General features: G+C 41.3%; 1 protein-coding gene across 4 annotated transcripts; it reads right to left on the bottom strand.

Moving 5' to 3' along the window:
- Positions 1 to 45,312: 45,312 nt before the first annotated feature.
- CNR1 (cannabinoid receptor 1) lies at positions 45,313 to 63,937 on the bottom strand. Of its 4 annotated transcripts, none has more exons than XM_050315094.1 (3): positions 63,710 to 63,937; positions 56,296 to 56,388; positions 45,313 to 50,762 (listed from the first exon to the last, which is right to left on the bottom strand). In XM_050315094.1, exon 3 carries the CDS (start codon positions 50,699 to 50,701, stop codon positions 49,280 to 49,282), a length of 1,422 nt encoding a protein of 473 aa, XP_050171051.1. In that variant the 5' UTR covers positions 50,702 to 50,762; positions 56,296 to 56,388; positions 63,710 to 63,937; the 3' UTR covers positions 45,313 to 49,279. The 4 variants fall into 4 exon arrangements, with proteins under 4 accessions (XP_050171051.1, XP_050171048.1, XP_050171052.1 ...); XM_050315091.1 differs by lacking the exon at positions 63,710 to 63,937 and adding an exon at positions 62,759 to 62,956; XM_050315095.1 differs by lacking the exon at positions 56,296 to 56,388.
- Positions 63,938 to 72,089: the final 8,152 nt, after the last annotated feature.

The following is a 72,089-nucleotide window of genomic DNA, read 5'->3' as shown; positions in this document are numbered from 1 at the left end:
CCATAATATTTTCCATTCTAAACCAATCAGGAATAGCTTCTTAGCCAGGCTTTAACCTGTGTACTGCTTCACTTTTGGCATCTGGGATAGAGAGCTACCTCAGGTAAGTATACCTGTTAGCTTACAGGAAGGCAAAACCTCTCTAAAAATGCTCTAAATCTCACTGAAAGCCAAAATAGGACTTACTCTCTAGAGTCAGACATGCAACCAAATCACCGCTGCTCAACATATTACCATCCATCAGCTGAGCAGCTCAGCTGTAGGCACAGCTGCACTGCACTACCCTGGCCTGGCTTGGAATCACCATGGGTAAGTGGAACTCACTCTAAATTAGAAATAATGCACCTAAACCTTTTCTTACATGTTTTTTTCATTTTAGGTGTCCCACTCCTCACTGAAATACCTTGTTGATTCTGGGAAATACCTCACTGAATGCAGCCCAGATTGTCAGAGCTGTTGCTTTTTGATCAGAGGGGTATATAATTAATTGGAAAATCTTAGATTTTTAGATCCTTCAATACTTCTATACTTCTAAAAGTCTGGGCCTTGAATTTCATTCTGCAGAAAGATATTTATGTAACATGAAATTCTGTTGCATTAAACAACACATACAGGCCTAACTTGACCTGACAGTGACCTTTTTAATAATAGAAAATCATCAAAATAAAGGACAATGTAAATACAGATGATTTGGTTACAGTAGATTTGATCAAACAAAACAGACAATCTAATTAACCAGTGATTAGATTAAGCAGAAGTCTCTGCATTGAGTGATGGATAATTAACTGGAATTGTATTTACTTATTTTTTATTGTACTGCAGAACAAGGCACATCTTTGCCTTTCTTTCCTTTCACTGCAGTCTTAATTAAGCTAAATTATTCTGAATGTCTTACACAGCATCTAGGCCTCTAAGTAAACATGTTAAGTTGGAAAGGGAAAGCCAGCCCTATACTGAGATTTAGTTGTCAATCAATACTGTTTGCATAAATCTCATCCAATGGAACAGTTACAGCCCTGGCTTTTCAGAGCTGCTTGGCATTTCCAGCTCCAGCTGAGTGGAATGTGAGCTGCAGGTGCTCAGCCCTTTGGAGAGCCATGCCCTTAACTGTTCAAAAATAATTTATCCTTGAGAACAAACAAACAAACATATTCAAGGCAAATCCTAATTTCTGCACCTGAGTCAGATTTATTTTTATCAAGGCAAATGCACATAAGGTAATGGTGCACAGCTGATCAGCATCTATAACAAAAAGGGATTTTGTACTTTGAAATCCTTATCAGAAATAGTTGTGATGACTTTTAAGTGCAGGCTATGTAAGAGACAGTCTTTTAAGGTGATTTAATTCCATCCTTTTAAGAACTGTAACCTGGAAGATTGGTTTGGCTCCTCACCACTACTCAGAAAACCCTACACTATTGAGGAAACCCTTTTAATAACACAGCTTGTCAAATGTTAGATTTAATTTTATTTTTTAACTATTTTATTAATTGTGTATTTGCCAGAGGCTCTTTGACATCCTATAAAAACTGTCATAGCTAGCATTCATTAGATTCACCATAAACATGGATTGCGTATTCCCATGTTCCTTTATTCCAAACACATAACAGTTAATTTGATGAAATATCTGCTGGTAAAATTTCTCCCCTAGCTGTGGGACTACTGTCTGTCTGTCTGTCTAGACACTCTTACTGCTCTCATTACCATGGCATCTCAGTGCTTCCAGACCCATGCATATCTGAGGGGGAGTTAATAAGCATTCTCTCTTACTAGGTCTCTTTAGAGGATGCTTCTGCTAAACTGCAGGGGACAGCAGACGAAACCAGCGTGATTCCTGAATGCGATGAGCTGCCTGATGAGGAAAGCTAGTAGGACAGTGTGGAAGCTCTGACATCTATTTAGCAGGGCCTTGCAGCCTGCCCCTGGCCAGGTGGCAGGGCATTCGCGTGTTGGCTTATATGCAGGCGTTTTTCTCACTTGTGTGCAGAGACAAGCAAAGCTAGAGTTGCTGCAAGCTCTGTGCTAGCAAGGGTGCCAAGGAACACCATGTGGAGGCGGGTGAATTCTGGATGAGAGAGTGGGTAAACAGAAAGGCTGAAGTGCCAGGGGTAGCCTCGGGGCACTCCCTTTGGGAACAAGCAGCAACTGAGCTAGAAAGTAAGGCCTCACTACAACAGTCAGCTTCTAGAGCTGATCTAAGGTATCAGCTAAACTTTTAACAGAAAGGCCTGGATGATCGGGTGATGTGCATACCTGCAGTTGCTGTATTTAACATCTACATTTTTGGCCCAGGATTTCACCCATTTACTTGTAAAACCTGGAATCACTTTTATGTTGCAGATTTTATTTTTACTGGTAGCGAGTGCAAGCCAGAAACAGATAAAACCACACCTTCTCATTACTTTTGATGCTCAGGGCTTGGGTGCTGGTGCCCATGATGTTACCAGGAGAACTTGTACTTTCCTTCAGTCCCTATTTACATCTGAGCAACCACTCTGACCAAAAAGGACTGTACCAGTGGGAGCAAAATGTGACCTCTGGTTTGTACTGTTTCAGCAGTGATTCTCACAGCCCCTCTCTCCTCACACAGAGTTTGTGTACTTCTAACCTTTCTCACTAAAGTCTGTTCAGAGTAACAGAAAATGGATGGGACCATACCAGAGAGCCCTGATATTTCTGTGATAAAATATTTAGCAAGTACTGTTGTTGAAAAGGCTGGTTGTCAGGAAGTTATATACCTCCTAAATAACATGGGCAAAATCATATGATCACGTGCTGTTTTCCACAGACAGAAGTCTCAGTTGAATTCCTCTGGCCTTTCTCTTCACAAGGCCACAAAGATCAAGAATTGCTTACAAGCCACAGGAGAGTGTTTTCCAGTATTTAGCAGCCTAGATGTATCCTCACTCCATCTCACACTAAAAGCCCAGGCACGTATCTTGTCCTCCTCTCCTAATCCTTTCTCCTCCTACCTTTCTTTCTGGAAGGCCAGATGCACAGATGTAGGAAAAGCATCTACACTGTCGGCAAGGAAGGAGTTGTAGAAGATAAAGGAAAACTTCTCCAGTTTTGGTGGAAGCAAAGAACAGGGAGAATAAATAGATATGAAATGAGGAATGTCAGATAATGGGAAAAGAAGAAGTAGCGCCCATTTTTTTCCTGCTCAGTGGTGACACATGCAAGCAGACACCAGCCTAGGAATTGCAGGGGAACACTAATGAATCTCTCTGAGTTGTGTCTATGGTGCTGATTACCGCAGAAGTCTCTTGTATTTATGACTTGGAGATGTTTTCAGCAGGCAATGAAATATTAGTCCCTATTTAAAAAGCGTACCACATAATTGCAGAAGATAGCATGTTCCTGTTCCAATATTGAAGTGAATAAGTATAATACCTGAAGGAGCCTTGTGCAGCATTTGGAGGTAAATACAGCTCTTTGTAAAGGAATCTATGCATAGAAAAATGCGTAATATGCTTGTGAATAGTAAGGTTTAGATGTAAAATACCAAAGTAAAAGAATCACTATCCCATGGAGAAATCTGAGTTTGAGATATTTTTCCTAAAAGAGTGCAAAATATACTGCTGTCAAATCTCGTACTCCTTTATTACTTGTAAATCAATATGGCAAGCAGAACACTTTATATCTCAGAAAAGTTTGTCCTTAGCTTTTCATATTAAATTCACAAGAACACTCAGATGTGTCAGTGCTTCATCTTCAACCGAAGCCTGCCTTAAGACATTCACCATGCTTGCAGCCGTTCTCCAACACTGAGTAAGTAGCATGAATGGCTCATATTGACTTAAAACTCCTGTAGAGCATGGCTGTTGCAAATTGTACACCGGGAATAAGACTGCTCCCAGTAAATATCTAAATTACCTCATTGCAAATGCTGAGGTATGTCCTGTTAGGTTATGTAGGGGGAGTGTATTCAACACATACATAATCTTTTGAGGCGTAGAGCAGATGGACAGATTCTGACATTTATATGTTGAAAAGTGGTAGCTGAAAGTGGTGCTACACTGACTAAATCCATGCTTTTGTAGATTCAGCCCCTAAGAATTTATGTTAAGCTCACACTTCACTTCCATCTTAGAAGTAACAGCATCTAAGCAGCTTGAACTTGAACTTTGCCAATATGTCAGGTATCTACAGTGTCCATGAACCAGCAAATGAACTTTAAACTGATTGAAAAATCCCGCTGATTTGTGAATGGAACTACATCTGGATCCTCGGCAAAAAAATGCAACCAATTCTGTAGCTTCAGTTTGTTCCTGGATTTGGTGAGGTGCTGATAGGGCTACAAGGGCCAAATGCAGAGCTTTGATTATGCAAATGCAACCCTGCTCTCTTGACAGAATTGCACTTGCCCATCAGAGATCTGATTCTGACCCAAGGTCTTTGAACACCGTGTTTATGTTGTTTTCTTTGCCTACTTGTAGAGTGCTGAAAGACCTTTGAAGAAACTTGTTTTATACAAGAGAATGGGTATGACTGCAGGCTTACAAGTAACAGAAACACCTGAAAAACCCTCTGTTCCCTTATTGATCCAAGGGAGTGCTTGAAACATTACTATGGCAACAACTCTTATCCAGTGGAAGGAACATGCCATTATCTGTGCATAGGGACAAAACAAGAGAAGACAGTTTTCAGAACTATTGCTCATGTCCCGTTGACCACTACAAATGTGCTGACCTTTTGGTTTGAGCTCCTGCTGCAGGAGCTTTCAATGAGATATGATTTACAGAATTATTTATTGGTCCACGCACAGGGAATAAAGCAATTCTGTTGACCAACAGAGTCCTGTTGCAGAAAACAGCACTGCATGGAACTACTGCTTTCTAAGAGCATCAAACATCTCTTTTACCTCTTTTACAACCTGGGTTGCTGGTGTGAATAAATAGACAAGGCTGCTCCGGTTCACTCTGTGTGAATGTTGTCTATATCATTTGGCTGAACACTACTGGAACCTTTCACAAGTACGGTTATTAACTCAGAAAGCTACTGAGCATCTAATATCGTCATGTTCATACTGACAGTGAGTTCAGGCTAAAGTACAAACCTGTTGGCATTGTGGTAATGGTGTTATTTGGTCTATTAATTAGCATCTAGACTAACAAAGTCAGCAAGAAACCATTTTGCATTATATAGCTAAATTGAAAGTCCACATCCCATATGGCCTGAAGGCAGAGATAAGACTTAATCATACTCCAGATGTTTGTAACATGGAAGAAACTCTGCCTGCTGCTCCTAGTTGCATCTCTCCTCCCTGGCTTCACATATCAGTAATTTTAAGAAGTATTGGGATTCTGCCACCACTCCTGAGTCTGGGGAGCAGAGTAACACTGGCTACAAGTCCAGGCAGACTGTTCTTCCTGTAAGTGGCTGAGAAAAATGATTGTGTGGGAGATGGTGCCAAGCAAGGAGAGAAAAGGAGCAGCCTGGAAGAAAGCTTCCAAATATCCACACTCACTGTAGAAAACCACTTTATGGTTGTCCTGAGGCTGAGGAGAAGAAAAAGCAGCTGCAAGGTCTTTCCAAGCTGTTTGTTTACCAGCCTTCTCTCTGGGCAGCAAGTGGAACAGCCAGCTGTGAGAGCAACACAAGTAGGTGGAACAGTTCTGCCCACTTGGGAACTCACCACTTTTCCACAGGGCCACTTAACAGCTTGAGCCAAGTGAGTGTTGTCCATTGCCATTAGTATTTTTATCCCCTGCTTTATATAAACCAGATAAGTAAGAAGAGTCATAAAAATGAGAGAGAACTTCTGTAGACTGTAAAGACTAACACCAAGTATGTGAAGTGCAAGAAAATAATGGAAAAGACATTGCTACTAACTAATAATATTTTAAAAAATGCACAAAAACCGTCCAGCCATTTATTAGGTCCCATCCTAAAAAGCCAAGTTTCTTACTTGTTCTGTAGAAATGGTAAAGATCTGTTTCTTCTAGAGAAGTATTAAACAGCTGTTCCTGGAAATGATTGATCTTTCCTTCATGGTAACTGTCTCCTGCATCCCATCACAAGCATCAACAATGGTACAGAATATATGTGTTTCTGTGTGTACATATAGTTATAGCTAACACATACATACACATAGATATGAAAGCATGTTCAAAATGTCTCAGTGAAAGAAAAACTGGAACATGCACTTGGATTTAATCTATTGATCAATCTTTTTCCATTCTCTGGACACAGTAGGTTTTATTCAGTATTAACTTTTTTTTTCCTAGTTCTAGGTGGTTTCGGGTCCTGAAAATATAGAAATAGGAGCTGTTATTAAGGATATAATTAATTTTTTGACAGCATCAACTTCGACAACTTCATAAAGAAATTTGATTGAATGGCTCATTACCCATTAAATAGTAGTTTCCCACTTCTCCAGCTTTCTGTGCCTCCAATATCAGAGACCCTCCCAAACATTTTACAGAAGTAATAATCTCTCTTCTATCCTTTAGGGAAGTAGCTTTAGGTCCAGGAATTTTCCTCTATGTTTTTTGTTGCACATGTGAGAGTAGGTGTCCTTGCAAGAAATTATTAAGGAAAGTCTAAGTCAAATAGATAAGATATGTGAGTAGATTCAAAGACAGGGAAAGCTCTGTTCATTTTAACTCCCATGAAAGCAAATTTCACAGAGCCCAGGTCCATCTCTGCACTCACAAGAAATCCTGTGTTGGCTGCACGTCTGTACTCTGGGGAAATGCAATTGCTGACGAGGAGGAATGCCCACTGAGGAGGAAGTTCAAGCCCAGATAGCCTGGGACATCTGCAGTGGCTTTCTGAACACCAAAGCAGAGACCATCCACATGGATTCTGCGTAAAAAGTGGGAGCATCACTTACAAACACTGTTTTCACTAGTATATGTAAGAGCAAACAGGCTCTTCTATTCTCTACCTGCTGGCATGGTGTCCCACTGGCAATCAGACCTGTTGTCCAGTGTGCCCATTGTATGTGTGAGTGACAGCTTCCCGAGCACAGATCCACTTCTTTGGTCTGCACAGGGCTCTGGTATGTGTGGGAGTTGAAAGGCACTGTGGAAATCCTAGGGTAGTATTTTAAGAAACTGGAGTCAGCCACAAAAACTTGGATCTAAATCTGCCTTTTCTGGACTTTGGAGAAGAACTGGTGTTCCTCAGTTGTAACAAAAATGTTATTATCATGGGCTCATCTATAGGAGGCAGTCAGATCCTTTGTAGATCTTTTGGGTGCCACACAGTTTGCCACCCATTTTATTTGATGGAGCTTGTGCTCCAGCATGAGGGACAGCAGAGAAAGGAGCTGCAAACAGCTCTCGCTCTGGTTGCCAGCATCAACCTTTGACCTTAGGGCCCCTTGACCTGCCAGCCTATGTGGGTGCAGTGGCACGGATGTGCCTGCACATCTCCCCTCACAGATATTTTCTGCAGATCTGGTGATCCCCACTCCTGCTAAGGGAAATTTCCCTCTCTGGAATCAGGAAGTGTGTGGTCAGGCTGCATGGAGAGTGTAATGTCATGTCAAGCAGCAATTTTTCGGTCTCACTGGAGTTGTGCTTCCTGAGCCAGGCTGAATCGCTGCCAGGATGCAGCAATCTCTCCCTGGCGTCATCTGTAGGCAGTGGGAAGGCGTCGGAGTGTATTATTAAGCCATCACAGGGCAGTCCTGAAGGGAGAGGCTGGGGAGATGGGGATAGCTCCTGATCTGATCAACACTCCCGTAGCCAAAAGAGTGGGCTACTGAGAGTGATGATCCCTGCAAACACTCTCTGTCTGCCATCAAGTGATGAATTGCACAGGTTTGCACATGATGTGTTCTCAAGTGCCAAGCCAATTGCCCATGGAATGATTTCTGTCCTGGGAAACCCACATCAACTTCACTGTTGCTCATCTTACCTCTTTGGGGATGGAGCCATGCTGTTCTCAGTCCCCTCTGCACTTTGACCCTCAGGACCCTATAAATCCTAAAGCCACAATACTTGGCAGAAAGAGATGCCCAGCTCAGGCATGAGTGAGTTCCTCTGAGGTTCACAATCATGACTTCTAGTGCTCTCAGTTGCCATTTTTAGTAGGACTTCTGTGGGCTTTTTAAGTGTTTATCAAAATATTCTGCACATATGCTGTGATGTGGCTTGTAATTAAAATGGGGTATAATGGCAAAGATTTCTGTTCTACATAGGTTTTACAAGGCTTCCAAATGCTGAGAGGAATACAAGCTGCTTTTGCTGTGCTGGTACTAATTGCAGCCCCCTGACAGGAATGTAAATGCAGTTTCTTAGCACATTCTTATCACAGCATGTGTGGGATTTACATATATAACTCCTATTAATGCTAATGGAAGCTTATATACATAATTCTTTTTGCATAGGGCTGACACTATATTTTTATCTGAACCTGATGCAACTGGAACCAGACATCTTATATAAGTAGAAAGATCTGTAGTTTCTTATTGAAAGCTTTAACATTTTGCTTCAGTTAGAATGGATGGAAGAAATGCAAGTAAAGAAAGCAATGCAAGACTTTGTATTGTGATATTGGCATTGAAAATTCATAAAATTCATATAAAAAGTGTTATTCTCAATGATCCTGTTTCCCTCAAAGTTTCTTTCTGTGGCTTTCTAATAAATTTGATTACATCAGAAATCAGGATTGGGGATTCCTGATTAACTTGTTAATCAATCGGCTTTTAATGATCAGATGTATTTAAAGGAGTTGGATGTTGGAGTAACATTACTTAGAAAATACAGTATCTTTTTTTACTTGGAGCTACAGTCAGTTCATCATAATGAATATCTGACAAAAGAGCCACGTTTCTTTCTTTCTTTCTAGCTTGCTTTCTTTCTTGCTTGCTTTCTTTCCTTTCTTCCTTTCTTTCTTCCTTCCTTTCCTTTCCTTTCTTTCCTTTCCTTTCTTTCTTTTTCCTTCTTTAAGAAAATTTCATCTGGATGGGAAATGATATCTTTTCATTTCAGGTATGATGACACCCTGCTGTGGCTACACTCAGCTTGTCACCTCAAAACCAAATTACAGTAATACCTGCTCTCAGGGTAGAGTTTTGGGTATACCATAAGCTGATATGAATCCTCAGAAATCTATTCCATTGAGAATTTATGCCATTTGAAGCTGTCCTAGCCCTTGTTCCCACCCATTTTTGTATGTTTATGTTTATTCTGCACAAGTAAATAAGAACAAATTCCATTGTACCAAGTTCAAAACAAATATTTGTAAACAGGACTGTAGACTGTAGACAAGATCCTTAAGTTCTTTTCCAACTCTCTGCTGTGCTGTGGTGTTTACCTTTAGACAAGACTGTTGAAAGACTGCCCCATCAATTTAAAAGAAGTTAAGGGAAAAGTGATACAATGCCCACGGTGGGGACCATTTTCTAAAGACGTTGTTACTTTTTGAGTTTCATTAAAGATAGAGTTTGAGGATACACTATCTGTTTCAAAGGTTGTCTCTGTTTTCATAGGATTTTAATCTTACCCTTTTTTCCTTATGTTTTGACTAAGGTTGGATATTTTATCATTCAGCTGGATAGTTATTGTTTGAGGATTGTTGTGCGTATCCTAGAAGACTGTTCTGAGGAGCACAGCTTATATGCTGAAGTAAATGTCAAAACCATAGAGACAGAGATAACAGAAGAGTAAGATTTTGATGGTTCATTTATAATGTTGAGAAAAAGAGTTCAGTATCAGTGTATCACTGTGGAGAATGCACTGTGCTGCTGTAATGTAAATCCTTTACAACAGAAGAATAAAGGTTTTATATTTGTATATCACTGACTGAAAGAAAAATGGATCTGTTCCTTTCAACCTGAGAAATTTAAAGTTTTGGATAGCATGTGAAAAATGTAAATGTTACTCAGAGATTTAGTAGCAAGAAGTGATATATAAACTTGCATTGCTGCACAGAAATAACATTTTGTAAACATAAATCTTGAGTATAAAAAACTGAGAGACAGTGAGAGCAAACTTTATAGTAGTAAGTATTTTTTATCAGAACAAAATAATCTGAGTAGGTGGGACTGGCAGTGCAGACTTGTAAAAAACAGGCATAGTGACTCTCCTTGCGTTTGAAACTATTGAAAATACCTACTGCTTATTTAATTAATAATTTCCAAAGGAGCTTCACTAAGGTAGTTTCTCTATGTAATAATTATTGCACCTCAGTATCCTTATAAGCAAACATTCAAATTGCATACTATTAGGAATAAAATACATTATTTTAGATTTGAATCCCATATGGAGATGAGAACCTTTTGGTTGTGCACATTTTTGAAACCTCAAAGTACCATTAAAAGATGGAAGGAACCCAATCACACTGATTAAAACTGCAGTACCTAATTAAAATACTGTACCTGGTTGACTCATCTTTGTGCTGGGTGTGTAAACCTGACCTTGAAGTGTGATGGGGAAAAAATGAAGTGGGAAGGCATACATTAGCCAGAAAAGAACAAGGATATTACTCAACTGAATATTGTTTAATGAAAAAAATTTCTTAACTCTTTTCAGGGAAGACCTTGCATAGAACCTAGACATTGCACCTCCCAGAGCATTCAGTAGGTTAATTAAACATCACAGACTCCTTTATGAGAAAAATGCATTTTTTTCTTTTAAAAAATCCTCTTGAGGTTTGTTTAAACATGAATGCTCTTCACACTGGATTTTACTATAAATTTTACAAGTGTCTTGTTTTTCTGGTTTAGTTAGTGAAAGCAAAAATGTTGGCAAATTTTACTTTTCAACTAAAGGATTTCAAGGAGTGAATTTACTGTTAGCTGGGCATTTCAATCCCTGTCATTGTATTAGAGATGTAACTTTAGACTCTGTGTCCACAGAAGTAGCATTTGGAGAATGCACAGTTACATGTGGTAAGTAACAAAGCAGATGAATAAACCATATTGTCACTCGGTTTTGGAAAAAAGAAAAAAAGTGCTAACTGTAGCAATTTAGCAGTAGTAATTTGGTTGCCCTCATTCACCTCTCATTGATTTCAATTGCCAATAACTATAATTAAAAAAAACAATCAGGCTGATTGTCGTTAGGAGTTTAGGTCAGATCTGTTGTTTTATTAATTTCACAGCCTGCAAGCTCCTATTTTAAACCAGTTCCCTACATTTATTGGCATGAGCTGCCTTCCCCAAAGTAACAATTTTCGCTATTTGTGAACATCTGTGAGATGTTCAGAAGATGAAAGATCTTCTGATGCTTCTCACAGATGTCTTCCCACATACAATATTGCCAAAAAATTGCCTTCCTGCAATAGCCTGTTCTGTATTCCACATTTATACAATTTATAAATTGTGTAATGGAGAGAAGAGGTATCATTCTGTAGCAGAAAGGGAGAGAGGAAAAATGAGATAAACCTTAGATGATATTTCTGCATTTGGTGTGATGAGAGAAACTGCTTTGAGGTGGTAATTATATTTCTTAGGAAGCAGTCTTGAATCAGAAGTGTTATTAATTTTTTTTCTGAAAAAATGCAGCCTCTCATAAGACCATGGAAAAAAGAAAGGGAGGAAAGTTTTCTCTCCCATCAATCTGATGTTTTCTAGAATATGTCTTTTTTATTTTTTCAGCCACTTTTTCGTATTTCCATTGATAGAACATCCTTGATTCCATCCTATTTCACATCTTAGGTTATTATGGGTTTGCGAGATTTATTTTACTTCTACATAATTTAATATTTCTCATTCTTCACTTCATAATTTCAATGTTCCTATACCTACTACTAGAATATGTATCCCCATATTTTTAATAACCTCACTTGCTCTAATGCACACATCTTTTGGATAATAAGAATCTGCTCCTTGTGTCCCATCCCTCTAGCACATGTCTCAAACGTTCTGTGTTTTCAGGGAGTTTCCTTGAATTTTTTTCCCAGTTTTATCTTTGGTTCCTCAGAGTTAATGTTGCGGTGGGTTGACCCGGGCTGGATGCCAGATGCCTGGCAAGCTGCTCTATCACTCCCCTCCTTAACAGGACAGAGAGGAAGAAAACAAGATGAAAAAGTTGTGGGCTGAGATAAAGGCAATTTAATAAATAAGAGTAAATGCTGTGCACAGAAGCAAAGAAAACAAACAAACAGAACTATTCTCTACTTCTCATCAGCAGGTGATGTCCAGCCACTTCCCAGGAAACAGAGCCTCAGTATGCGTAGCAGTTACCTCGGAGGAAAAACACATTAATGAAAATGCACACCCCACACCACCCCCACCCCTCACGGGCTTTCTCTTAGGTTTTATTGCTGAGCAAGATGCCATATTGCATATGGAATATCCCTTTTGTCAGGTTGGGTCAGTTGTCTTGGCTGTGCACCCCTCTAACCTCTTTCTCACCTTCAGCTTACTGGTCTTTGTGGGAAGTTGGGGGAAAGGGGTGGTGAAGAGACAGCCCTGATGCTGTGTGATCACTGCTCAGCAGCAGCCAAAACAACAGTGTGTTATCAACACCATTCCAGCTACAAATACAAAGCACAGCGCTAGGAGACCTGCTATGGGAAAAGTAAATTCCACCTCGGCCAGACACGATAAAAAATGCTTAACCACTTTAATTCTGAAAATTATATAATCTCACTGAAGAACTGAAAAGGGAAACCCTAACAAAGCAAAAACAAAACCAAAAACCAAAACCAAAATGCCCCCCCCCCCCCCCCCCAAAAAAAAAAAAAAAAAAAAAAGGCATCATCTCGTATCTGGACCTGGACTTCAGATCACATTTGTAACCTTCATTCTAGTACTGGCTGTTCAATGCTTGGCATGTTTACCTTGGATTTTCAGAGAGCAGACTTTGACCTCTTTAGGGATCTGCTTGGTAGAGTACCATGGGATAAAGCTCTGGTGAGAAGAAGAGCCCAAGAAAGCTGGTTGATTTTCAAGCATCACCTCCTACAAGGTCAGGAGAGAGGCAACCCATCAAAGTCAGGCAAAAATGCCAAGAGGCCTGCATAGATGAACAAGAACCTCTTGGAAAAACTCAAACACAAAACAAGAAACCTACAGAGGGTGGGAGCCAGGACAGGTGTCCTGGGAGGAATACAGAGAAATTGCCCGAATAGTCAGGGGTCAGGTTAGGAAATATAAAATCTTGATAGAATTAAATCTGGCCAGACACATCAAGGACAACAACGAAAGCTTTTATGGGTACTTTGATGATAAAAGGAAGACTAGAAAAAATGGGGGTCTTGTCTGGAAGAAAACAGGAGACCTGATTACCCAGGACATGGGGAAGGCTGAGGTATTCAATAGTTTTTTGCCTTGGTCTTCACCAGCAAGTCCTCCAGCCACATCACACATGTTGCAGAAGACAAAGGCAGGGACTGGGAGACTGGAGAATCCCACACTGTAGGAGATAAAGTTTGAGACCATTTAAGGCATCTGAAGGTGCACAAGTCCATGGGCTGCATCAAAGGAAGTGTGAAGAGCAGGTAAGGGAGGTAATTCTGCTCCTTTACTCTGCTCTTGTGAGACCCCACTCAAAATACTGCATCCAGCTGTGGGACACCAACATAAGAAGGAAGGATGGGCCTTCATGCTCCTCTTCTGGAGCAAGCTGAATATTATCAGAGGACTGGAGCACCTCTCCTATGAAGGACAGGCTGAGAGAGTGAAGTTGTTCAGCCTGGAGAAGAGAAGGCTTCAGAGAGACCTTATAGCAACCTTCCAGTAAAGGGGGGCCCTAAAGGGGGCCTACAAGAAAGCTGGAGAACAATTTCTTACAAGAACATGTAGTGGTGGGACTAGAGGGAATGTCTCCAAACTGAAAGAAGGCAGATTTAGATTAGGTATTAGGAAGAAATTCTTGACTATGAGAGTGGTGAGGCACTGGAACAGGTTACCCAGAGAAGTGGGTGCCCCATTCCTGAAAGTGTTTAAGGCCAGGTTGGATGGGGCTTTGAGCAACCTGGTGTAGTGTAAAGTGTCCCTGCCCATGGCAGGGGCATTGGAACTAGGTGATCTTTAAGGTCCCTTCAAATCATTCTGTGATTCTGTTTGTCTGTTGAAAGGCTGAAAGGTAGCTTCTTGGTTCTTCCAGTAATGTTGTAAGCTCTTTGTCTCCTTCATATTCCTTCTTATTCCCTAGATTCATTTAGCTCACCCTTTATATTTCTTGATGTTTAAACTGACTGAATTTTCTTAATTTTTTCCCAGTAGTTTTAAGGCTCAGATTCATTGATCCTCTAGTCATAATCCAGGTTTACAGAGGCATTAAAGCATAATTAAACCATATGTTAATTGCATCTTCTCATACTTTCCTCAATTTTGTCTTAGTGTCTTTGTGATTTAATTGTTTTGTCCCCTTTTACCTCTAGATTTATCTCAGAACTGCTGTTTTTGTATTGCTAAGTATTCAGTTCTTTGTGGGTCATGCCTCTTCATCACCCCTCCTGCAGTCTATTAATTTATGTTTCTCTAGGGTGAATTTCATTTAGGTAATTTATTTTACTGCAGTGTGTCTAGTTTTCTGTTAGGTTCACTTGTGTGACTTGTTGAAGCTAAGACTTCATTTATTAGAGCATCTCAGTAGATTAATTTCATCAGCATTGGCAGCTACTAAGAAGAGGCGGGGAAAGTAAACATGGGAAAGAGAGAAAAAACTGCCCAAAAGGAGAAGACAGAGGAGCACCAAAAGAACTTGCAGATCTAATTAAAAGAGTTTTTTTCATAGACACTTTGAGTATGATATACTTTTCAAATTTTAGTATTCCCACGGATAAGGCATGGTGAGATTTTTTTCCTGGTGAATGCGACCACAGTTAGCCCAGCACCCGGATTTTATTAAGCCAGCCTTTTGGCTTTTCACAGACTTCCTGCCTTACTTTTTAGCTAAAAAACCTACATGGCACTAAAGAAAGAAGAATGCCTTTAATAAAAGTGTCAGTTCACTGCCATTTACACCTCTTGCTCTGTATCCACAAGACATTCTCTGAAACACAGAATGATCCTCGTTTTGTGTCATTTTCAGTAAGTGATGGCATCTCCCTCTGTCACTTGAAGTTCTGTTTCATGATTTACATGGCACCTCTGAAACATTTTAAAATCCACTGATTTATATAATACACATTTAAGGAAGGCAGATGCATCACAGATGCAATATGCAAATGAATTTCCTATTTATTATTCTACTGCAAAGGGGGTTTAACTCTCCTCTTTCCATGTCTATTAGTAAACAAAATGCTTCTGGAAAAAATGGCAAAACCTTCAGTGTTTACTGGGCCTAAGTATATTACTCCTGCCTCCCTCACAAGCTATGTCCTTTCAACGAACTGTGTACACACTGTTTGTCAAAAACAATTATAGCACTTGCTTTGAATATATTTGTAATTGTTAAAATGAGGATGTTCCCATTGAAATCCTTATAGTGACACTGAACATTGTTTTGCTTCCTTCAGTGTTTTGCAGGAATTCCCCTTAACTTCACACATATGTGATGGGTTACCTCCTGCTGTCTTCAGTAAGACCCTCTGTGTAGTCCTGGTGGCCAACACTGGATTTCACCTGTCTCTCATAAGACTTATGTTACTAATCACCAGCCTCTCTGCTCTGAGAGGCTTTATTTTGGAGGCTGTTGGTATTCATGTATCACTCACTGTTGGTCACTGTTAGGTAATTTCAGACTCCCCAGTCCCAGTGCCTTCAGGATTTTAGTGTGTTGAGTTTCTGTTGACCTTGGTGGGAGTTGAAGACACTCAGACAGTCAGAAGACTGGAAGCAGACTGAGTTGACAGTCTCTACAGCATTCTCTGTGCCATCTGATTTGAGCATTTAAAGTCCAGGATCCTGAATGCTTTGATATTTAAAGTCAGTGAACTGTTTTGCAGAACATATATTAGTTTCTTTTATTTTTTGTTCTGTAAGGAAAGATTTTAATTCATTTTCAGTTCTTTTCCTGACACATGATAATTTTAAGAATCTGTCTCTGTAGGGTGTAGATTCTGACAGAAGTAGATGTTGTATTGAAATCTTAGATACCAGCATAGGACAGCTTTAGCAGGCACTCTGAGAAGATCTGTTTTGCCTGGTATTTGGTAAATACATCATATTAACATTCAGGATAAAGAAAGAAAATGCAAAAACAGAGTATGAAGAAATGCAGAGCAAAAGATTTTTTTCCTTTGAAAGGGACTGGCCTTTAAGAAGTTTTGTTAACCAGTGGATGGATGGAACTGAAGCAAAATGTATAGTCCATGTGGAGGAATTCTGGGGGCCATTAGGCTGTGTGTGTTGTTAGTGTAACATGGCAATACAGTAATCTAGAGCACATAAGTTGATTTAAGGGAAACATCCTTATTCCTTCTTAGTGTGGTGTGATGGAAGTATAATGAAGTGATTGCATTCCACCATCCAATCACCCTGTTAAGCAATCCAGTAACATTTCACATCTCCTTTCTGCACTGATGTGCACTTGATTTCAAGTCCCTGTGAAATACTCATTTTTTGCTATGTTCTTCATTCTAGGCATTAGACTAAGAAAAGTGTGTTTTAAGTAATTTTAAGGGAAAGGATAATTTCCAAGTAACATTCTGTAATTTGAAGAATTATAAACTTTATGATCTGTACAGAGATGTTTCATTTAGTTGATGACATACCTATTAAAGTTTCTCATATAGGGGAAATACCATTTTCTGAGAGTCTTGCCCAGGTGAAGATATCTTGAAGATGTACTTAAAATAGATATAACTATGTTTGGAAGATGTATTTCCAAAAAAGTTCAGTGATTGAGCAACACTTGGTGGAGAAGTACTTGATACTGCATGTATTTACCACATTCTCCATATGAATTGTATAGACTTTTGGTCAGATTATGTCCTTCACTGTCACAATGCACTTAAGCCCTGATTTCTCACTGGTGAGCTGGTAACACATTGACTCACATGACTTTGCTCCATTACGCAGTTTCAATTTCCTGCTTATTTGACAGAAACAATAATTTTATAGAGTAATGTTTACTGCTATTTTGGAAAAATGGGGCATAGTGCCTGACGAGTGCATATACATCAGCAAGTCACAACCATATTGCCCTTCCTAATTGTTCAAGTAGGAGGTGAAGAGATGGGAGAAATTTTCCCAGGGACCAAAAGGTCGTGACAGATTGGAAGCTGTTGGAGTAGAATAAGCACATTTCTGTGCCTCTGACACAATACAACTTGTCTTTGCACATCTATTTAAAAAATACTCCTCTCCTTTTTTTTTTTCTCTTCTCTTTTGTGTATGACTAAACAGCACACATTCTTCCCAATGGTTCAGCTATTATGGAATTTTGCAGAGGTACCCATTCAGTCAGTTTCCAGTTTGAAATTCAAGAAAATGGAAATATTAGTTGCCTCTGTACAATTCACAGTCTACACAGCAACTAATAAGCTCATAGAGACACTGACAGTCTTCTAGTGATACGGCCTTGCGTTTTTTATGTAGTACTCAATCTTCATAAGACTGCATGTCACTGGGAGTATATAGGCATGTGTGCTGTGGTAATGACAGTCATGAAATGCAGACCAGTGAAAGAGACATATAAAAGGAAATGACAGAATAGAAATGAAGAGTTTCCTTGTGGTAGGAATGAGTATTTTCTTTATTTCTTGTAAAAATTCAAGCTAAAATAAGCAGTGGGTTCTATTACCTGCTTATTTTTTACTGCACCGAGCTTGGTTAACAAATTTCCTTTTACCTCACTAAGTCTGGTAGCACCAGCAGCACAGGTTCTGCAGTTGTCTCCTTTCCACTTCAATACTGAAGCAGGAAAACCAAGTTTTTGAGTTTTTCTCTTAGTCACCATCTGGAATTTGCTTATACGCTAATGGATTTAGCAAAGTTTAACATTAAAAAGAATACATTGTAGAACAGTTTTGCAGTACTATCTTTCACAGCTCAAATGATAATGGGATTTTTGCTGACTTTATGAGGAAGGTAGCAGTGTGCTGATTTTGTCAAACCAGAACAGCTGCACAAAAACTCCATCTTTCCTAATCAGAGAAAGCATGAAAATAACATGCTCATCAAAATTCATTTTTTTCCTGAAATAATGTAGGTTTAGGTCCTATGCAAAATTATGGCAGACTACAAAGAAAGAAATCCTTCGAGATACCCCTCTCCATGTTTCTCTCCTACATAATGTTTACCTAAATACAACTGGCCTGGGAATCCTCCTTTTTTCCCCCCTCTCTTCAGTAGGAGTTCTTGTATCTCTGTGGAGGTCCTTTCTGCCATTGTACAGTAATGTGAAATTTGTTCATTCATTTTCTAAGCCTATCTGGCAGTCACAAACCACCCAGAGCTTTTTCCTCCCCCTTTTCCCACTATTCAGTCTCTACATGCCTCTTTGGAAGGTGGAAGGTTCCTTTCTTTAGACCTGAATTAGCAGAGCACATAATCTATTTTAGGTTTAAGCATGAAAATGGTCCCTTCGACTTGCGTTTGTGAGTCATCAATACAATGAGTCAATTGCTTCTGTTTAAGCTGTGACTGAGTAGTCTTGGTGAAAAGCTGTCAGATGAAACCACCCCACAGACCCATTGAGAAGTTCTTACAAGAACTGAGACTTGACTCAAAAAATATTTACAACTATACAGAAATCTGAGGAACATGAGCTCCAAGATCTATTAAGTAGCTTAAAATGAATAGATTCACAGAATCACAGAATCACTGATATGCTGAGTTGGAAGGGACTCACCAGCATCACCAAATCCAACTCCTGGCCCTGCACAGGACCATCCCCACGCCATGTGCCTGAGAGTATCATCCAAATGCTTCCTGAACTCTGTCAGGTTTGGTGCTGTGACCACTTCCCTGGGGAGCCTGTTCCAGTATCCAACCACCCTCTGGGTGAAGAACCTTTTCTTAATATCCAGCCTAAACCTCCCCTGACACAACTTCTGGCCATTCCGTTGGGTCCTGTCACTGGTCACCACAGAGATCAGTGCCTGCCCCTTCTCTTCCCCTCACAAGGAAGTTGTAACTGCAATGAGGTCTCCCCTCAGTCTCCTCTTCTCCAGGCTGAACAAACTAAGTGCCCTCAGCCACTCCTCATACAGCTTCCCCTCAAGGTCCTTCACCATCTTCACTGAGCGAGAGAGCAAACTGGCGTGTGCATCCAGTGGCACTTCTATAGAAAAGATGGAGGCAATAGCATTTCTCTGTCTCAGAGGCCATTGTAGCCCACATCTCATTTAAGTTCCTGCTGATAACTTCAGTGCCAAAGCTTCCTTGAGACAGAAGAGGCTCTGTAACTGGTTACTGTACCAACATGTAATCAGCACAGCCATATGTCCTTGCATTTGCACAGAAATGAAATAGGGAATCCCAGTGCCCAGGATTAACAGCTTGGATCATCTCTATATGTATCTAATCCTGTTCTCTCATTAGCATATATCCATCCATTTTCAAATATATATCATCATGGCTAGGCTTTGTGAACGAAGAGGAAATATATAAATATATATAAAGCCATAGAAAAAGGCTTATAGATAATCTAGAAGAGAAACAAAAAGTCTATACGTCACCATTATATTAAGACAAAAAAACCAGCAATGTTATTCCTCTCTATCAAACAGATACCTCTTTTCTGAATCTGAAAATTGGTGGAAAGGACTCCTGTTGGCTGCTGGATTGTACAAACAACTGCTCGAACACCTACTTGTAGATGGAGCATTACTGTACACTCCACATCATGATCTAGGAGGAATTCCAGCTTAATGAAAAACTTGAAGGAGAGGAAGATGAAGAGAAATTGGATTTCATTTACCAGCATTCTTTTTTTTTAGCAAACATGAATAAAAATAATGACCAGGTAAAGTGAATATGCTAAATTTCGGGTAGAGTTGAAGACAATCTGCTTGCAACTTTCAGATACACTGTCAATTTATTTTTTGTTTGTACAACTGTAGAAAATTTCCAGTGGAGTGCACAAAATTTTAGTATCAGGGTGGGGGGGTGTGTTCAATGTAATTGTGTAATGTTATAGAAGAATGCTTTTTTTTCATCTTTCTTTATAGTAAAGTAGTCCACAGATCTCTAGTGGGCTTTAGACTTCAAGTTGAAAGTCATTGAACTAGAATTTGCATGTTTCAGAAGAAGAATTTTCTTTCTCTTTTACTAAGCTAAGTAGATTTTTTTGAAGTTGATGTAAGGATGTCTTTGTAACCTGTAACTGTAAGCTGAAGGTGTTTTAAAGGCATATTCTGGCTGTGGCGAAATTCTGAGTGGCAAATGGGAGTGCTGCTGGACTTCAGGAGTGCAGAGAGGGGCTTTAGAGTGCACCTGATGTGAATCAGTCTTTTCATTGTGAACCAGCTTACTGGGAAGCTGCTTTTCTGTCTTCTTCCTGCTTACATTTTAAACAAGCGTGTTTGTATGGAAAGCATCCTTCTGTATTATCAGGTTGTCTCTTGAGCAGTTCTGGTTCTTGGTTATTGGAAAAATTTCTTGCCTAGGAAGAAAACTTGAGTAGATTACCAGTGAACAACACAAAACTTGCTTTTCTCTTCAGCAGGTTGCAGTTACAGCCTGTAAACAGGGGTGTTCTTAGAGCTCCAAACTCACATCTTGCCAGGGGCACACCGTATTGAGTTAATGAAATTGGAAAAATCAAAGATAATTTTCATTAATGTCCATTCCTCACAACTGCAATTCTAAAAAGACACAGTCCAGTCAGTGAAGTGAATTAGTCTAAAAGCAGGTAGATCCATGTTGTACAAAAACTCCCATATTCAAACTTACTATGTATGATATTCTCAGACAGTTTGCCATTCTTACCTGCCCTAAATCTTGCAGAAAAATCAGGAGAATCCTACAGATGTGATTAAGAATATCAGAATGAAGATTCTGTGATGCACGAGAATGAAACTCAAATGATGCAATGGAAGAGTTGTTTAGATACTACAGTGATGACAATGACACAGGACCTTATGATGATAATGACACAGAGTAGAAATGAAGTAGAAATGAACAGAAGTAGAAATGAAACAGAAATAGAAATAGAAATAGAGATGGTTTTTCAGCAGTCATTCTGATACACAGAATTCCTACCAGTGTGAACATGAATTTTGCATACCAGTTAGCAACAAGATAGTACCTTATCATTTTAGAATCTATATGAGGGAAAATAAAAGAGAAATTAGGGTTGGCTTATGTAAAGCTGTCAAAGCTGGAGGGATCTGGGAAGACACCTGGCAGTTCATTGATTTGTTTGAATGATGCTGAACACATAAAGTAATTTAAATTTCAGGACAAGGTTACTGGGTTTGGATTCCAGGTGTTTTCTTTATCTATTGCCAAAAAGCAGATGGAGGAAGTTGATTGACCATCTTCAGCATTTTGCACTCTTCCTGGATTGTTAGCTCCATCTCCTAACTAATGTATCTGGTCTTAGGAAAACAGCATAAGTAATGGCTCAGTTTCCTTGAATGGTTGAAGAGGCTGCAGCGTTAGAAAATGCATTCTTACTTAATATCCTTGCTATGGTTTTCACTTCCCAGATTCATGCAGCTGCTCCTCACTTCAATGTTTCTGGGCCATGCAAAACAACTCCTTTCCATGCCTAGTGGTTATTTGCTTTAAATAAAAGCTTTGCAGACCTCGATAGAGACAGGCAACTGAAAAGCAGCACTTAAGTCCTTGAATCCAGCTTTTGTTAGCACACTCTCTTTTGTCTTCATTATTATCATTAGTATTGCAGCAATTGCCGTTGTTAGAGTTCTTCTGTAGCAAGACAGTACCTTGGTATCTCAGCCCTGGGTGACAGCACCTGGCACCAGGCACAGAACAAAGAAGTCAGGCTGGCTCGAGTGGCAGACAGCCTCTGGTAATTATTCTTTGTCATCCGTGTATTTTAAGTTTATATGTCTTAAAGTTTTACATTAAAGCACTACTTAAAGCAAAAATATTTGTCATTCTTAACACGAACCAAAGAGATACTTTGTGCCTTTCTTTAGGAATTGCAGTTCTGTGTGTTTCATGGCTGTTAAATAATGTTTCCCACTCTGTATGAGTTTGATCTCCATTTCTTTCCATCTTCCTTGGTATAGATATGCCTTTGCAAAGAAGGTATGAAAAAGTTACTATTCTAACTTTTGCTGATACAGTAAAGTTGTGAAAGATGTCAGATAGTAAATAATCAAGCCCTGCTCCTTTTCAGTCCTGTTCATCAGATTAACTGCCCAATTCATATGAAAATTTGAACATAATGGTGATCATTTATTTCTTTTCTTCAGAAATGCAAACAAAAAAAGCAAGGAGAATAGAATCAGGACTATCAAGAGGAATGATGACAGATCCCATTCTGGTCTTTTACCTGGTAACTGGAAGAGTTGTGACCGTTTGTGTGATCTTTGCTGTGATCTTGATGATGCTTCACTGGTAGGTGGACAGCATACAATGTGATTTACAATTTATTTGATCGAGGATATGGTATTACTGATGATAAATGTGATCTGGGGTGAACTATTGAAGTTTTTCTATAGTTTAATATTTGTTTTGCCATTAGAGAAAACAGGAAGAAGTATTTAGAAATTGGGAAGAAGTACTTTACAAAGCTGTTACAGTGATGGTGAATGGGAAGGGACCGATTCAGAGCAATTTATATAAAACTACTTAAAAATATGTTTTTGATTAATTATCTTTTCCATTTTAGGGCTGTCCTAAAATCTATTTGGAAATCAAAATATGAGCATGACAACCAAGAAGCTAGCCAATGAAAAATCACTGGATAACATGGAATAAACATCTTCCTCCCCAGGAGAAAAACTTTCAAGGTGTTGGAGTCTCCACCTGAAGTCTATATATTTGCATTAGCCATGATACAAGAAGTGGTAGAGCCCTCTCTGCAAGATTACACAGTGATTCTTCTTCATCCTGAAACTGTGCCATAACTTTGACCACTCTTCCTGATCTTCTCTAGCCCTCCTCCATTGCATGATTATCTTCTTTATGAAGGTGTTTTCTGTTTGTGTAAATAGACATTGTTTCATGTAAATAAGAAAAGCCGAACTGATGACAAGTTTGTAAAATGGACTGTGGACTGATTAAAATGCTTAACAGATTTTATGATTAAGATTTTTTCTTGAGTTCAGTAGAAGCTCTGAAAAGAGGCCAAATACTGAAAACTCCACTGTAGAGAATGCTTCTTAGTAAAGAACATTACAAAAAAATTGCAAAAACATAAATTGGAGGTAGAAACTCATCCTCTCAAAGAATTCTCATTCTCTTCAGATCCTCCGTTGCTGCAGATGTTCTAACTACACCATCTGCGCACCCTTAAAAAAGCATTATCATATTTTTCAGAGATACATCATTTTGTTTGCTGTTTAATGAAAAGATCATTTACATTTTCACAAATAAAACATCATATTCAAAAATGACGTACAGTTTATTTTATAAAAATATCTTTTTTTTTAAAAAGGAAAATATATTTTTGGTAACACTATAATTAGCTATGTCATTTTATATCATGTGGTGGACAAACTCAAAAGTCTTGCAAATTTAAGATGAAAATGCATAGAGAAGGAAAAAGAAGACAATAAAAATTCTGCAATTGGTAAAACTATCTTACACTTTCAAGGTAAGTTTTTTATCCCATCTTATCAGAGACAGTGTGTTGTAGTGAGTCTGAGATTAAATCTGGAATGCTGGTTTTAAAAATAGGCCAAAACAGTTTTTATTAAAGGGAAAATGTTTCCACTGAAAGTATGGTGAATATGAAGCCCTGCCATCAGCTGTGCAAATGACTTTTGAACTCTTGGTTTTGTGTTGTAATTAGGGCGTTGCATAACTGAAGGAGAAAGAGGGACAACCAGAATGTGCTTTTCCATAATGATGTGAACGTATGGTATTATACAACAATTTTTTATTTTAGTAACATTTGCAAAGAACCTCCAGTCTTATCTGGGTTGATATTTTGAGGATTTTAAATTTCCATGGTCTGCCAGCAAATCCAGCAAAAAGTAATAGATACATAAGCAGAGTAGTTCCAAAAGTGAAATTTGAAAAGAGCTGACTTAATCCATATTGGTGAATGTGGGGACCTTTGGATAGATCAAGAAGGGTTTGTTCTTTATCGGCTTGTATCTTGTAATATATTGTTATCTTCTGCTTTTTTGTGTTCTTATAACACTTAAAAGATACCTACAAAATAGGAAAAAAATATTGCTAGAAAATTTGATGAAACTACTGTACCAAAAAATAGGGAAGAATGCCTTGCTGGTCAACAGATAGGGTAAACAGGCTGTTCTGTTGAAGCCACAAGCAGAGACTTCGATAAGTGAGGAAATTCCTGAAGTTAAGATTACTCTGTCCAAGCAGCCATCAACAATCACAATATTATCATTCTTTCACCCCACATATTAGCTAGAATGAATTGCTGTTTGTACTAGATGTAGCATAAGACACACAAGAAGAACAAAATTATTATCTTAGCACAACCCATAGCAACCTTCCCTTACTTTTGATCCCACAGTCTATGTAATATACTTATTGGTTTGGTAACGGCGTGGACAGTCACGACAGATAAAGGACATGCAGAAGTAAGTGTTTTAACAGAAGTATTTCTAAAGAGATAAAGTACATGTTACAATCTGCTTCAACTCTTCTGACAGGAAGTATTCACTGTATGGGGGACGTAACTATCCTTGATGTAATTTCTTCTATCTGCAGTGCCTGAGAAATATAAAGTATGTTTATACTGTTACTTTCTGGTTTTGGGTTAATTAAGAAAACCAACAAGAGTTTCTCCTTTTCCACAGATTTAGGTACAATATTTCTATCTTCTTCTGCTTGCTGACTACAGTGGAGACATTCTCTTTACTGAACCCCCCAGTGTACAAAAGTATTCTTGTTCTCACACCTTAGCCACGTGCCCGACTCCTGTTTAAGCCAGTGGTATTCAAGCCCTTGAAGTGCGAATCTGCTGCATTTCTAAGAGGAAAAGCACAGAATAACTACGAGAATGGACAAAGGTCACTGAAAAATATCTTCATGGTCTCAGGAGCCTACAAGAGCCTTTGGCTGATGCAGATTAGGCAGCCTCCCCAGTATGGTTTAGAAAGTGTGATCTGTACAAAAATCCCAGTGCTTTGGGAGCTCATAGGGTATATCTATTTACCCTCATTTAGATGCCCTCCTACACCACACCTTTAGGGACCATCAAGCTCAGATCATCTGCCAGGAGACCTTTTCACCTGCCTTTGTTGTGCACAGGACATCTAGTATCTCCTCCCACTACTCCAGCTCCTGGACCCAAGATTCAGGGGCCAGACTGAAGGTGAAAATCTCATCATGATTAAATTCAAGCTTGTACATACACTCTTTCCTGAATTAAGATGTCCTCATACATGTGTTTAAGTGATTTCCTGAATCAGGGCCAAAATGACCATGTCATCCCTTGGTTTAATTTGCTTTGCATTGTCTAATATTGCAGCATAATCTTGTCGGGTTTGCTGTATTTTAACTGTATTTAAAACATTTACCCATTAGCCTTTCATCTTCCCTTTCTTATTTGTATTAAAGAAAAATAATTTTGGAATGTATATGTTGTCTGTGTATGATCTACACCCTGCCTTGGGAAATTTAGGATGCATTTATATAGTTATTTAAATCCTGATGTATGTGCAGTTTGATTTATGTATGGTCTAATAGTATATGTTATATAAATCAACTTTTTTCTTTGACAGCTTTACTGGCTCTTTTTGGAAATGAAACTTTCAGGGTGAATTGCAGAGATTTTCTTTTGTTTTTCTTTTGTAACCTCATTTAATCAAACACACTTAGCACAGTAATAAGCATTCAATTTTTTCTTTGCTGTTATGAATAGAGGAGGGAGATTTCTCAAAAAATACAGTAATTTTTTTAACCTGATGGTCTATAAAATAAAATAAAGAATTGCTATTTGAAAACAGATTCAGTGCTCCATAATTGGTGGCAAGATTTTAGCATTGTGAGGCTATTATAGGGAGAAAATAAGAAAAGAATTTGATTTATGCTTTTATGAATCAGAAGGCTACATCTAACTATTAGTCAAATGTACCGCATTTTGTATGGGTTTTGGAAATAGAGCTCTGCCTTTTCCAGTTGTTTGTCTGTTAAGTGTGAAGACAGATAGACTTTTAAGGAGCAGAGCATTCAGCTTCTACTTCACTATTAGAATCTTGTTATAGTAAGCCAGTATTGTTCTCTTATGAGGTAGAGTTTTTACTTAGCTGTGTAGAAAAACCTTTGACTTAGAACTGGGTCAGAGTGCTTAGATTGGAAAAGTCGTTCTGATGCATTTTCAGGACAGTGCTACTTTAACAGGAAATTGTGTTTGTGGTCTGTGAAAAGTTAGATAGAGAAAAAGTTTGCATGTCTGAAGCAATTAAACCCCAAATCCAGCATGGCTATATATGGATAATTGGTTATTTAAAAATAACCTATGTGCCTTTTGCACTCTATCCTCGTGTTCTTATAATCAAAAAGTTGCTGGGTGAAATGGAAAGACTTGAGCCAATTAAATCTTCGTTTTGGACTCTAAGGCCCCTCCCAAAGAGATGGTTTTGTAGTATATGTGCCTACAAAGTCTTCTAGCACTATGTACTGATCCTTATTGAGGGTATCACTTGTTACCACAACATTAAAATTAAATAATAGTATGAAGCTGTCATGTAGATGAAACAGTTACCATTTTGGAATACCATTATGTTGTATTACACCTAGAAAAATGACAAATTGTTAATTAAGATCCCTTCCTAATTGTAATTATCCAAATTTTTGCTATTCATAACTGCTTAATTTTATCATTTCAGGCAGAAATTTTCCATAATGAATATGTGATCTTCAGGCTACTATCTTTCTCTCTGGGTATACAGAAAGTGCAGTTAAATGTTTTGGGTTTTTTCTGAGGATCCACTCAGTGGAAAAACAGGTTGCTAATCCCATTCTGACCATTCCTCTTGCATTCCTAGTTTCTGCTTCCACCCCAATTTCCCCCCCTTCCAGCCTACTCTCCATCAACAGGTCTTCCCTATTTTGGTAAGACTAACACAGAACAGGAGAGGAATGACACTGTGAATTGGAGATGATGTAAGAGAAGTAGGAAAGAGCAAGAATTTTAAAACAGGCTGGGTGAGTATTTTGAGAAGGGCTGCTGAAAGCAGGCTGGGAAGTGGGGAAACTGAGAGGGAATCAGAGACTGGGAGTACTAAAGAAGTGGTTTATGGAAGAAAGGTTGAGAAGAAAAAGAAAATAAGCTGCATCCTGAGATTAGTGAGACAAAGAGACTGTGCTTAGAAACCTGATGGGAGTGGGAAGAAGGAGCAGATACTGTGAAAAGAGAAGTGCCTGTGAGCAGGATCTTCACTGAGAGGAAGAACTGGCTGAATAGAAAGCCAGACAGGAATTCTGAGTAGCATGGGGAAGGATACTGGGATTGTGAGACCCTGGGAAGCACAGAGAGCAATCAAGCAGGGAGCCAAGCATGCTAAACACGCAGATGGAGAGTAAAAAGGCAGGATGAACACGCTGAAACTGAGGAAACAACCTCACATGCTGGGAAAGGAGGGTTGAAGAACTGGAGTGATGAAGAATCAAAGTGGAGGGGAAGAGTAGGGTTGAAGGGGTAAGAAAATAGCAACTGGGGTGAGAAACCTGAAGAATGGAAACTGGAAGCCACTGACAAGAAGAGATTGGAAGAAAAAGCAAGAGAGATGTTCACAACAGAGAATTTATTTGAAGGTACCTGTGTACTCTTCTTCATGAGCCTGGATTAAGAACAATTTTTCTGAGCTGCTTCTCTGCTGCCAGCAAACATCCAGAAAACCTATTAGCAAAATATGTCTATTGGCTCCTGTGTTTGCAGTTAACTTGAAAGGTGAATATCTCACTGCATTAGCTCAAGCATCCAGAGCCCTGTTCTGGAGCTGAAAGTCCCAGCTCTGTCTATGGTTCCGTGTTCTTATGAGCACGGTATTACCTGGAAGAACACTTGGATTGTTAGTATGCAGTTTAAGAAGCTGCAAAACACTTGACAGTTTGAGTGTTAAGAAATGCATGTATGTGGGCTGTACAGCACTGGTTCAGCCCCTGCCTCTGGTGTGCACTTGAAGACAGAGTAGAGTGCAGGCTTGTTCCCACAACACACTCATACAGAAGAGAATAGAGGACCCGCCACAGCTGTAAGGATAAGCAGGGCTGGTTAAGCAAACCTGGGGAAGCAGATTATCAGGAAGGCATTTTAAAGACAAAAGAGGCAAAAGGTAAAAAAAGGACTTCATTTTACCTCATTAAGTTTGGCCATAGACTGAGGTAGGGCTAGGACTTCATCCAAACAACTGAAAAAGCAGAAAGAGAGACCACTACAGAATTTAATGGGGCAGCATGCAGGAAGACAAACCTTATAAACTGGCAGACTAGTGTGTATTTACTTCATCGTAAAAGGTCCTGAGAAGGCAATCAGGTTGTTTTACATGTTTTTCACTTTTAAAGCTTTCAGACGTTTATCTTTGTAGATAAATGGATAAAGATAAATTCCTTGTCTCATGAAAAGTTCACCAGGTGAATGATGTAGTTCTTTCAAAATGTCATCAGTCTTCCTGGTCCAAGTGGTATTCACAGCAGGTTCTCAGCCAGTGGAAGTCAAAATGCCAATTGCCTTTGAATAGCATAGAGGCAAGTCATGTATAATTGAATCTCTTATTTTTACTGTCAAAGCACTGATTTTTTCCAAGCTGCTCATGTGCTGCACTTGTTAATCTGAGGGGAAGACATTTGTAAGTCTCTAAGAAAGCTTTAAAGACCTTAAGTTTGCATGTTCACAGAGCACACATCAAAAAGGACCCACCAGATCATCTGGACTGATTTTGTGCCAGTAAGACACTCTTCCCTGTCTATCTATTACTGTTGTGCTGAGGCTGATAACTCAACTGAAGTCTGTGTTTAACAATACCTGCCAGAAAAGCACCCAACCATGCTCTGGGGTCATTGAAAGACTGGAAGTCCAGAACTTCCCTTGAAAATTTGTTCCAGAGGTTTATTGCCTTCTGTGCTGAATAAGAATTTCTCCTCATTCAAAATATGAACACATCTGCCTTCATCTTTCAGCCACTGGCTCCTGTTTCTGCTAAAGGCAGCATTTTTTCAGTGCTTTGTATTTTTTCTTCATGGAAGATATTTTCTTGATCGTCAGACACCAATCAATCATTTTTTTTGGTCTTCTTTTATGACTAAGCTTCTTAAAGGTCTTCTCAAAACTTTTGTCTCATGTTTGGGTATTTTTTTTTACTCTTTTTGACAGCTTCTAATTTTTCAGCATTATCTTGTTCAACCATGAGCCATATATGCCCTTGGCACTAGTGTCTGAGTTCAGCTGCTTGCTATGCTCCAAACCAAATACTTTACAGAGTCACATCTTTATCAAACACAGTTCTTCACTCAGTAGGTACAAACTACATTCCTTGTTCCTGAACCAACTTCTCATTTGACACTGGTAAATCACACAGGGGTAAGAGTTGTTCTTATGTGTTCCCAATTGTTTCATATGCTTTTTTCAGCTTCACTCACTGCTTCATCTGTCTCCATGTCCTCCACTCCTTTTGTCTCCAACTATTCAGAGAATAATTGAAGATTTGTTAAACTGATGTGCAAAGGTGCAGTAAGTAAGAACACAACCCTGAATCCTGTTGCATTTGAAGGGGATACCTGTGTCTGCTTTTTTTGTTAAACTGTTGAATGATAAAATAAGAGCACAGGCTGCTGTTTCACCATTCGTAGCCTCTTAGCAGTGAGGCTGCATGCGGTTCCCTTCGTGCCATATCTAGGAATCTCTCATTTCTACACATTAGTACAACTTGAGTAGAGAGAGTGGAGTGTGGCATGCAGGGAGAAATCCTGTATGTTAAACCCCAGCCTGGGAGCTGAGGTGCTTTCCTGAGAGACATGCCTTTCTTTCCTTTAGCTGAGAAAATGGATCTGGGTCTTTGTTCCCTGCACAATTGAGAAGAACAGCAAGTTAGCTTACAGAGGACAGTCCATTAAATTGCAAGAAAAAGTGCTTTTGGGTGCTTTGTCATTGCCTCTTCTCTGCTGGAGACCGCTCTTACTGCCTTTACTCCTGACTCATAAAATATCTCGTGATGCACACGTCTGGGGGAGCTCTCCTCTGCCTCTGTCTGGGGCTAGTACAGAGTCTTCATGCTATATTTTGTTCTAAAGAGTGTGAAATTTAAATTCAACATTTTAAATACTGAAAAACCAATTTTTCTTCAAAGTTAGAGCTCCATCTCTTTCTCTCTCCTTCTTTTTTCAGGACAAAAAAAAAGGAACAATGATCCATGGCTATGTCCATCCCTGCACAGTCTTTGTTTTCCCTTCTCTTTTCCTTCCTTCTCTTTTCCTTCCTTCTCTTTTCCTTCCTTCCTTCCTTCCCCTTATCTCATTCTTTCTATCTCCTCCTTTCTTTGTCTTTCTCTGTTTTTTTTTTCTTTCTCTGTCTCTCCCCTTTCCTTTCCCCCTTCTCCTTTCTTTTACTTTCTTCCCCTTCCCCTTTTCCTTCCTTCCTATGCTCCTCTGTTTCTCCCTCTCTCTCTCCCTCCCTGCCTTGTTCCTTTCCAAAGCTACTGACTCTGATTAAAAAAGGAAGTTTTTAAAATTAAAATTGATATAGGGAAAAGGTACAAAATCCTGCCACCTCTCAGTCTCAGTTCTGAGGATTCCAGGATTGTCAAAAATAGTTTTTGAAAGCACAGAATTAGTTCATAAGTTTGGGTCAGTTCTCATAGTTAGCAGGGAAAAGTCAGGTCATGATGACTAAAACTGTTCCATAACAATAATCTCAAAGAATAATCAAAGTATAACTCTGTGCTTTGAAAACCACAGCTGAGCTCCTGGGCTGTGTTTTGGGACCTGCAAGCCTCTGCATGCCTGCAGCGTGGGAGCTGGAGGAGAGCTCAGGTCAAGCTAGCAGGAACTAGGCAGCATCTGCTACTCCTGGGGGATCTGCAACACCTCCTGGCCGCTGTTTGCCCTCAGGCCAGTGATGGACTTCACTCAAAATACAAAAGAAGGGGTTTGTAACACGGTCAGAATTAATGCAGGGGGAAGCACTTGAGAAAAGCCCTCGAGCCTGAGGCTGCTGAGCCCCCAATGTCCATGGGGCCAAAACCTTGCTGATAGTGAGGTTTGAGTCCAAACTATTTCCTGATCTCAAGGAAGGTACTGGAAGGCCATGCTGAGCTTTTATGGCTGGGAGGACCCGGGCTGCAGAGAGAGAGGGGTAGGGTAGGATCAGTGCCAGCCTGTAGCTGGGCACATTTAGTGCCCATGTCAATCCTGTGCTGACCAGTGTCTGGCAAGCTGGAGGCCAGTAATAGACACAGGTGCCTTAAAAATCCCCTTTGCCTGGCCAATAATCTACATTGGCACTAACTCACACACATTTGTCCCCCACATGCTGCTCTTAGCTCTGAGCTTTGCAGGACACAGCCACAAATCAGGCATCTTCCCTGCTCGGGCATCCTCCCATCCCATGCTAAGGATGGAGCCTGGTGAGGGAATGGGTTTCCTTGCACCACTCTTTGGGCTCATGGGTGTCACCCCCTCACCTCAGGAGTTCCTACTACCAGTCAGATCATTACCTTGTACCTCAGACGATCTCTCCCTACAGCAGGGTATGCCAAGAGCTTCAAGTAACCAATGGCCCTGGTGAGTTACTGGGTGCGAGGAGTGTGGGATGAATTCATGAAGGTTTCCTCCTGCTTATCACAGTCAACTCATGGGAATTACTGCACTTCAGAAGATGGCAGCTGTGTTGCAGCAGCACCAATGAGCTACATGATTTAAATTCTGGTAGGATAAACACTTGTCAGATAGCTCACACTAATCAATAAATGTCATCTAATAACAAAAGAATCTGTCATCAGCCATGAACTCCATCCACGAGACATTCATCTTGGATTTACAAAAAATCTTGTGGGACCAGCAGTTGGGCTTGTTACATTTCTTGTGAACTACAGCTCTGAAATTCTTGTCTCACCTCTCTCTATATGTCAAGGCAATTAATTTTTTTTTTTTAAATTTCAGAGTACGTTAGTCCACATATACCTAGCAACAAAGATTATGCCTATAGAGTCACATGGCAGGAAATGTAATGCTAACTTGATCCTGACTGTGCTTTTTATCCTTTACAAGAGAAAATAAGGAAATAAGGAGTGTGTTGGATTTAATTTGGAATTTCCTGGCCCCTTGCTGTTTGTTGTCCTGAAGATAACACCATCTAAACATCCACCATCTTAAAAATTTAATTTCCTTTTTCTATTTCCTAGTTTGTATTGCTCAGGCTTTCAGGTTTCTAGTGTAGTTCCTCTTGAAGAAGAGAATTTTGTAATTATGAGTGTGTTTTTACACTGCATTTACGTTCCTCTTGCTCTTTTCCAGTTTGCCCCTGAGTGAAAGTTCTCTGTTCCTGCACACGTAGTCAGCCTGTGGTGCTAGAGGATAGGCACAGAAAGGAGAATTACTGCCAGACCTTTTGTATTTTCCTTTTCATTCTTCAATCTGTGTCACCAAAGTCAACTATTGCCCAACAGGGCTTGTCAGCAGACCATGGGGCATCTTTGATCTCAGTGTCCGATATGCTCTGCAAGAGCAAGAGATTCTCATTCTAGAGACCAAAAATAAACCCTATCTTGTCATTACATCTAGAGACCAATAGGCACAGCACAGGTGCTTTCCTGTGATGTGACTGAGCTCACCTGTGTGAGCTCCTGCCATCTCAGTGGAGGAAGAACATCTGTCAGGATTTTGCCACAGCTGTGTCCTTGCTGTCCTTGCTGTCTGAGGGCTGGCAGTCACACACGGGCCAGGGAGTTGACTTCCTGTCTCACAGTGAATCCTCTGAAAAGAAAGACCACCCAACTCAGAGGGATTGCCTCATCGAGACCTCTTTGAAGCTTTGGAGGTTACCCTTGCTCAGTTAAAATACAGAGTCCACAGATAGACATTCTTTTTATTGATGCTAAAGGGACCTTTATCACTTTCTTCTACTGTGGTCTGGCAAGTGGCACTTTTGCAGAGGAGGAAATAAAACCATATAACAGAGAATCTTCTGCTAGTTCTAGCCAGGCAGACTGCTTCCTATTTAGAATCTAAAACAAATTGCTTGGTATATATGGAAATTATTTTTTAATAATGGGTAGGTATTCTTGTTTATTATTTATGTGCACATAGTTCTGGTAGCAATTAACATCTTAATGAAATCTTTGTATAGAATAATTTTTTAAATGAAAACATGATTGTGAATATGATTTGCTGCTCCTAGCAAACCAAGCATAATTAGATCCAGTTTAATAATGTGGAAACTATTAACACATGAAGAATGTACTCTGAAAACATTCTTGTGATGACACAGATTCATCAGAAGAAGCTGAACTTACTTTTCCCAAGGTCCTGCAACACAGATGAGGCCAGATGCAGTTGCATCACACTGATCCCACTGGTGAGATTCTCAGGCATTTATTTGCAGTAAGCCTGTGGACTGTGAACCTTTATTTACCTTTTCTCACCAGAGGATTTTACCCCTTGAGCAAGGGATAAAGCCTCTTTCAACTTTAGATTTCAGGAAACTCAAAACTCAATGAGAAATTAAGGTCTTGTTTGGTTTGGGGATTTGGCCTTATTATATCCATTGGTGACAGCCACTGATGGGGCTTTGTCAGCATTGTCCCCAAGTGCCCACAGACAAAGCTGCTATTTGCATTGGTAGAGATTAGATGGCTACCAAACAGCAGTAAATTGCACAAATGCAAATCAGAGCTTGCTGTGTCTTGCTGACATATGTCCCTGCCCATGGCAAGGGGTTGGACTAGGTGATCTTTAGGGTCCCTTCCAAACCAAACCAAACCAAACCATTCTGTGATTCTGTGACTTGCATAAAAGGTTTTGTCAGTGTCAATGCATTGGCTCTGTAAGTGGAGCATCTCTCCAGGGCAACTAAAGGCTAGTGGCTAGCACATATTTGGATGTGATGTATCACCCTAAAGCAAAGCAGTGGAGAGAACAGTCAAGCTGTGAAATGCACTTCAGGGTGGTTTGACTCACACATGGGCGGCTTTTGTTCAATTTTTTCTTTTTTCTTTTTTTTTTATTTTTTTACATGAAATAATCACCCTATTCAGCTCAAACTCACACTGGGCAGATGAGGAGAGAATTGAGATGGGAATCCTCTCTGGATGCCCTAGTTGCTTAGAGGCCATTAGAAGCACTTAAGCATGCTTTGACCAAGGTTAGATCCATATGGATTTTCTCTTGTTGAGATCCATTTTGCCATTGCCTTACCACTGTTTATACATTAGGACTCATATTTTCCAGTGTGGCTGTGTGCTATCATTTTTACACACCTAATTAAGCCCAGAAATGCATGTTTAGTGTTCTAGCAATGACAGAACCTCCCAATAATCTTTAGCACTTATGTACATATGAAATGATGCGTACAATATCAAAGCTGTGTACACACATTAAATAATTCATCCTTACAATAAGCACTGGAGGCAGGGGGGAGAGGCATTGGCTAAATAGCTCACCCCTATTGTTGCAGCAAGTCACTGGTAGAGTCAGGGTTAAGCGCTGCAAGGGCTTGGTGCTGAGCTTTGTGCTTCATCTATTAGCTCTCCCTTCTCTGCAGTGAATGTATGTAGCAGCTCATATGTTATTTGGAACATTTCCTACTCCAAGACATTCTCCTGTGGGAAGCAGCTAGGAGTCCATACGAACAGAATATTCCATAAAAATAAACTAGTGATCCCCAGGTTGGAGCAACTGGTGCTGTTGAGGAGAGGCAATGCTACGCAGATAAGTGATGCTGCTTGAGTTGCTCATGGCACTGACACCCACGAATGTGTTGTGACACCGGGAGGCCACACACCCACATGCTCCAGTAGTGGGGAGGGGCATCTGTGTGCCAGAGCATCAGGGAGCATGGTGCAGAGGAGGGCTGGGTGCTGGGCAATGGAAAAAGCCCAAAACAAGATGAGCGTGGCAGCTGTATCAGTGGCTTTCTACTCTGCTGTGCTCATGACCGAAGAGTACAACCTTACCTCGGTCACCCTCCTACTCACTTTCATGGTCAAATTCATTCAGCCATTATCAGTAGTAACACAAAAAACGATCCCCAAACCCTTTTCAAAACATGAGACTAGTGGGTGCCCCCTTCCCCCTCTCTCAGCCTTCAGCCAAAGTGAGCAAACGGAGCACTACGGGAAAATTGAATTTCTCTGCAGACATCCTGTGGCTTTATGATCGGGATTCATCCTCTTGCATGATATTATTTGCACGGTTCAGCTGTGTGTCATATGCATTGGCTTTTGTTTGTCTCTTCCTGTAAGCGGTGAGGTGTACGACACCTCTGAAAAGCCCATCTGCAGAAGGCAGCTTTCTGAGGCTGGTAGAGGCAGTATCCAATGCTCTGGGAAAGAGCCAGCTCAGATGCAATACTAATTTGATGTTTCACTGGCCAAGGATGATAACTCTTGCTATTCTGCTGGCAATTTGCAGGGATATGGCTCTCCACATTGTGTGTTTCTGACAGACACAGCTATTTTTCCAAGAAGCCCTTGGACTTCAGACATTATAAATGTTTTGTTGTTGTATTTTAATCTAGGTTGCCATTTGGTATAGTTATCTTTCTGCTCAATACAAGTTTACTTGTGAAGTTTATTTTGCCCCTTTGGGATGATAGTACTGAGTCCTCCTATTCTTTTAAAAGCCACTTTATCTTCAAAGAAAACACCCTAAAGTTCTAGTACATATTTCAGAGGTTTGCACAACACATGAGAGGCTCTGAAGAGACCTAAATAACAGGGACGATTTTCTATATAGATATGTTTGGACATTCCTTTATAGAGCATGTGGAAATATATTCCATTTTCAAACAGATACACCCTCCTCCTGTAACATGAGTCAAGAGGAGAAAGCCCACACAGTTGTTTTGGTTACTTAGGAACTTCCATGCCTGATTAATCAGTTTCTCTCCTCTGCTTCGAGGAACCTAATTGAACTTGTCATTTTTTACCCCTGAAATGTACTCAGAGATTCAAAAAATTCTGGCATTTCGAATATTTATTTTCCACACTGCAGTTGCCAAATGAAACTCCCTTGGGGATAGTACAGATTGGCTTTCATATTAGCTGAAATCATCCTGTACATTTTCTGGTCCTTGCCTATAGGGAATGGAGCATCTTCTGCTCTTTTGGTGCTGTTTGGCAGGAACTGAGTGCATTTCTGTGCTGTGGTGCCTTCTATATCAGCAGTGCACCTCTTTCTCTTGCTCCCACAATATCTTTCCCCTCCAGCATCTTCCAATTACAGTATTCCTTCCATTGCCATTAAATTTAATATAATCCATCAAATAGTCCCAGAGGGGATATCTTTCACTTTGGATTTATCTGTTAATAGACACACGGTAGCAGATGATCTCTCTCCCTCTGTTTTTTTTCTGTGAGATTATTAATTACTAATGCAATTTTATCGCAGAAACCTGACAGTCTCCAAACATAGTCTCGTATCTTCCTGTTTCATTTGAATGTCTCCAGTGCAAATTACTGCCTCACAGTCCTGGTTTCTATAGGTGCCCATTGCATTCCAGCATAATTTATTAAAAAATAGAAATAAATTATGTTACGGGTGTGTTTCTTCATCCTTAGCTCCCTATTCATTGTTGGATTCTATTCTCTTTGGTGCATTTATACACTCATTTTTCACGGGTTTATAAATGTTGCAGTCGGAGCCTTGGATCAAATTCTCAGCTATAGGCACAAGGCTCCCATCTAGATGAATAGCTTCTTGGGTTTAAGGCCAGAAAGAAATATTAAAGCATCTGTTCTTATTCCTGTATATCACAGGCCATTACATCTCGCACAATTACCCATGTATTGAACCTAATAGCTTCTTTGGCTAAAGTACATCTTCTAGAAAGGCATCCAGCCATGATTTGAAACTCTCCAGAGATAACAATCCACAGCTTCCCTTGAGGATTTGTTCCAGTGGTTAATTAACCCCACTCTTAAAAATATATGCCTTATTTCCCATTTTAATTTGTCTGGCTTCAGTTTCCAGCCACTGGCTCTTGTTATGCATTTTTCTGCTGGTTAAAGAGCCTTTTAGTAGCTGGTATTTCCAGCTACTAAATACTTCACATACTACAGGACGGTCATCTTTCAGTCTCCTCTTTGATGAAAACCCAAATGTTACAAGTTAGGTCTCTATATAAAAATGGATTCTCAAGCCATTAAATAATTTCCGTGGGTTTTTTGGAACCTTTTCCAATTTTTCCTCACAAGAAATAACATTCATGTGTCTGGCCGTGATCTGCAGCAGGAAACCCTGCTATCTTCTCTTCAGTCCATTTAGGATATAGTCCAGCTGCCATCAAGACATGGTCATGCATAAACATAAACCTGGGTCCAGTCCTGGGACATGATGAGCTTTCTCAGTAAGTCCAGCACAGCCTGAAAACTAAGTCTTGTCCTGCTCAGGACAGTAACACAGTCTTTATCCAGATGCATATCCTCCCTCCCGCCCTCCCAGCTCATCATGAGACTGGCAAGAATGGCCATGCTGCTGTGTGTTCCCTTGGCTGAGCTGAGCTGACAGCATGTCTCTCCAAGGATCAGGTATGTACCAGGGACCTCACCCTCCCTGATGCAAGCAAGCCTCCTCTAATGGGGTACAAAGCACAGGGTGATGGATGAGCAACCACACCATGGCGTGGTAGAGGGGCTTCCTGGGCATGGTCCATCAGGCATCTATCGCGGAGAATCTCTTTTGGGTTTTTGTGTTGCATTTTCCTCTCCCAAGAACTGGCAACTTCTCTGCAAATAATGGTACTTTCAGAGAAGAAGCTTTTGAGTGGTTGTTCCCATCTCGTGCTTGGGCAAGGTAGAAGTAGCTATTGCACAGGTGCACTGATGCATCTAGCTAACGTTTATTTTTATTAGCAATAAGTAGTCGTGAGTGTCTCTGAATGTTTATTCCAGGTAATGAAAGCTTTGCTTCCAAAAAAACCAACAGCAACTAGCTTTAAGGAAGTTTCATGACCAAACTGAGAAGTGCCATTGGTTCTGCAGCTTGTGGATCCTGAGGAGAAGCAAGGACTGGAAGCACTTTGCATCAGGCTCTGGCTGCCTCAGTTCCATCTGTGTTCAGTTAAATCCTGGCCAGCTAGTGATACCCATCATCATGCCTGCTGTGAAACACAGTGCAGTTGGAGCAAGAGGTTAGACCTGCCTGTAGTCTAAGATGAAGGGTAGATGACTGAGGCAGCCATACCTTGCCCTCCTATTCATCCCAGGATCAGGGTGCCTCCTCAGAGCTCCTATTTAGGTGCATATAAACCTTTATGCTCCATAAAGGAGGTACTAATGGTGTTTGCTAAAGATTTTAAGTGCCTTTAGAAATTAGATGCTGCCAAACCACGCTGAATTAATGAGGCTTAGGGTGCCTGGCATATGGTGGGATTTAGATCAGCTTATGGCTCATGGCAGTACAGGACAAGGAAAGCATCAGGCAGAGTTGCCTGTGCAGGGATGCACAGAGACAGCCCTGTGGCTGTCCTTGTTGTGCAGTGTTTCATGGCATTATCTTCTAGCATGCAGGGATGGCATGCAGGGATGGCAACTGATTCTGGACAGTTTCCTTCCATCTGTGCCAGCCAGCACCGAGGAAGTGCTTTGACTCTGCTCTTCAAGCTTTGTTAGCAGGTTCCAGCCAGGATATCAAAGGCAGTAAATACATTCAGACTTTCAAAATGAAGTTAGGTACTGTGAGGAGCTCTGGAAAAGGTTGTGTTTGCAGGCTACTGAAGACAGTGGGGAAGGAGGAGGCAATGCTGAGTGCTCTGCAAGACCTATCTCTGGCTAACAAGCCATCAGCCTCAAGGTTTCTTTTTAATCTTGTAATCACACTAGAGGGGTTGAGATTTGGCTGTCATGGCCAACTCTCCTTTGGAGCCCTGAGCTCATGGATGTATTAGAAATATCTCTGCTAAGGGATAGTCCTTAGATCTTGCTCTTCTGCATAGCTCGTGGCCATGTGTAAGGTCTTCCCTTTGGGCATGTGGAGAGGGAAAGATGAGGCAGGAAAGCAGCTTTCTTTAATGTTGAAATGTTTTGTTTTTCAGGGAGGGGGGATAGCGATTTATTTACTTTTGATGGAGCCAGGACAAAACCATTTGTTTGATGGATTAGGTAGTTAGCTTTAATTTGTCAGGTTGCCTAGGGTACAGGACAGGCAGGTTAGCTGGAGGAATTGTCTCTATACAAATGGAAAGAATGATGTCCAGAAAAGGCAGCATTAAGGTTCTACTCTCTCCTCTGCAGACTGTTCCACAACACTTACCCTTTAAAACCCAGTCAAGTCTCTTGAGGAGACCTGGGTTAGGAGTGAGAAGTAAAGGCTTGTGTGGCCTTTTAGCTGCAGACTAAGTACAGTTTTAATAATACAGTTGTTGACATATGCAATGCTAGGGGTTTTGCCCTCACAGGAGTGGTTTGATATAAACAGGTGATTTTTCTTTTTTTTTCCTTTTTTTTTCCTTCCTTTTTTTTCTTTTTTTTTGTTTTGTTTTTTTTTTGTGCTGTTGCTAATACATTAAGCCTCTATTATCTCTATTATCATGAGTTGCCAGGTGTAACTGCAATATAGGTTAAAACAGACCATTAACTCAGTGACTTGCAAAGGACAATATTATGAATCTAACCCTCCTTGGCCAGAGAGCCTACACGTTACTGGTAATGTCTGACTCATTTGGTCTCCAGTTTAGGTTAGGATGGCTCACGGTACACAAGGTACGTGCATATGTTGATGTGACGAGTGGTGCAGTCTGGAGTGCCACGGATGATGATGATGATGATGACTACCACCTTCCCATGTGAGTCTTTGCACCTCAGGGAAAATATGGGGTACTTTATCCTCCTCTGAAAGGTTACAGTTGAAATTACTTTTGGGGAGTAAACACAGCCACAATTCAGCAGTGTGACTGACTGATGCTTTTCTAATTTACAGCAGCTTCTCCTCCTGATTTATTTGCCAACCCAGCCTCTAGAGAAGATTGACTTTTTTGATACAGAACTAGGCAGTTTCTTATTTTAACAATACAGGACTGTATAATCACAATTTGACTTGTTTTTCTCTAAGAGTGAACATCTCCCAAGTGCTCATGTTGTCGTTGTTAGGGATTCATTTAAATATGAGAAGCAAAAAGGCACCAAGTGTTCATGCTGTTGAGAAGGTTGTGGTGGTTGTCATCACTGAGTGTTGCATACACACCTGAGATGCAGTTTGCTTCCCACAACTGCCCACCAACTGGTCAGCAGCTCCTGCAAAGTATCTCCGCGTCTCTCTGCAGTGATGAGAAACTAACTGCTTCAATTCCCAACAACGCACTACTTCGATTCCCAGTAGTAGCAGCACAGAAACAGGTACAATGGTACAGAGAGGGGCCACATGAAGCAGGCAGTGAAAGGAGTTTGCTGCCCAAGCGATGAGTGCTTGTGCCAAGGGGTTCTCGCACTGTGATACGAGGGTTGCTGCGCCAAGCTGGCCCTGCCTGCCCTGGGACATTGTGTACTAGCATGGAGAGGCATTCACCATGGCAGGCCTGGAACAAGGCATGCTTGTGGCAGGTCAGGCACGAGGCTGGGAGTTGGAGGGATGACTTGCATGTTCTGCCCATTCTTTTGGTAGGAACTTTGCCTTTGAAGGACACAGAGGCAGTCCCTACAATTTCAGTGCTTCAATGGGCTCTGAAACTCAAGTTTCCCTCAGAGCACCTGTTTGCAAGTGCAGAACATTTTTAGATTGTTTTGATAATGAACAACAAGACCCTGAAAGTCCCATAACACGCTTGGCACAGCAGGAACCACGTTTGATGGAGCTGTTGAGTTGCCTGTGTGACAAATTCTGCACCAGTTCCCAGCTCTGAAACCCAGGTCATGCAGTCTGGAAATGATCTGGCAGGCATTACATGTCCCAAACTGAAAAAAAAAGGTTTTTTAGCTGGATCGGTTCAGCCGGATCTGACTCACCAGGGAGGCATGCAAGCACTTGTGTTAGCACTATGGAGGAGGCAGCATAGAGAGAAGGAACAAACTGCCAGAGGGCATGGGACCACAGAAAATGTTCATCAGCCCATGTGCTCATGCTTTCCATTGTTCACTTTCCAACAAAAAACACTTTCCTATTCATTCCCACCTCCACACTGTTCTCTAGAAGGCAAGTGACATGTTTCTTTTCGAGATTTCAGTCTACACTTCCATGGTCAGCAAAAGGATTTAAGCCTCAGCAGGGGCCAGCTGACATAGCCGCTAAAATTAGATCCCAAACAACTATTTAAAAGCCTCATGTAATCAGCAAGAAAGGGCAAACAGCTAAAGTGTAAGAATAGAGCAGCACTGAGTTCGAACACCCCCCTGTTCTTTCTTATGATAGCCAGTAGCTTCATCATGTCTGCAACAACAAAATAAAGCATCTGCAGGATGAGTGGTATTTTGAATGGGATTAAAAAGAAATGAAATTGTGGGCACTCATTTCAAACCAGGGCTGAATCTCTTGAATGAGAGAACCCAATAATTCTCTGATTTTATATCTGTTTAGGAGGTCAGATGTTAGTCACTATAGGAGTGGTCCTTCCCAGCACCAGATGCAACCATTTTCTGCCTTGCCGTTGAGGCAACTCAGTCTTTTAACTAAGCTAAACTGGATCCTCAGCTTTCCCAGGGGAAAATGAGTTAAATTATTTACCTGTATATATCACTGGCATAGAAAATTATTTGGGCTAAATGCCTAATTTATTGATGGATAATGTGGTCTTTTTTGAGTCTTTTGCTGGTAAGCTACTTTTCCTGCAACCTATCCATAAGAACAGTAGATGTGTGTAATTTTTTATCATATGCACATAGACACATATTGGTCAACTTCAAGATCCTGAGGAACTCCAACGAACAAAGTGGAAGCTTTTCTTAAAGAACAATTGGAGGTAAAAACGCAGACTTTTAAGGTATGAGCAATTCACGCTCAGTACAGGTAGAAAGCATCCAGATCTCTTTGCAAGTGCCTCATCATGGGAACTAACTCTTGGGTACAACAATTCTGGCCATGTCCCTGCCAAGAAGCCCAGCAACAACTGCCGAGAAGGGAGTAAAGGGGAGGTTTGAACACGAAGCTTTCCTTCCCCCGTGACAGTGTCCATCCAGCACCTCCCAAGCTGTAAGGAGCTGCAACCCAGAAGGCTTTGCTCTTTTATCTCCTCCTAGGCTTGCTGTGAAGTAGCAAATCCCCTCTCTTTGCCTCCTCGTCCAGATCAGTGTTTTGCAGTCCCTGGGTGCCCTGACCTTGCTGCTGCAGGCAGCTCAGCAGCATCAGTGGCTGCATGTGGAGAGATAGTCCCTCCCTCTGCCAGAGCTATCAGGTTTTGCAAGGGCTATAATAAGAATGAGAAGTAAAACCCCTCAAATAAATAGGAAAAGATAAGGCGGCAGATAACTGTAATTCTCATGACTGATAGTATTACTCAATTTAGACATTAAAATTCTAGTTAAAGATTTAAACCTTGGATTTACTGAGCATGCTTGTTATTAATTTTGCCTACTCAGACTACATTGATAGTAGGTAGGTGTATAATTTTTAAATGACTTTGAATTATATTGCAAGTTAAATATTGCAGAGACAATGATTACATTTTTTTTTCCCCCAGGCAGCTGATGAAAGGCCTCACAGGATTTATTATTACCCTTCTGAAGGTTTGGGAGGAGTGTTTACTAGATGGATCCATAGCCTGTATAATTCCCTACATTCCTCTATTAAAATGATACCCCTAATCCTTGTTCCATAACTCAGAAATGACGCATAGCAGGTCCCCACCTCTGTATCATTGCAGTATTAATTTCTTTCTTTTCAGAGTTTCAACATGAGAAGATTATTCTTCACTCCTCTTGCTGTGGTTTCTGCTCTCAGCCAGGTTAAAGCAATCACCTTTTTGGAGGACAGAGGCACTGTGAGGGAGTCCCCAAAGACTCTCACAACATTAGACATACAGCAGCTCCAGGAACAGCCTGGTAAAAACAAGAACCAGGGAGTTTCCAGCTCTCTTCCATTCTCCCTCTCTTCAACTTGATGGAAAGTGGGGTATCCCTGTTGTGCTGAGCCCTTGAAGGACTTTCAGTGACATCCTTGGGGAAAAAGAAGTGGTTCAGATAACAATATTAGGGCTTGATCCATCCAGATATAGCTACAAATGGCACAAGAGGTTTCCCTTTAATGAAATCAGTGGCTGTGACGTTGCTTCACATACTACTAATAACAACAATAATAATAATAATAAAAACAAAAAAATAATATAGATAAAGATACTTATTTGGGGGAAAGCTTTTGAATTTGTGTGGCCTGTTTTCACCATGCATACACATATATGCATATGGGAGAAGGAAGAAAGCAGTGTCAAAACACCACCAGTGCAAGCAATCAGGAAGCGACTGTCAGTAACAGTGAAAGCAGTTTTGCTCATTATGTTCTCTACCCCATCTACACTCTTATGGATAAATAAATAGTTTCACTCCCATGATAAGTCCATTGAGCTCCTGTCAAACTTTTGAATTCTGCATTGACCCACCCAAATTCAAAACAGATTTTCTTGGAGGTAAAACCCCCCAATGAATACAGAAGCTGTTATTTATTCTGTCCCATCTTTCTTTTAATGTCAGTGAAAATGCAAATACATTGGAATATAAAATTGCACTTTCCAAATGCAAGCTCAGAGTTCAAAAACCTGGGATAAGACATCATCTCTGCTGAAGTCAATAAAAAATTCCAACGGACTTTATTGAGACAGGATTCAATACCTTAAAATGCTTTAACATTAAACTGAGTACTGCTCTAAATACCAAAGATGATTTATTGGAAAGCAATACCAGGGCATGTCATGCCTCGTCACTAAGATTACCTTGGACTCATTATCACTTTTTCTGAAACTGAATTTCAAAGAGCAGTATTAGATGGCCATTCATGTTAAGGAGTCCTGTTAAAGCCAACCATGTGCTTCATATATTATACTGCTATTTAAAGAAAACTCTTTATATCGATTACCTAAAAAGACAAATGCACAAAAACAGAATGGAGGAGGACATGTATTCTAAAGTGCCAAATAAAACTCCCCACCCTATGCGTACTTAAACAGAGGCAAAATTACTTTTTTCTCTTCTACTATTAACTGTTCCTTCATATGATGATTTTTCAACCAAGCCAAAGCTGGACTTTCACTGAAGACAACACTTAAAAAAAACCCTACCAACAATATGAAGAAGTTTTATTGATGATATGCGTGTATGATGATACTGTAACTTCTTAAAACATCTGTCAGAAGAGTGGAAACAATAACAGATGTTAATATGAAAGGCTAAAACAGTACATTTGCCCCCGCATTTCCTGAGCTGGTAGAGTGTGGGAAAGCTGTCATTATTTCCTCTTGTGTTGTTAGAACAGACTTATAAATGCAGTCAGGTGTTACCATCAGGAGGAGTTGACAGTTTGTGGCAGTATAACCCTTGTTTTCCAGTGAGCATGGAAATACAGTGGGAATTGTCTCCTGCCTGCCTTGAAAGTGACAACTTTTAGCAGAAATATTCAGACTTCTTAAATGTAGTATACAGTTAAAGAGCTAATGTTTTATTCCTAGTTGCTTTTGCTTTTCCAAGACTTTCTCAATTCACCAGTGACCTAATTTTTAAAAATATTGTGACACAGCCATGATCCAAAGCCTTGGCAGCGTGAGGTTCATGTTTGAACTTGATGATCCTAAAGGTCTTTTCCAACCTAAATGATTCTGATTCTATGACATGCTCACTTCACCCCCTAAGGATGTTTTCAGCCACAGATGTGAGGAAGGAAAATTGCCCAAGTAAGATGAATCTGAGATTATGTCATATGGAAAACTGATCCTCTGAAATAGTCAGGGACCTTTCTACAGCCTTTAGTGGGATTTTTCAACCCTTCCTTTCAGTTGTGGATGAGCAGCAGCGAGAGCACTTTAGTGTGACCCACAGGCAGTGACAAGGCTTAGCTTGCTCTCCCTGCACAGCTTCTGTGCATCCCTGTTGGACCACTCCATCTTCCACTCCCTACACCCATGACTCTGCCCCCACAGGCACTGGCCAAAACCAGACTGTCTGTCTCAAGTTCTTGAGTACATTCACAAACCCCAACAACCAATTTGGATCGTCGTTGCTGTTGGCAGCACTATTTTAGTTTGTATTCCTTTCTTCTGCTCTTTTGTGTTTTGTTTTTCTAAAGTATATGGGTTTGTCTTAATGTGACATCTCTGTGCAAACATATGCATCTAAGGAAGGCAAAAGAAATTTATTGCATTTTGGCTAATACAGAGGAAAGGGGAAATTGCCTACATAATGAAACAGGAGATGCAGTTTTAACTGTGTCATTTCTCTCGTCTCCATAGTACTGAATACACAAATATAAAATATATAATCTACCTCCTCCTTCAAACATATCAACGTACAATTAAAACCCACAAAGCTTGACAACCTGTTGTCAAGTTGTTTAAGCAGTTGTTTCAGAATCTGACAGACAAACTTATAAACAAAACGTAGAGCACCAGATTGTGGAATGAGGCAGCATTATCACATGGCTTCCTCAGTTATCTAAAAATTTGGAAAACAAAAAAGCAGAGGAATACTTTTTCTCCTTGAATAAATAACAGTTTAATTACATTATAGAAATAAAATATGATATGGTAGGAGTACACTGGAATTCTTACAGAAATACTATTCTGCTACTGGTAGGTAAATGGTCAAAGCTACTTTTCATGACAATCTGAACAGTACTTGTGTACAAACTATTATACAGGTTGCTAATGAAAAATATTCCAACAGTTGCAAGGATGTTACCAGCTCAAACAAACATCTAATGATACAATATTCTTCTAAGAGGAAGTAATAATGTTAGATTTACAGACAATAAAGAGTTATGTTCTATACTTCGAAACACTGGAAATAAAAAACTCAGGTAATCCAATTTCTTTACCTCATATTATCACAAGGAAAGATTTTCCTTTCACTATGAAACAGCATCCCAAGAGACCCTGGAAACAGTTTATTCAAAGGTAGTATTTGAGATGTCACAGCAACTTCAACAATTTTCCTAGTCTACAATTACAGACTTTTTAGGCCACTGCTTGTACAGATGACTTTTTTTTTTCCACTTATTTACATACATTCAGCCCATTAACAGCAGGTAAAATGCACTGTCTATCTCACAATAGACACACTAAAATTTTCATCAACAGGCCAGTGCAAGAAGATGTGGATAGTGATTGCACAGCATCGAGGAGATTATATTATACAAATATACAATCAGACTGTTGAGAATCTAACATGGATGGTCTTCTTGGTAGATACGTGACACTTGGAGTCAGTACACAGACGTAACTGCAACAAGCGCTGGTTGGTTAATGATGATGGTGTGGGTGGCCATGGAACACAACATTGTTTGGCTGTGCTATCACTAAGTGAGGGTAGGCAACTGCAAATTAGGAATACCTAAAGCTGAAGTTTAAGTACAGCTTTTCTTGGACCGGCAGCAGATTTTTCTAATGAAAGAGTAGTTCTACTTAGTGTGCAACATGTAAGGAAATCGTTGCCGACTCTTAATAAATGGTTCTAAGTGAACCGATGCAGTTCCCAGAGCTTTAGAAAAACACATTATGCAAATAAAGATACGGATGATAGACAATAACATTTCACAGGATGCTATTTCTTATTATATCAGCACCAAGTTAAGTGCCAAGACAGCCCCATTGTCCCATGACTTATCATGTAAAATTTAGAACTTGTATGCACAATGAAAGTCCAGTTTGCATTTAATTCACAAGAAGACAGTTTCAAAAATGGCTCTTAAAATACCTTTACATTTCAAATGGGCTTTCCCCCCCTCCTCCCAGAGGACTTCTTTAGGATGGATTAGACCTAGATATAAGAAAGATCTTTCAGGAGGACTTGTACAGACTCTGGGACTCCTCTGCAATACACTGGTTTTGGCTGAGCGTGGTGGGCCCCTCGAGAGCGTGGTGCCCTGCCCTCTCACCCAGGTAAGCTGCAGGGGAGGTGGGTGGAGGAGGAAAATACCCCTGACTCTTCCAGCTATTGCTCAGATCCTCACCTAATCTGATCTTTAAAATGTCACCACTCATCAAGACTGAACTTGGAGCCACTTGCATCCCTGCAGAGCCACTGGCCAAAACGGGGCTGGGCTGCTCTGGCCTGCACTGAGGCATTAGAAGTGTCCCAGGAATGTCATGGCAGCCAGAGACCCCGGGCTGCTGCCCTCTCTCCTCCTCTACGTAAGACAAGTGATGAGTGGCAGGGCAGCACGGATTTTGTTCCACTTGCCCTGCGCCATGGAGAAAGTCACCCCTGTTGTGGCAAGTGTCAGGCCGCTAGAAGGCTAAGCTGTGTTTGCAGCTATTTTGGCAGAAATCAGCCAGAAGGGTGAGGGAACAGTCAAAAAAAGCAAGGCAGCAGAGAAGAGGACCCCAGACCTTCTGACTCAGAATAGAATTACAGAATATCCATGCCTCAAAAACTATCTTGTAATATGTTCCTTGTGACAGTCCCAGGCAGCAGAAACTATCCCACCATGGAACAGTCACCATCTTCCTTCAATAGCTTCTTCCTTGAAGCTGGTAGTGTAAAACCTTGTCATTGGTTTCAGCGAGACTCACTTCATTTTCAAGCCATCAGATTTCACTACTGACAGCCTTAAAACAAACTATCATTTACTTCTGGCTTTCTCAGTTTTCAGGAACATCATTGACAGCCACAGCAGTTGTCAGTGTGGGCTCATTCCATGCTCTCTGCCTCTTTTTTTCCCTTTTCTCAAGAGCAGCTGAAAGGTTGCTTTCTCTAGCATATTGATATACATCTCAGAGTTGACCGAGATGTTCTTAATATGGTACTTTCACCAGTAATCAGTTGGAAGAACTCAATTTTAGAAACAGAATTCATGTGCAAAGCGTGCAACAAGAAATACAGTTACATTTGGTCATAGTGTCCTATCGTAGTTATGATACCATGACTCACACTGATTAGTACACACACACACGCAAACACACGTACACACACAGATATTTATTTATATACACGCTCACACAATAAGAAAATGTCTAAGTCTGACAATATTTCCTCCTCTTTTACTGAAGACAGAAGTTTGGCATCTCAGGCTCTGAATCTGCTTAAACCTGGGACACCGGAATGTGACACACTTCAAATATACATCAACTGCACAGTGATAAGATGGCACTTTGAGTCTGACACATGCTGTCTTCAGTGGTCCAGCACCAGCACGTGGCTTAAAACCAGTGACCCATTAAAGGAGCCAATATCCAGGACATTTGCTTTTCAGTGTTCATATTCATGCAACGCCCAAGAGCAGGGCAATAGTCTGTGCAACCATAAACATCCTTCTGCATAAATGCAGTAGTATTTAAAAGTCTGAACCAGTGCTTTCCTTTCTCACATTCCTCCTCTATTCCTCTGTTGCTGTTACTCTCATATGCATGTGAAAATAAAAGGTAGTGGGGAAATAATTTTAGTAGAAGAACACAAAGCCTCTCCTCTAAGTCCACAGAAGACCACTAAAAGTGTTAAAATTTCATAGGAATTCCTCAAATACAGTAAGTGTTTTCAATGGGGTTTACATATCACGTTTCACATTATTTTCACGGAAGTCTACCTTATCACTTTGTTTAATTAGACAAATATCAATAACACATAATAAAACAGCATACAATTCACAGGACACAACACATTTTACAAAACCTCTAAAACTCAGCACTGCCGCGTTTGGAAAAAATCAGAAACTCCTATTACAGACATGAAATACACTCCACATTGAAATGAACAGCATGATTACAAGGCTTTTTTTTCTTACTTGATGGTATTGGTTAAGAATGCATTATTTTTCAATTAGGTTTCACAATTTTTCTTCACACCCCAAAAGGAACCATTGCTAACCTGGTATTTTCTCTGTGCTCTTTCAGGAAACATTATTATTCAGTGAACACCTTTTGAGAAAAAACTTGTGAAAATTTAGCTTGAACACCTAACTGCAAAACCTGAAGAACTGGCTGATGGTAATGCTCTTAACACAATCATTGCTCAGCTTACAATGACAAACCAAAAATTATTACAGGAGGGTACAAACACGTTAAGCCATGGGTTTGGTTTTCTCTGTTGTTGATTTTTTTTTTTTTTTAAACCATCTCCTTCTCTCCCAAGCTGAGAAGTCTGTGACTTACAACGCTTCAGCAGTTGTGTCTGTGGAGACAGACATGGTAACTTTGGCAATCTTAACTGTGCTCTTAATGCAGCTCTCGGCAGCCCTGTGCACGTTCCCCGCGTTGTTGGCGTGTTTGTGCTGGCAGTCAGACTCCATGCTGTTATCAAGGGGCTGTGCCGTTCCTTTGCAGGTGGGGAACATGCTGCGGAAGGCGTGTCGCAAGTCCTTGCTCCTCAGAGCGTAGATGATGGGATTCACTGTTGAATTCAGCAAACAGAGCATGCTACAGAAGGCAAAGACAGTCTTGATAAGCTTGTTCATTTTCCCAAAGACATCATACACCATGATGGCGAGGAGAGGGCCCCAGCATATGATTAAAACGACTAGGATAAGGACCAAGGTTTTGGCTAACCTGATGTCCATACGAGTTTGATCAGGTCTAGTGATCTGTACCTTACCATCCTCCGTCGACTGAACGATTATGCTTTTCTGCGTGCCCCGCTGAAGCATGCGAACAGCGTGGCTGTGAGCCTTCCACAGTATGTACATGTAGGCATAGACAATGAACAACAAGAGGACGCTGGTGACCCCGATCCAGAACATCAGGTACGTCTCATCGATGAGAGGGAATATGTCCGAACAAACAGAATTGAGCTTTTTGCAGTTCCAGCCGAGCAGAGGAAGAACGGCTATTACAATAGCAATGGTCCACATCACACAAAACGCTACGACAGCCTTTGGTCGGGTAACAATCCTTTTGTAAGCTAGTGGTCTGTGTATAGATATGTATCGGTCTATTGCCGTGAGGAAAAGGCTACCTACGGAGGCGGTGAAGGAGGCTGTAACTCCACCCAGTTTGAACAAGAAGACGTTGGGGCTATCCTTCCGGTGGAAAACATGAAAATCCACAAAACTGTAGACAAAAATGACGCTGCCCAGGAGGTCGGCCACAGCCAGGCTGCCAATGAAGTGGTAGGAGGGTCTACACCGGAGACTTCGGGAGTGAAGGATGACACACAGGACGAGGAGGTTCTCTAGGACTGTGAAGGTGCCCAGGGTGAGCGACAGCACAGCAATGGCCAGCTGCTGGCTGGGGTTCAGGATCATAAAGCACTCCATATCCATAAAGTTCTCCCCACATTGTATATTCTCCTCATTATCCTTAAACGTGGACAGGGACTTGTTGTAGAACTCTGTGATGTTGACCTGATCTGAGGGAATAATGCTCAACAGGGGATCATCTCCTGCAGTCATTTTTTCTTGGAAAGGATCACCCCTGAAGGAGGACAGAGGGAACTTCTGGGGGTAGTACCCCAGCTTGGATGCCATGTCGCCTTTCATGTCTTCGTACTGGATGTCGTTGGAGGCCACGTAAAGGAGATCTGTTGTGATTGTTCGGAAAGTTGTGTCTGCGAGGCCATCTAGGACTGACTTCATAACCCCAGTCTTGTTGGTTTCAGAGAGACTTGGGGGACAGAAAAATGCATCGGAGGAAATCCTATATGGGGAAGAGATCAGACTTCATTAACATAAACAGGGAGACAAACTCCATAAACAATTTAGTTGAACCATGTCAAACAAAATCAACCCTTCTCTTATATTCAGTACAAGTCCAGACTTTGCCACTGTGGGAATAAGGGTGGGTTAAGCACTTAGAAAGAAATCACATGGATTTCACCAAAACTGAAATACATTAAAAAGTAGCATGAAAAACAGAGGTACAGGTAATCAAGTGTTTCACAGGAAAGCAATTTTCATTTCTCATCAAAACCTTCTGAGTTGTTCTACCAGAAAAATATTTTTCTCTAGATCTGAACTTGACTTCTGATTGCAAAATACCTTGCAGACCAATATTCCTTGGGCTTACTTCATGTAGGTAATAGCAAGTACCACTGCAGGAGCAGCAGTAAACTGAATCATCACCTTCATTACTTTTCTTTCAAAAGGCACCAAGGGTTTTGAAAACTTAACAACAGAGAGGCAACAGGGACAGAGCCATGCACTCTCAATTTCACAGTTCACACAGTGTGCCTGTATATTCACATTAGCCAGTTACAGCAATCTGAGGTCTATTAACATCCTGAATTTGCTATTGTAAATTTATTAGCAAGGGATTTAATCTACAAATATATAGCTTCATTATATTCATACACAAAGATTACTCTATTCCTTCCTTCTGCTAAGCAAACTAAGGTAACTGGGATGTATAGGCTACATGAGGGAGGCGGATTGTTACCCAGCTCTGTCTGCAGTTTCAGGAAAGGTGACCAGCATTGCTAAGTCAGTGAGAGAATCGGTGATCTGCTCCGTACAGACCAGAAGTCTCAATCAGGGCAGTTCACGCTTGCCTAGATAAACATGGAACCAAGTTTGGGGTAGAGGGCAGCTCTGGACAAAACTCCAGGCGAAGGGGACCAGGAGCCACTGCTTCTGTGAGAAGCAGGGTAATGTAACTCCCTGCTGTGGATACCCTCAAAAATATTCTGTTCCCTCAGAAACTTGGGGGACCCAGCAGGTCAGTCTCCAGGTAGTCAGTGGTCTAAGTCCTGTCATGTTCAGCCTTTGTTCATGGCTGCAACTCCTGCCAGTGCAAGGTGCAGCTCCTGGCCAGGGTACCCTTGGGAGACGACCCTCATCAGCACCTGACAAGTCTTACAGCTCTTCTTATGCATTTATATTATCCTTTATATCTTATCCTTTGTATTACTTTGCCCGTAGAAAATTCCCTGAATATGGACTGAACATGTGCTTTAGGGTCCCCTTCCACCACCTGAGTGGATGAGAGTGGTCTGCACATAAATAAGAGCCAGAATCACTTCTTTTGAGTGTAACAGCTAATCTGCATCTGCTATGGGACATCTCGATGATTACACCAGCAATAGGAGCAAAACCAAGCTTCTTCTTGATTTTAGAATGGAGGAAATTATTTGTCACACTCAAGAAATCCCAGAAATATATAGGCTTGTACTGACTTAACCTGTTCACTTGACACAAGTGACAATAAATGGCCAAAAAGGGCATGAGAGACTATCTGCCAAAACTCTGAGTACTGATTACCTCAACTCCTAAAAAGAAGATTTGTACAGTAGGTACCACAGCTCTGTTTTCCCATGAAAATTATCGGAAAGCAGAAAAAGATTCCTCCCTAACAACAATACCAATAACTTAATAACCAATAACTTAAAAACATAGGAAATCATGAGCATTTCTAAAAGTAGAGATCATTTGGCTCATGATGTATTTATCCTGCCCTTGCTTATAGCATTTGAACACTCAAGACTTTTTTCACAGTTCTTTAAAGTTTTACCTTTCATTAAGCAGGCCTGGATATTGATAGTAAAGGGAATATTTGAACTTAGACCTTCAGAAGACACTGCAACTCCAGTGCTGCAAACAAGGATGAGTATAAACAAACCTTACTGGGATAATCTTAACACACAAAATACACTGGCTGAGTCAGCTTTTGTAGATATAGTTTGCTCAGCAAGTAACAATACAATTATTAGATGACAAACAACATTAAGGAATTTTAGTCTGAGGGTGTGAGCAGTGAGGGAGAGAAATGTCACTGAAGCATACATTAAAAATGAACAGCAATCATCTAATATGTAAGGTACTTTTCTTCAAGAAGGTGCTTTACAGCTGTTCCTAGAGAATCTGCAAATGTTACATATTGCAAAGATGACGCTGCTTAACAAATCTGCTTTGGGTGAAGTCTGGCAACTTTACACTTGACATTATAACACCAGTTTAAAATCAGAAGTGAAGAATGTGTTACTAATTTGAAAACTACCCAAAAACATTAAATAATACAAGTAGTTCTAGAAACATGTAAAAATGGTTGTGGTATCCTCTGTTATTCCAGTTTATTTTTGACAGAAGAAAGACAACCAATTTAATGATTAAAGCCACAGCACCATGTCGAGAAGATTATGTTTGAGGAAAGCTTCAAAAATTGTATACAACTGAGCACTTCTGCTAGACAGACAAACAAATTGTTATGAGGTAGCTGGTCCCTGTTGGAGTCATGTCAAGTATAGACTCGTCAGAATTAGGTGTCGTGCCTTTGTTTGAAATACAAATGAAAAAACACGAATTCCTGTGTGTTCTTTTGAAGGTGGCAGTGAGTTATGTGACAGTATCACTATGCATGCATATGCTATGCTAACAACATGGTTAATGGGATCAGGAGAAGCAAATCTTACTTTGAATGTCAATGATTTTATTTTCCTCTGAATTTTTACATTCAGATTATTACAGTAATTTCTACCTTATTGTATCGGCAAAGAGAGTTTTCTTTGGGAGTGCTTGGAAGTTCATTAGTGGTGTAGTTTAGGCTTTGGGGGATGCTGCTGACATTAATTTTGGTTTTGTTTGCTGCTGGGAATATCATAATTGGAAATTTCTAGCTGTATGTGTGCATGCACCTATTCAAGCAGCAGTTGATTTTTATTAAAGTTGCAGTAAAACAACCATTTGCCTGATCTGGAATTGCACTTTACAAGAAATTCATTTGTTTTAATTTAGATACTAGCTTATCCCAGTATAAGCTCACTACTGAAATGCACTGAAGAGATCAGCGAGGTTTTCCACAGCTGTCTAGTGAAAATAAGACTGGACCTTTGGCACTGTGGTTATCAGGTCACAGTCTGAGGTGCTGCACGATTTGACACAGACTGAAAAAGGCAATGGCAGAAGCAGTGGTCTTATTTCTGGTCTCTTCATTTGGTCAGGTGCACATCCCAGTAACATAAAAATTCTTTCTCTGAGCTCTCCTGTCCAAACCTGTTGTGGTGAGCAGGCACTGTGCACAGAAACATGTGGCCACACTGTTCTTTGCAGTTGGCTTCAACACAACCCAAACCCATACAGACCAAGAACACAAACCCATAATGCTCAACACCCATGGTGATCTCTACATTAAATACTCCAGAAGCCCCTGTGGCTTCTCACAGCCTCCCTAGAGAACAAGGATCCCATACACAGATCTGTCCTCTCTGGATAGGACTGGAGTGACTGTGGCAAGCTCCTCTCACAGACAGCGTAGCAGTGACAGAGAGCCTCCCTGCCCTGCCAGAATTCACTCTTTCACCAGAGCCTTTGAGTTTTCAAAGCTCTCAGTTTCATCCCTTCCTTAAATGAGCTCTACCACCTCACTCATTTTAAAATAGCTTTTAAAGGACTGAAACACTGATTAAAGACGAGGGAGAGCCTGTTCCGACACCGGCATTCAAAATTTTTGACGTGTTTCCACGACTGCACACAGAAATTCACATCAAATACTGAATTATGATTACAGATAAAAATTAAACAGAAGAAAATTTCAAGCATCTTTTATCTTGAAGACCAGACCAGAAAAGGTAAAGCTGAACATCATTTTAGACCTTTTTCCAGTCATCCAGCAGCTGTTGAAGGGCACTGTCAGACCAGCTGTGCGAAGCAACTGCCACTAGATGGAGTGGCTTTGACAAAGTCCCAGATTAGTTGTCTGCAGAGACCTGCATTCAACTTCCTCCAGCCCTTTTTCCCAGCCTACTTTACTGGTGATCAAATATTTGAGGTGTTAAACATCTACCCGATGGTTGAAGGCACAACTTTTTAAGACTTTGCCTTTGAAGTGAAAGAATTAGTGAAGAGTCGAGGCGGCAAGTCTACTACTGCCCTCCACTGTGTGGTTACATCCTAAAAGATGCTAAGATGATACCAGAATATACATATACTTTAGGTAAAATAAAAAATACATAGCATATAAAAGACTGGTAACATCATCAAGGACAAGAGGGAGAATTACATCTCCTGTGGACTTCTTATTGGTCCACAAGACCAGTTCACTTGGGAACAAGAATGTGACTTCATTAAAATGCTATTACCTATCTTCTCCTGCTGTTCTGGAGGAGAGGGAGAGCTGGAAAGTTTTTATTGTTGTCTATAAAAAGGGCTGAATTTATTATTATTTTCAAACCACGATGACTGATAGAGCAATTTTTAAAGCCTGAATAGAAGCAGTGAGTATTTGTGTTCTTCCTTGGAAAGTAATTATGAGCAATACAATGATGCTACTGATAACTGCAAAAATGTTGAGATGGCAAGAAAAGGAATCGAAACTAGAAAGGGAAATCCACAATCAAACCTTTCTAGCTTCTATTTTAGAAAATATTTTGATCTCCATGTCTATACATTTGTTCTATGATTATCACAGTTAATTAAGAACAGGCTAAAGGACAAGTAGGTAGGATTGAAACAGTTTCTGAAGGCACAAAAATATGTAAATGTACTCTCCTTGCGTACATGTTGTAAGGTTGTAAAGTGTTCAGAGAAGGGCTTTATCTTCTGACAGGCTTGCACAGTGCCCAGTACACTGGGATTCCTACCAAACTGGGTCCACAAAGTACCACCACAGAAGAAACAGAAATTTATACTCATATGCAGTCAGCTGGAAAAGTATGAGAGAAATGAGGTTTACCATGGTAACTGTTGGCCTTTAGGAATTAGAACTGTCCTATAAAATGAAAATTTATATGGCTAATAATTACCTTATCCCATATGGCGATGAACAATACTGCTTCGAGGACAGAACAAGGTTTCCAAGACGGAGAAAGAAATGTGCAGACTGAGAAATAGCATTTGTAGGCTCAGTAACACTGAGCAAGGAAAAAACACATGTTGACAAGAATGTGAAGGCAATGTTACCCTTATCCTATTTACTGGTTTACTACTCTATCTCTAACACTGTGCTACTCCTAGGCTATAAATGGCAAAAACACTGTCACTCTTAATTCAGGAAACCTGCATTCACTTCAGTCAGAATTTTCTCTATGTGAGGGATGGGGAAGGAGACAGACACTAGGAGAGGACCAAATGAGGGATGTTATCTTCTAGATACAGCAAGGCACTATCAGCTATGGGGTAAAGTAGGACATGCAAGTACTGAACCAAACTTTGTTCTTATGTAACATGATCATATCTTTGGCAAGTTGAACCTTAATTAGCAAGAAGCCACAGTTACATGGTTATTATGTTAATTAACATACCGTTTGCACACTAGCAGAATAAGGACTGGACTGTTCCAATTTGTAGGCAAACGGCCCCTACGTGACACCCCCCAGCATCCAGCAGCCGACAATCTGAACAACAAAAACAAAACAAGGGGGAAAACAGGGTGTTAGTCAGTGGTAGACAATGTTTCTAATACAAATAACACTATTTTCTCCCTCCCAAGTTTTGTTGGTGAGATGTGTGTACCAGTTTTAGCACAGGTGACTTGCATGTACAGAGAAAAGGAGGCTGTGCCTTACCTCCCAAACAGTCAGGGGATAAATGTGCGTCTAAGATCAGAGAGGTTCAAAAGCAAGGCTGAAGTCCTGCTCCATTTGGTGCAGGCGAAGGACCCAAACTTTGCTCTCCTGCAAGGCAGGTGAGTGTGCTGGCAGCCCTTACGTTCTGCTGTCCACCTCTAAACTCCTCAAGTTCTTCCATGCTGGACCAGGAGCTAAACATCCAGAAATAAAGGTACCAATTGATATTCCAGGAGGCAGGGCGCGCACCTGGAAAGTGAGAGGCTTAGCTTGAAGCCCTTTCTCTGAACTCAGCAACCCAAGGATGCTTCTCCTGCATCCCACCCAGGCGCAGGGGAGGAAGAGCGGGGACAGCTGCCCCATCTGCCTGTGAAAAATGGCCAAAACTCTTGAGGTCAGTTAAAAGCCCTCAGCTTATAAAATACAATGCCCTATACACACGCTGCCTACCACGTTGGAGACAAGTTGAAGTACTGAAATCACAAAACAGCAAGGGGACTATTAGGGTCATATTAATGGGAAACTACAGCCACCTGCTCTGCCCAGCTTTTGTGAGAAAGAAGGAAAGACTAAGGTGCCTATCTTAAAATGTGGAATTTTAATACCTTTCACAGTTTATTTATCTTAATTGCATCTAAAGATAAAACTTTGGAAGAGTATAAAGAGGTTTGCTGAAGTATGTAAGACTCAGATCAAAGGAAACAACTGAGCAATGATGAAGCAATTGTGACCTGGTTGTTTGCTTAAAATCAGCTCCAGTTTAGGGACTCGAGTACCAATAATTGACTTTCCCTTCTCCTTTCCAAATACAGCAGAATGAACAGGTAATACAAAAAGTTTGATGCAATGCTATGGTATTTACATTTTAAAGAAAATGGAAGAGAACTCATGAAGCTAGTCAATTTTGAACTCAAACTTTTTCACAAAAGGATTTATCTTATCTTGGATTTCCATATTCCAACAGAAACTGTATAATTTCCAGCCTCTTCTCTAGCCATTCTCTAATGCCAAAAAGTGCATGCACTTAATACTGCAGGGACAGAGAAGCCCAGCCAGGTGCAAAAGAGGGCTGAACATTCATTCTCCTGAAAGCACCTAGAAGAAATGGCAGTTTGGTACACAATGTGTAGTTTAAGGCAGAGAAATAATTTGAAACAACAGAGTAGGACATAAAGGACCCAGGGTCCATTGGATGATAAATGCTAAAGGTCTTCAGAAGAACGTAATGTCTAGAGGATGAAACTGGGGGGGAAAACACATTTATTAGGAAGTAAAAAAAAGAAAGAGAGAACCACTCCAAGAAAACAGCTTCCATGTAATGGCCAGAGCACACTGTTGCAGCAGAAAATATTAGTGAACTTTATTAAAAGAGTAAGAATTAGAAATAGAAAGATAGTAAAAACATCAGGCTCCAGGGAGAATGCTTATAAACTGCAGAGTGTATGCCTGCCTTTTCATCCTCCTGCAACAAACTGGCTGTAACAAGTTTTAATTAAAGGCTTTGTGAGATAGCAAGGAGATGTTAAGAGCAAAGGTAATGCAGGTAGTTTTTGGTGTGACGAGGATTGGTGTGAGAGAGGAAAGATAACTATTGTCCCCATACTGGAAATAAGACATCTCCAGGTAAGATAGAAGCAAAGTGGGGAATGGTAAGAGAAGACCCAAGTGGAAGAAGCCTCTGTGAGGCAGAGATGCAGAGAAAGAGAAGAGTTGCCTTTGTGATCGGCTGGAGGAAAGTAGAACAGGTGAAGGAGAAAACTCACGAGAGAAACCCTCCCTCCTCTTCTGAGCTATGTGAACTTCAGAAACCTCCGTAAGCTGAAGGATATAGCTAGTGGGATTTTTCAGATCTCCCCATAAAGAAAGAACAGATCCACTGCTCTGCAGGCAGTGACTTGCTCTTCTGAAAGTCCATTTCTGATCTGTATTCAAGCAATGAAGGAAGACGCAAAGGACGCTGAGAAGCCATCTTTGGTAAGGTCAGAGAAAAGGACAGCACTGTACGCACGGACAGTGGGGACCGAGCTGGGGCCTCGCAGGAGAGATCAGCTGAGTAAATCTGGCCAGGGACATTAATTAAAATCAAACTGCTCAAGGAAAATGAAGTACAGGATATGGACCTCAGAGGTGGAAAGGAGGAGAGTGCTCAAATGGAGCCACTGGGTGAACCATACAGCAGATAAACACATCAGAAGTTAAAAGGGGGTTTACAGGCTATGACAAAAAGTTAGTGCACAGAAGGCCAGCAATACATTGCAAGTAACATCCCTTCTACCTCAGTGTTGAAGAGCCTACTTCTCCAAAAAGTTATTATTAGGCCACCAAGTACTGGCAATGCTCAGAAGCTAGGTTAGAAAGGCTTTAGGCAAATGCAATGTCCCACACCATCAGCATTAGTGAAGGACAAAAATATTCACTCCAATTAAAAAAATGTAGCACGTTCTTTCATTTCTGGAGCTATCTGGCCTTTAATAAGATTTAAATAAGCTCAGATAACTGTCTTCATAGTTACATTCAAATTATAATGATATTAAAATATACTGTCTTCACACACACAAACAACTTGTGAAATTATTTGCCAGCATATTAAGTCGCTACACCAGATTGCTTGGCAGTGGTGTACGTCTTCAAAATATGCAGAGGCTTTTCTTTTTTTAAAAAAAGGAGAGGGAGAGAAGTGAGAAAGAATTACAATGGAATCTGATATCCAGGTAGCCAGAACACCAAATTGTAGAGAGACTCCAAACAATATAACATCAGATTTGGAGAAATAGTTAAAATATACTGAGAGATCACAGAATATCCTGAGGTGGAAGGGACCCACAAGGATCATCGAGTCCAACTTTTTAAGTGAGCAGCCCATACAGGGATCAAACCCACAATCCTGGCATTATGAGCACCAGGCTCTGACGAACTGAGCTAACCTCAGGCCTGCAGTTATGACTTTTTATTTGTATGTGCGTGTAAATATATATTTCTGTGCATAAATTTACAAACAGGTATACACATAGAAAAAAAAAGCCCACATGCCTAGAGGAAGAAACACTGCAGTACTGTTTTTCATGCATAAACTCAAATTTCAAGTGCTAGAGGACAAGCAGACAAGCTAGAAGTTCAGATACAAAAAATACAGGCAAGATGAATATACTTTTGAATTCCCTTATACACAGCCTTCTTGGGGAAAAGCAGGAATCTAAAACTAGTATATCTATCACAGAGTTATTCTGCATGTTTATATCCATATGCCATATACTTTTCCAGGCACATGCATAGTCTGGACTTCAGTATTACATTCCTTAAAACACAGGTACAGCTGACTAAAACCAGTGATTTCTGAGAGCATGTTTCACATATTCAGCACAACAGTAAGGTGGGAGATCCCCAAGTCCCCACAAACTTGGAAATGTTTCCTAAAATGCAGAAAGATGGAAAGGACTCCAATGAGGGCTGAAAGGAAACTGACAGTACAGAACTGCTCCTGCTCAGCACTCTGTAGTGAGTTAACACGTTTTTCTTATGAATATACAATTGCCATAAAACAGCTAACACAGGATGGGGTACTATTTGATGCCATCTAGCCTCAATCTACACAAATAATACAACATCTGAATTGTATAAAACATCCAGTTTCACCAAACAGTCCAATCAGAGTATAACGAGTGACTATGTTACTAACATATCCAGTAGTGAAATATCTATTTTGTCCGTAATTTGGATGCTGCTAGCTTGATCAATAAAGGATGTTTCTACTGAAGAGAGGCAAACCCAGGCTTGGGGTGTGCATCACCATAATGCCCCTGCATGAGGCACAAATGGCAGAATAAAATGTGCTCCGACCTTATGTTGCAAACCCAATCATTTTTCATGAGCAACAACAGCACCTTCGGGAAAAAGGAAAAAAAAAAAAGTTCTGTCTAACGAGAAATTGATTTATAAGTCATTATAACCATTTCAAAAGGACAGGTCATAGCTGGTTTCAGCGATCATTAACAAAGCCACGCACTTTCAAAGGGTCTCAGTTCTGGGAGGGAAATTCTTATCCCACCAACAGCAATGGGATGTGCACTTTTGGTAGCTAGTACAATGTCATTCTAGAAATGGAGACATAAAGAGCAGTACTGAGAAGACAGGTTGTCACATTTTTAACTTTACATTAATAACAAATGCTCTTGCTGTCTATTCTGGCACATTTGCAAGCTTGCTTTTAGGTACAAGGGGCTGGCATTCATTTCCACTATAGATAAGAAAACAAGAGCAGCCTTGTTATGATTAAAAGGGTCTATTTCCCTCTGCCTTCTGTCTTCTGTGTCCATCTGCATAGCTGCTTTGAACTTGGCCAAATCCCAGTGTTAGGGTTGCCCTCAGTACATATTTTAAATCATCATCAGACTTGTGAATTTGCTGTTAATCTCCAAATTCTCACCTAAATGGTCGATGAGTGGTTTTGTAGAATATGCATCATTTTACATAGACTAAACTATTGGGGAAATTGCACCCAAAAAAAAAGGCAGAAAACCAATTTACTGTTTCATGAGAAGACTCAGATAAAGACAATACAGACATCTGGAAAGTAATGAAGAGCAATCACTGTTGAGAAAAACGAATTCTGTGGACACCTAGACGACTGCATGACTAGAGAGGTCACAAAGTCTGCATTTGAGAAAGAAGTTACAGTAATTTCTCTCTAAAGGTGCAGAATTAGAGAAACTAGGTGAGTGGAAGACAGCGCATGAGACCTGCAGAACCGTGAATAGCAATGTATTTGTAAAAATCTCGGGCAATACTAAATTAACATATGAGTTTGGATTCTCCATTGCCTCCTAATCTCTTCACCTACTTCTACTCAACCGAAATGAAAACCATGCTACCTCTCCCTCTCTACTGCCTAACACTTTCAGCACCAAAATTCCCGGTGGGATGAATCTGCAAGCATTTCAGACAGCCCCATTAAAGGCTGATAGTCAGAAATGGTTTAAAAAAGAAAGAAAGAAAGAAGTTGCTTCTTTCTAAACTTCTACTGCCCAATCAGAAACTTGTGAACAGGGGAAGGGAAAGAAAGGTTTGCATTGGCTAAGAACTGCCATTCCCTAAATAGAGCATGAAAGCCTTTAATGGGATCCTTTATGCAACTGAGCTAACATCATTCACCAAAGAACAACAGCCAGGATCAAAGGCGTCCACCAGCTCATCCTCACAATACTGTAACCTGCTTCCACCTTCACCTTGATTTTTATAGGTATTTTGATTTGATTACTGTGGGTTTAGGTGTCACAGAATGGTTGACAAGCTAAATTCTCAGCAAATAAGTCGGTTTCTTTACCTAGCCAACTTTTTTTCCCCCTCCTGGCAACAGATGCCTGGTGGTTGGCTCAGTCAAACAATTATTGCTTTTATCAATTCTGCTTTAAAATGATTTTATTCAAATGGTTCTGCTTCTTATTCCAAAGACCAACAGAAAATAAAGCAAAGCTGCTACTGGTTGCTACAAAACTAATTTTAACCTCAAGCAAATCAGGAATTCCACATTCATCTTCTGAACTGTTTAAAGATGTTACATTCATTTCTTTTACAACTGATTTAATAAACTCTAAGCCTGCATAATAAATATTCCTACTACAGTCACAGAGGTTTTTTCCCTTTCTTGAGAAAGGAAAGCCCATGCTGGTAGCTGATATGAGGTGTAATGAGAAAAGAATTAAGCACACCCAAGTAATTTTTGCAATGTTGCACATTTTGTTATTAAATATCATACCCAGCATCACTCTGATTCTTTGAGTGATCCTGGTGTGTGTTAACAGCAGTGCCACCCCCAGCAGAGAATGCTATATTCCTTTAAGAAAGGGTGAACAATAACAATGAAAACAAGATGATATATCTAAGGAAGAAAAAAAAAAAAGAAACATTACTACGTCTTTAACAGGTTAAAAAAGCCACACTATGCGGTTTTTTAAAAACTTATAGATACTCGAGGAGTATTTTGCTATCTGGCTCTATGTTATATATGTCCCTTTATCTTCTGAAGGAAAAAAACATGTGCCGAAACTGTTAATCTCATCATTTGCTGCCACACGGAAAATAACACTGATGATAATTTTAGAGAAAGAAGGAAAACTATAGACTTCATCTTCTGACACCATTTTACTTAATCAAACTGCAATCACATTAATGAGCTCTCTCCTACCAAAGGCTTGGTACATACCTCATCCAGGGGTGTTCTTAATGGAGATTTGCAGACGCCTTTGAGACAAAAAGATGCCCATTTAAAATAAGCCCATCTGGCTCAAAATTATTTCTCAACAGCTGAAGATTTCACATGACAAACGCTGCGTGAAGTTTAAAAGGCTCACTCTTTTTCGGCTCTCTCCCCACCATACCTCCGAATTTCAGACAAAAAACAACCAACCAACCAACCAAAAAACCCTACCGGGATATTCTGAGGATGCTGGACTCCTAAGTGACATCTTTTAAGGGAACATCATTGCGCACAAAATTACGAACCGCCTTTTATTTCGGTTATAGCGTCAAAGGCAGAGTTTAGGGACGAAAAGTGCACAGGAAAGCCGGGCTGAATACCACCCGCTGCAAATCACCAGTGGGTCAGGATGAGAGGAGAAACCTCCGATGTCAGATGAGGTCCTGTGGGAGCCCGGGAGGCTGCCGGCTCCGCGCACAGAAGAATAGACGCGTGTTAACCATAACGCCACCAGCTTCCCGCACCCCCGCCCGCTGACGGGCTCCCCTCGGCCGCCGGGTCTCCCCTCCTCCGGCCGGGATCGCGAAACCAAACCCCGCTCCTCGGACCATCAGCTTTTCCCGGGTGGTCCCGGGGCACCCTCCAACTGGTCCCAACAGCCCGAGGCGGCGATGCAGGGCCGTGCCTGGGGCAGGGGCGAGACCCACGCTCTGCCCTGCCCCCGCCGCAGCGGAGGTCGCGATCGCCGCGGAACTCCGCGGCAGATCCCGGGGAGGGATGCTCCGCAGGCAGCTGCCTCTCCTCCGTCCGCTCCGCCGTCGGGGCAGGAGGTGTCATCCCCCGGATCCCCGTCCTACCCACGCCACCAACAAACTTTGCGGGGGACAACGGGTCCGTGGCCCCAGACCGCGGGCACCCGCGGCTCCTTCCCTGCCCCCCTCCCCTCGCCGTCCTTACCCTCTGCACGGCACCAGCCGCGTCCCCCGCTCCGGCCGCGCCGACCCCTAGCAGGGAGCGTGAGCGCCGCCCCGCCCGGACACCCCAGCACTGGGGAGCGCCGAGGAGGCGGTGCCGGTGAGGGGAAGGAGGAGGTGGGAGACTTCTCCCCCCGGATGCCTCCCTTTCTTCCCTTCCCTCCCCTCGGCGCCTCCTTTCCGACCACCGTCGCCCTCGCTCGCCCGGATCAGGCGGCACGCCGGGCTCCGCCACCCTGCCGCCGCCGCCGCCGCTCCATGTGCCGCCCGCCCCCTCCTCCGCCGCCTCCGCCGCCTCCGCCCGCCGCCGCCTCGGCGCGGGGAGGCAGCGCGGGAGCCGCCGGGCGCCCGGCGCGGCTCCGGCACACGCCGCCGCTGCGTCCCCCGCCTTCCGCCCCGCTCCGGTCCCATTTATGAAGCCCGGCGCCCATCACGTGTCAGTGTGTGCCTTTTGTCCCGGCCCTGGCAGCGGCGGAGGCGCCCCGCACGCGCGGGCAGCGCCGGGGCGGACGGGCGGCGGCGGCCAAACTTCTCCCCGGGGAGGGACGCGGGCACACCGACGGGCACCGCGGGGGCGGGCGGCGCGGAGCGGGCCCCGGCCGCGCTGTCCGCGTCGGGCCGTGCCCCGCGGCCCCCGCCGGCCGTGGGCGATGACCGGCCGTGAGCCCCGTCGTGCCGGCGCTCCGCAGCGGCGCCCCCGCCGCCGGTCGCGGGTAACCGGGCCGGGGGAGGCGGCGCGCCGGACCCCGGACCAATGTGGAAGGCAGCGCCTCCTCCGGCCCGCGGGGGCGGACGGCGCTTCCCCCCCCGGGGGGGCCTGGCCCGGGCACCCGCCGGCATGGCCTGGGGAGAGCCGGCCCGGCCCCGAGCTCGCCCCGGGCCGCGCGGTTGGCGCACCCAGGGGACGGGCGCGTTGGCGGCCGTGGCTGTCCGCGTGGGGCGTCCCTTCGCCGTCCCAGTTTTCCCTGTGAAACACCGGAGTTCTGCCATCGTTTATTTCCCTTTTTGTCACTATCCTTGTGTCCCGCCTTGGGTGTTCTGGGCCTCACGCGACAGCCTTCATGGCAACCCTCAGAAGTGCTGAGGGGCGACATAGCTCCAAAGGCGAACAGGGAGTGGGCACAACGGGCAAGCCGAGCTTTATTCAACAGTCAGTTCCTAAAGAGTGTGATATCCAGCTGGCTTTGCTCCGTGTGCTTTTTCCTCTGCAGTGTCATAAATATGTATTTGTCTTCACACGAATTAATACAGAAAGATGATAAATATTTATTATTTGACATAGTGTCTAAAGACATTAACTGGTCCATCCACCCATGGAGAAGAGTATGTCATATTCCTTGTTTCTCAGGAAAAAAAGAAAAAAAAAGCACTCGGCTCTTCCCAAGTGAGGAGTAAAGGTTTTGGGTGGCTGTATTTTTTAGGGGTGTTCAACTCGAGATGTTGCTGCCGTCTGACATTGACTTTTCCTCCTGAAGGCTACTCAAGCTGGGCCCCCAAGGTCTGAGGCAACCAAAATCTCAGGGCTCCATCCACTGAAGTGCATCTGCTGAGGAGCACAGCCTCATTCTCACAATCTAGTGTTTTCCCTGCATTGAGTCCCACAGCGAGTCTGCAAGATCATAATTACTGCCTATAATTTTTCCACCACTAGCTCTTTCTGATGGTAATCGTTAAATTAACAAGAAAGGAGATAATTTCAATTGGCACACTCTGTGAGAAAAGTGGAGGGGGGAAAAAAGGCTAACTCATTTGTGTCCAGCTTGAGTTTCTGGTATTAGTCCGTCTGGTCATTTGGAAGTGGTGTGTAAAAAAAACTTTATTTAAGACTGCATTAAATCAGATCAGATTTCTCTTTGATTGTGCATTTCAGAAAGTACTGACTTGTCCTCCTCAGAGGACTACAACTTTTTTTTTTTTTTTAATTTAAATTCTTTGAAAGAGTTGGGTACTTTTGCTTTTAATGTGAACCTACTGAGTTAAACATGTCTTCGATGGTCATGGAGGGACACGTCCCCTCTGCAAGGCAAGTCACATCAAGTGGACATCGCCAGATTAAAATCAGCCCTCATGGAGAATTTAAGGGCATGTGTTACTGCTCATGCCACCTCCACATTCATGGCTGCTGATGGCTGATGATCCTCATCCTTAACTGGGAGTTACTCCAGTCTCAGCATAACCCTTCTTTCCATCACTTCTAAACTTGTATGGTAGAGAGGGAAACTGTTGGATTGAACATGTCACCATGCCCACTTCCTGAGGGTTTTTTCCCCTCTAAAATCCCCTACAGCTGCTACTGCCAGTTCAGCCCACAGTTTAACAGTTCCACAGGAGACATGACGTATAGGTAGCCAGAGGTGATTCAAGCACGGGGTTTTCAACCTTCTTCACTGTGGAGCATCCTGTGATCCCTCGTGTCTTGCCCACCCCTTCGCCTCTTCCAGGATCCTGCTTGTAATTTAGCAATTTGGCAAAGGAAGGGTTGTTGCAATCCTGTGACACCTGTTCCTGGTGGAGCTGGTTGGAAAACCTCTGAAAGAACAGCTTTCCACTGGAAAATGCAACCCTGTCAAAATGGAAATGCTTTTCAAACTTGTGTCAGTTGCACTGGAAATGTAATTTTAAAAAGAGTAAGTGGTGAAGGGATGTTCCAACAGTGTGGGAACATCTTGCTGTGACATTTCCAAGCTAAATGTTTCAATTTCTTCCTTCAAAATGAGTTTTGGTTTTAAAATATTTCCTTTTATTTTATATATTACAAAATAATACAAAAATTTGAAAAGCTGTCACTTGTTATGATCAGTCTGAAATTAAGGTTCTCCACAACTTTCTCAAGGTGATGAATTGTTCTATTCTGATTTGGAGCAAAACTTTAAATTACAAACACCTAGTGAAACTAGAATATCTGAATTTTACTGGGCTCTCAACCACATGATGGAATTCCAGAACGCATCACAGCTGCCTTTTTAAAGTGCATAATTACAAAATGCTTGAAGTAGTAGAGGGCTACTTGCAGTCTTGTCTTGCACTTTAAGCCTTGCTGCCAGTTGAGAGAAAACCATTCTTTAACAAAGATGAGGTCTGTAGTAAAAGATGCGGGTAGACATAAACCCTGAGAGCAGAAGTTCACCCTTTTTTTGGTTCCTCCCAGTTAACATATTTCAAAGCAGTGCATCTGTCAGGTATCTGCTGACCACCCCAAGTACTATTGTCTCTCAGTTTGGATTGGGATAAAGTCAATTTTCTTCCTAGTAGCTGATACACTGCTGTGTTTTGGATTTAATCTGAGAATCATGTTGATAACACACCAATGTTTTAGTTGTTGCTAAGCAGTGTTTACTCAAAAGTCAAGGACTTTTCAGCTTCTCCAATCTACCCACCAGTAAGTAGACTGGGAGGCACAAAAAGATGGGAGGAGATACAGCCAGGACAGCTGACCAAAGCTGGCCAAAGGGATATTCCATCCTGAGTGGTGACATGTTCAGTTTGTAAACTGGGATGAAAGCTGTCTAGGGGTCACTGCTCAGGGACTGGCTGGGCATCAAGTGGTGAGCAACTGCACTGTGTATCACTTGTTTTGTATACTCATTTTGTTATTACTACTACTATTACTATTATTATTCATCACTTGTTTTGTATATTCTAATTCCCCCCCTTCCTGTTCTGTCCCATTAAACTCTCTTTATCTCAACCCATGAATTTTGCTTCTCTCCCCCCACCCCCTCCTAATTCTCTTCCCTATCCCTGTGGGGGCAGGGAGTGAGTGAGCAGCTGTGTGGTGCTTAGTTGGTGGCTGGGGTTAAACCACAACATACTGCAACTGGGATTTCCTTCAGTTCTTATTTCAGGAAGAAGAGACAAGGGGGTAACAGATGAGATAATCTAGATGATCCTATACTCTTTCTAAATCACAAATTCTTGCCTTCTCAGTCAGATTGTATTCCAAATACTCTTATTTTATATTTTTGTGAAAAATTACCTTTGCCACTTTATGAATGTTGTTCTCCAACCATTAAGCATTTTATGCATCTATTTAGGTTGATCAGAAGTGCCTAATAAGTGACCTTGATGATTTACGTAGTAAAAATCCGTACAATAATCAGGTTATGATTTGGTTATCTCAGAAAGATCATTTGCTTTAGTTATCTCAGAAAGATCATTTCCTTTCTAGTTTTACAGACCCTAGAGCACCATGGCTGCTTTCAGGATTTGTCCATCACTTCTTTTCAAGAGTGTTTCCTGCTGCTGCCATAGACTTAGAGGTTTTGCTCACTTTTATCCCTTTATCCGTAGGTAGAGCCAACTATCAAACAAGATGTAAATGATGCACTTGGAAGTACACTGTCTTCTAACACTTACTCAGTGTCTGGCCCACAAGCCAGATCACAAAGATTATGTGTCAGTTTCTTAAATAATTTTCAAATGAGAGAGAAGATTTGGTCTTATGTCCAGTTCCTAATTTAGAAGACTGTCTGCTTGTCCCAAGGGCTCATCTTTATCTGTCCAGTTTAGGAGACTTTACTGCTAGGATAGCAATGAGCACCATGGGTGCACGCAAACCCTTCCACCATTTCACAGGCATACAGTGTCTGGAGAAAGCTGAGGAGAGTACTCACCATAAGTGTAGTTCTACCCCTGCATGCCTTGAGGGCCATGATAGAAATTCTTTTGGACCAGGAGAACAAAGGATTGAAAAACAAGACCTTAAACCTTGACCATTTCCTGTGGTAGCCTTCTCTTCCTAAACCACAGAGCCTGAGGACCTAAAATGTTCAGGTGCTGCTGCAGCACAGACAAGTATTCTTAAGGCAACATGATTTTTCAGCTTTTCTACATTTTCTCTGCGAGCTGTCAAACAAGCAAGGTCAGGTTGGGCCCCACGAAATCCTCATTTTGCTCCTTACTTGTTATGTGATGTTGGCCCCCTTTTTTCAGTACTGTTGAACACCTGGTCTTTTTACTGAGTTCGGGAAGAGCACCATGAGCTCACAGCCTCAGGATGTACTGCTGTTTCTCTTTCTGTGCTAGTGCTTCCCCACCGTAAAATGAGGATAATAATACCTTCTTTCTTCCATCACTCTCAGGCTTTTCTGTTTAAGCTGTGTAAGGTCATCAAAGCGAGAACTGTCTCTTTCTAGTGGTTTGTGAACACCTATCACAACGAAGTCATAATCCTGTCTGTGACCTGCAGGCACTAGCACATTGCAAATAATAACAATAAAAATCCAATCAGAAATGTTTTTGTCCAGGACTAGCTTTACTACCACCCAGCAAATTAAAAAATCATTCCAGGGAATGACAGAACTCGTGAAAGTGAGAGGGTTACCCAGGGCCTTTGCTAATTATCCATCTCCATGTTTAGTGAAATATTGGTCTTTTCTGAAAGGGTTGAGCTACCAGGGGACAGTCACTCTTTGTGTCACTAATGAGACACGGCAGTGTCCCCACCGCACATTTCAGCCTGTTGCTCAGGTAGTGCAGTAGTGCTACTCCTTCCCCGAGTCTGACCTTGGCTCTTTGGCTCTGCCAGCTGCTGAGAGTGGGAGATGTGATGCCGGGTTTTGTAAAGCAGATGTCCACCAGCTAGGAATAGGCTGAGAGCACCACCTTATCTCACCCAGGAAAATGAACAGCTCTCATACAGTGATGATTTGTGTCACTATTGCCCTGGACCAAATTAAAACCAGTGATGCAGGCATTCAAGTCTCTCTATGCCATTATTAACTATCCCCTGAAGCTATCCAGCTCCCCAAATATTATTCTTTTCAGCTTCTTGCTTTGTCCTTTTAGAGTTGAGCAATGATGAACCAATTTAGTTGCTGTTCTACGTAATTTAGGTTATGAACTCAATGAATTAAGGAGAGAAACACGTAACACAGTTATGAATGTCTGTTTTTAAAAAAAATTCTCAGTTTACTGCTGACAGGTGTTGGTAGCCAGAATGCAGTTGAGCCTAATCTTTTGCTCTATTGATTTTTTGTGATGTTTTGCCTATTCTGTTGTGGGTGGCACTGCAGGGTACTAACAAGGTTTTTCTTTTGCGCTGATGGCAATGATACTGTACCTTGTCACATTCCTTCCACTAATTCCTGACGAAGATGACAGAAAAGAAGAACAGCCAGAATACTGGTGAGCACTTGCTACAGAGAAACCTCTGTTTTAAAACACAGGCTTTTCCAGATTCAGAGGTGGGGAATTGCTGATCTGACACCTGTTGCCTGCCACACATCTCCTGATGCCTGGGGAAAGGAGTCTTAGAAATGTAACTTTGGGCTGAAGTCCACTGTCCTCTCCTCCTTCCTTTTTGTCTCTCTCTGATGCTCAAGTCTCAGCTCTGGCTCACTGCACAGAAGCTGCTGCGTTCAGTGTGAATCCATGACACGGTGCTCCCGTTTGGAGCAGCACCTTCTGGCTTCAGTGGCTCTAATTGGCTCTGTGCTTTGAACCATTCGGCACTGTGTGCTCTGCTCAGTGTGGCTTGGTATTGACTCACTCTTCATCACAAGTCTCCAGAGCAAATGGCAATAATCTCATGAGCATTTTAAAGATCATGATTTTGGAGTCTCTTTTCCTGCAATTAGAATCTGTGTCAGCAGCTCTAGGTAAAGTTTGATGAGCTGCTTCACTAATGTACATGCAGCTTCAAGCACCTGCTGTGGCATTTTTGCATGTTCCTTCAGAGATAAAAGGTGGCCGAGACACATGAGTTTATTTTCTCTCCATTGTCTGAAAATTACAAAATGCTGATACAGGTGGAAGAAGGAGGTTGTAGGGGAGGAGAGTGAATATACTGTGTTAGAGAGGATGGGCTTCTTTGACCTTGGCTATGCTGCTTTTGAACCTTATGCATTGTATTTTTCTAACACAAAGGAAATCACTGCTCTGCTCCTAAGTGATCTTTCAATGCACAGAAACACTCTCATTAGGGGTTTTTTTTATATTCTCACCTTCTTTCTTTAAACCATACACTTCACAGTTCCAGTTCAACTGCATAGAAATTTATGAGCTGACTGAAAGTCACTCTCCTTTGTTAACATGTTTTTTCATGATTGAGCAATAGAGCAATAATGAGGACACAGATCATCTTTGCCTTATAAATATGCATAGCAAAGTATAAAAAAAGTGGGTTCCTAAAATAAATAAATAAACAAAACTTTGTGGTGAAGGGAAGGAACTGAGAAAAACAAGATGACAAAGCTTTTTCCTGATGCTCTACCTTTGCTAGTGTACAGAGGCATCAAAGTCAGGAAAGTCTCCAAGTGATGTTGGGTGCTCTGAGCTACATTTAATGGAAATAGACATAGCATTGTGTCTGCAACTTCTGTGCAATGCAAATCAATATCATTCATCAGTATGGCAAAAGAAACCAACAAATAAACAAACAAAGCCCAACTAAAAACACAGCCTAAGATGACTCTAAAATAGATTGGTTCTTTCATGGAAATATACAGATTTGTTTTCTCTCTTGACTTTTGTTCACATTTTCCTTGTTCCTGGTAGATATGAAAACAACACATCAAGTCAGTTTTTAAATAGGGACAGTATATATCAGTAAGCATGGCATACATGTTCAGTTCCAGGAAAGAGAAACAATTACAAGTTTGGATGAGAACTACACATTTTCTAGCTCAGGTTTCTTCGGAGATGTAGCTGTGTGGAGGAGGCACTGTTTCTGTGTATGTGTTTGTACGGCACCTAATAAAATGAGGCCATTATTGAAGGGTGAGGGAAAGAGCTCAGTCGCTATCATAATGACTATAAACCTCAGCTAGAGTAAAACACACTGAATGTCGCAGTGTGTAAGTGCTATCCCAGGGAAAGGTGCACTGCTCTGTTACTGCTGCAGAAGGAAAAGTGACTTAGTAACTCATCACCTGCTTCCTCGTCCCTTCCCACAGGTTGCAGAGGACTGCAGTAGATCTTTTCCCTGTCATAGCACACTCTGCTCAGTGTACAGGTGCAGCTGTACTTAAGGGTTCCTTTCTCTCCCCAGGCTGGGTCTTCCCATCAGTTTGTCCTGCATGGGGAAGCATAGTGAGTTTGGAGAACCCACTTACCCCTCTATTTCAGGAGAAACATGCAGCCACTCCAAAAGAGAAAGAAATACAAATTTCTCTTTCTTCTTCCAGTGCCAGTCCTCAAGCTGTATCACAGTCAGGTCCTCAAGAGACAGTCTGGCTATTTCTTTTGCCTCTGCCAGATATTCTATGCCTTCTCCACAATTACTACAATTATTGTGGCTGCTTCTGTTCATATGGTCAAAGATTGCCAATGCTATCCCTTCCTGCACCACAAATTATGCATTATAGTGGCATATAGTACTCAGCATGAAATGTTATGTTGTGTGGTTGTTTTTACTTAATAAA

Source organism: Myiozetetes cayanensis, unplaced genomic scaffold (genome assembly GCF_022539395.1).
Source record: "Myiozetetes cayanensis isolate MyiCay16 unplaced genomic scaffold, myiCay2020 scf2-11, whole genome shotgun sequence".
In the NCBI taxonomy this organism is placed as follows: Eukaryota; Metazoa; Chordata; class Aves; order Passeriformes; family Tyrannidae; genus Myiozetetes; species Myiozetetes cayanensis.
The sequence above is the reverse complement of the archived record's forward strand: the minus strand, read 5'-3'. Positions and strand labels throughout refer to the sequence as shown.

Coding starts and splice junctions, on each gene's coding strand:
- CNR1 (XM_050315091.1), bottom strand. Junction 50,763..56,295: donor ATTCTGCTAGTGTGCAAACG/GTATGTTAATTA, acceptor TTCCCCATATAG/GATTTCCTCCGATGCATTTT.